The sequence below is a fragment of the Neltuma alba genome, unplaced genomic scaffold (assembly GCF_004799145.2).
Source record: "Neltuma alba isolate B1F8T4 unplaced genomic scaffold, ASM479914v2 tig00006028_pilon, whole genome shotgun sequence".
Lineage (NCBI taxonomy): Eukaryota > Viridiplantae > Streptophyta > Magnoliopsida > Fabales > Fabaceae > Neltuma > Neltuma alba.
The window spans coordinates 61342-133430 of NW_021634325.1; the positions used below are offsets into that span (position 1 = coordinate 61342).

General features: G+C 31.7%; 2 protein-coding genes and 2 pseudogenes across 2 annotated transcripts; 3 read left to right on the top strand and 1 right to left on the bottom strand.

The window, feature by feature from the left end:
- The first annotated feature begins 11952 nt into the window (after positions 1-11952).
- Positions 11953-20130, top strand: LOC114749394 (ABC transporter C family member 3-like; annotated as a pseudogene).
- An 8516-nt stretch (positions 20131-28646) lies between these two features.
- Positions 28647-35697, top strand: LOC114749395 (ABC transporter C family member 3-like; annotated as a pseudogene).
- Positions 35698-47543: 11846 nt separating this feature from the next.
- On the bottom strand, positions 47544-52635 carry LOC114749396 (putative protein TPRXL). The gene is made up of 2 exons (XM_028937902.1): positions 52620-52635; positions 47544-48645 (listed from the first exon to the last, which is right to left on the bottom strand). Exons 1-2 carry the CDS (start codon positions 52633-52635, stop codon positions 47936-47938), a joined length of 726 nt encoding a protein of 241 aa, XP_028793735.1. The 3' UTR covers positions 47544-47935.
- Positions 52636-69694: 17059 nt separating this feature from the next.
- Positions 69695-71619, top strand: LOC114749397 (RNA polymerase II subunit 5-mediating protein homolog). The gene is made up of 7 exons (XM_028937903.1): positions 69695-69947; positions 70017-70329; positions 70490-70571; positions 70670-70759; positions 70987-71127; positions 71214-71297; positions 71404-71619. The coding sequence occupies exons 1-7, from the start codon at positions 69695-69697 to the stop codon at positions 71617-71619; spliced, it is 1179 nt and encodes a 392-aa protein (XP_028793736.1).
- Positions 71620-72089: the final 470 nt, after the last annotated feature.

Genomic DNA, 72089 nt, shown 5'->3' on the forward strand with positions numbered 1-72089 from the left:
TTTAAATGAGTTTAAACTCAAATAATATACTCTATTTGTTGATCGAGACATAATCGAGAGATTATAATAAATCAGTTGATGGATAACGTGGAATATATTAAAAGAATAAGATATGGATATTTTTGCTTTTCAAAATATTCCTATATCTATCTCTGTATAAGGAGGCTCCATCCATCATTTATTACTCAATCTAGTCGTTAAGTTTTTCAGCTATCTCTCTCCACTCTTTCCCCCCCACCTTTTTGTTCATCTATTTTGGCACTTTAAGTTTAGGCTCTAGTAGTCTAATTTTCACGCAATGCATCGGCAACCCAAGAGTATTAGTAACCTAACTCGAATTTGGACCACGTAGGTCCCTCTGTTTGGTCATTTGCCATCTGACATTTTGCAATGAAATTGCACTTTTCACTAAACCTTTATTGTTATTCAATTACAATAAAATATCTACAAATTAACAAGTTAAATTTAGCAATTCAAAAAGTATCCATTAGTTATTCACAGTCACTTCGGAAAAATTACAATAAAAAACCTTGGAATATATAAAATTATAATTTAGGTTCTTCAATTCATAAAATTACTACAAAAGACCGGGTCTTAAATATTAATTATAAAATATTGAGAAAAAGATGAAAATGCCTTCTTCTTCTCTTTCTCTCTCTCTCATCCTCTTCTTCTCTTCCCTTCTTCCCTCCCTTTCGTTCTCTTCGTTCTCCTCTCTCTCAAACTCACACCCAGCACTCCAAAAAAAAAGACCGGATTGATGCATGCAACTACGTTAAACAAGCATTGTCCCTAGTTGACAAATATGATCCTGATTGCATTCCTCTGATTCCTCAACATTTTGGCTTCTGTTCCTCCCTTTCTGCCGTTTGTAAGAATACTAGTTGCTCCAAGTAAGCCTTTCTTTCTCTAACTATGTATATTTATTTAATACTCTTTTTAATATCTTTTTGCCTTCGCATTTAGGATTGAACGAATTTTCAAACGAAGTAGATGACTAAGAAAATATTAAAATTAGAGCAATATAAGAAATATTAAAAGGTGGAGTATCAGAATGTCCAAACCCAACTTTGGCTGCGTGTTTGTCATTATGTTCCCACAACATAAACATGTGTGTGTTTTTTAATTTACGATACGTAGCAACTTAATTAGAAGATAGTAATAACTTTTCTCTTAGTTGTGCGGGGTTGTGGAGGATGGCTTTTAAATCCAGAGTCAATGACATGGAGCCACAAATTTGCTACAATAAAAAATATTTGTAAAAGTAATTATGCTAAATAAAATAAATTCTCCATGTAATGGAGTTGTTACTTCCTATTACAAATTTGTAATTTTTTATTTCAAACTTGTTATTTTTTATTGCAGACTTGTAATTCTATATTTTAGACTTGTTATTCCCTATTGCAGACTTTTATTTTTTTTATTTCAAACTTATTATTCCCTATTGTAGATTTGTAATTTCCTATTTCATACTTGTAATTTGTTATTTTCTATCATAGATTTGTTATTTCCTATTTCAGACTTGTAATTTCTTATTTTAGACTTATTATTTCCTATTACAGACTTGTAATTCCTTATTCGAAACTTGTAATATTCTATTATAGACTTGTAATTTATTTCAGATTTATAACTCTCTATTCCAAAGTTGTAATTGCTTATTTTACTAAACAGCCAATTGCCCAAGGGGCATATGCAACCATTTTTAATTTATTTGTTGACAATTTTACTAAACATGTAAGGGAAATAATTTGTGAAATAAAAATGACTATTTGCATAGTGATTTTTGGAACTTGTATTAAGATAGTTGCATATTGTTCTACAAAACAAGTAATGGGAATAACAATTTGCATAGTAAAAGTTACAAACTTGTTAAATTCAACAACTGATCTTGTAACACTTGTTATTTCAAACAAATTTAACTTGTTATTTTTAATTACAAACTTGTTAAATCCACATGATGAACTTGTTATTTTCAGTTATAAACTTATTAAATCCACATATTAAACTTGTTATTTTCAAGTTAACACTTGTTTTTTCAAACTAAATTAACTTGTTATTTCTAATTACAAATTTGTTAAATTTACAAGCTGAACTTGTTATTTTCAAATAAAGATTTGTTATTTTAACTAACTAGTTATTTTCAATTATAAACTTGCTAATCAACAACTTAACTTAGTTTTTTTTTTAACCCAAAACTTAACTTAATTGAATTAGCAAATCTTTATTTGAAATAACAACATTCTTAATTATTGCCAATAACAAATAACACCATTATGCTTGGAGATCAACGGGGGAAGATAAGAGTAATGGATGTTGGTGGAAAGTAGGCATATGACAACCAGAAGCACGTGATATCCTTCAAACTGAAATTTAACCAATAAGACATGAACTTGTATGATCATCGCCAAACTAAATAACATGATTCCCGTCCAAAAGTACAGAGCATGCCTAATTCACGTCCAAAAGTTCTTCCTCTGCCTTCCATTAAAAACGAGCTGACAATCTGAGGAAGACCCGCACAGAGTAATAAGACAGGTATTAAGAACAAGCTAATTTTTGAATCGAGTCATAGAAGCAAAAATTGAACCCACAATTAAACTAAAAGCGCAGCTTGATCTAAAACTTAGATTAAAAAATCAGAGAAAGAGCATAGAAAGCAGAAAACCAAGAAACACAGACAACCATCGTAGAGCCATCAGTGGCCACACCGAAGCAACAACATCCACCAGCGACCGAAATCTGAAAATGAAGCCGATCACTTCTAAAGATTTGATGTTTCTGATATTCCTTTGCCTTTACTGAAATCAAAGCTCCATCAATCTGAAATCTTAAAATGAGAAAAAGAAACTAGGAAGGAACAAACGAACAAGGACATGAGTAGGGGAGATTGGAGGTTGGTGATAGCGAGCTTATATCTTGTAACGGAGGCATGGTCGAAGAGGAAGGGAAGAGAAGAAACAAAGAGAAAGAGAAGATGAGGTGAAAGAAAAAGAGAAAAGAAGAAGATATTTTGGTTTTTTTTTTTAACATTTCATAATTCATATTTAAGACCGGTCTTTGATAGAAATTTTATTTATTCAAGTACCTATTTCATAATTTCATAATTTTAAGGGTCTTTTTTCGCCAATTTTTGTAAAACTTTCCTAATAAAGTTGTCACTGATGGGAACTTTGATGCAACAGTTTTATTGTGAATAGCTAATGAAGATTTGTGAATTGCTAAATTTAACTTGTTAATATCTTAAACTGCATTGTAATTGAATAACAATAAAGATTTATTTTATTAAAAAGTGTAACTTTATTGCAAAAGTTTTGAACTTGTGAATTGCTGAACTAAATTTGTTCATATCTAAGCTCGTATTGTGATTGAATAACAATAAAGTTTTATTGAAAGAGTGCAACTTGTGAATTGTTAAACTAAACTTATTAATTTTTAGGGAAAATGACAAATAAAGACCATTGAATTATCAAAATTAGAAGGAGATCACCTGAATAAGTTAAATTACCACGAAGGACCCGGTTTCAAATTGTAATTATGAAATCAGGCTAAAAAGATAGAAATGCCCTTCTTCTCTTTTTTCCATCACCCCATCTCTTTCTTTTTTCTTCTTCTCTTTCTCTCTGTCATCATCCTTCTCTCCCTCTTCATCTCCCTCTCACTCTTCTTCCTTCAATTCCCTTCTCTTTCAAAAACATTCATCTCTCGCCTATGCATTTATCAATATGATTAAGGTTGTGGCCATTCTTATCAATCTCTATTACAAAAAAGATGGTGACCCATCGTTAATGTTAGTTGGCAGAAGTAATCAAATTCAAGTTGATAACAATAGTGTTCTGGAGATGGTATATAGAATCAATGTTGGAGAGGAAGCGATTCAAGCTACCTAAGACACTATAGGTATATATACTTCATGATTGGCATCGCATCACTTGGTGGGTTGCAGTGTGGTCACTGGGTTATATGGTGGAAGAGAGTGAAATGTGAAGTTAATGATGGAAAATGTTAGTTGGAGGATGTTATAGTTAGTTTGAAATACAGTTGTCACTGAATCTTGCAGAAACTGGTTGTTGTCAAAACACCTTTGGTTTTTTGTCATTTGACTTACTATTGTTGTAATTTTACTTAGTAGTGTTATAACTACATATTGACTAGTTTGATCATAGCAACATGACATGACAATCTGAAAATGTTGGTATTTTGTTTATGCGCAGAGCAATGTTAACATTTAGTATTTATAGTTGTTAATGGTATTAATGTAGATCCATTTAATGTTTCGAATTCATGACAAACTTCCTCATAGACTTATAATTTCACTTACCACAGTTGTTATTTGGCTTTTCACTTTTGTCAATTGATTTTCATAACTTATCATTCGCCTTACTCAACTTGTCATAAATTACGTATTAGAACTTGTCATCCGCTAAAGAAATCTGAAAATTCTATCATTTGAAAAGAGAAAATTAAATTTTTATGAATTGTTTACTAGAAGTTGTCATTTGCCTTACTAAACTTGTCATTCGTCTAACTAAACTTGTCATTTGCCAAGAATGTTTAGCAAGGTGTATGACAACTTCTGATAAACAACTCATAGGAATTTAAGATTCTACATTAAAATGACAATTTGTACAATTCCTTAGTGAATGACAAGTTTAGTTTTATTTAGCATATGACAAGTTCTGATAAGCAATTTATGACAAGTTTAGTTAGACGAATGACAATTTTAGTAAGGCGAATAACAACTTTTTATAAGTATTTCATACGAATTTAATTTTTTCTGTTCAAATGATAAAATTTCCATATTTCTTTAGTAGATAACAAGTTCAATAAGGTAAATGATAGAATTTTTGTGTTTCTTTTGCTGCATTTTTGTCACCACGTTTCTAGTTAAGTATACAACATTAAATAGCTCTACATTATTATAATATAGAACTAATTAGCAAAAAAAGGTTAACATTCCTCTGCACAGTATAAAAAGACCATCATTATTAGATTGTCATGTGTTTTTATCACTGCATTGTTGTCATAATAGTTAAAAGTCTGCATTAACAACACTAGCAAGCGAAATTACAACAATGGTGATTGATATACTACCTCCAATATATTTAACTCCCCCCTTATCACTTGCTTCAAAATGTCCACCAACATGAATGTAACGTAACAAATTATGTGCTTCTGTCACTGCATTTCTATCATCACAAGATGATTGTTTTTACTTTAGATAATCACAACTTAAGTATAATATATGACAAGTTAAGTATATCAAATTATAACTTCATTTATTTCCAAATTTCTTTGGTGAATGACAAGTTGAGTAAAATGAATGATAAGTTTAGTAAAGCAAATAACAACTTCTGATAAGCAATTCATAAAAATTTAATTTTCTCTTTTCAAATGATAGAATTTTCAGATTTCTTTAGCAGATGACAAGTTCTAATAATTAATTTATAGCAAGTTGAGTAAGGCGAATGAAAAGGTATGAAAATCAATTGATAAGAGTAGAAAGCCAAATAACAGCTATGATAAGTGAAATTATAAGTCTGCGAAGAGGTTTGTCATGAATTTCAAAACATTGAATGGATCTACATTGATATCATTTACAACTATAAATACTAAATGTTAACATTGCTCTGCCATAAACAAAAAACCAACATTTTCATATTGTCATGCCATGTTCCTGTAATTAAACTAACCAATCTATAGTTATAACACTACTAAGTAAAATTACAATAATAGTAAGTCAAATAACAAAACACCAAAGGTGTTTTGACACCAACCAGTTTCTGCAAGATTCAGTGACAAGTGTAGTTAGTGAAATGACAACTCCGAATATGGAAATTATAAATCTAGTAAGTGAATCAGTAATAATTAATTACCAAATAATAACTTACTGCAAAAATATAAACACTTATATTTCTGCATCATTTTTTGTTTTGGATTTTTTATCATTCCCTTTGGTTGCTATATACAAATAAATGCTACTATCTTTATATCTAAACATATTGTAAATATCACCATCATCATAAAAATCGATCAATGTTCTCTCATCAAGCACACATCCATTACCTTGTTTCATTTTACCTTTCACACTCTTCCATTCCTAACCTCTTTCTGTTGCAACCAATCCCATGCAAATCATAGGTCAACAATGCGACATCCATAAACAAAAATACCCCATTTCAAACTAATAACAACTTCTTCTAACTAACATTTCCCATTATCAACTTCAACTCCCACTCTTTCTCAACGTATAACCCCACTCACCCACAACATAGCTCACTAAAATGAAGAAGAAAATCATTTTTCTAGGTCTCAAAGGGAAGAATAGAAGAAAAGTGTAGTTAGAAATATTACTCACTTGATCCCCATGCTTGCAAGCTCCTAAACATCGAAAGAGAATAAGAATAAGGAAAGAGAAGGAGATGTGGTGATAGAAGAAAGAGAAAAAAGGAAGTCATTTTTGTCCTTTTGGTTTGATTTCATAATTGTAATTTGAGACTCAGTCTTTTCAAGTAATTAAACTTATTTAGTTGTGTTATCTGTTATTTTACTAATTCGGAGATCTTTATTTGTGATTTTCCCTAATTTCTAAGCATGTCTTGTTTGATAAATTAACAGGTTCAATTTAATAATTCACAACTCTAAGTTAACTATTCATAACAAAACCTTTATAATAAAGTTGTCGTGATCGTCATTGTCGGAGTTCCTGTGATTGTCATTGAAGCTCCAGTTGATGGAGCAAAGGCGGCTTTGAGGAGAAAGAAATTAAGATATGACTTTGAAAATAAATGAGGGTATGTGGTGAGATACCACACATTCACAAATCCCAAATTGGGTCTATGGCTCAGTTGGAGATTTTTGAAATTTGCTCACTGATTTAGGATTTGTTTATTTCCTCGGGTGACTTTGAATGAGATTTTTCCTTAAAGCTTTTTTGAGTTAAATTTTTTTCGGTATTTATTTTTTTTAATATTTTCAGCATTCATCTTTAATGTTTTTAGTAGTTATATTAGATAATTTCAATATTCATCTTTGTATTTTTAATACTAAAAATGCTAAAAATGTAGAATATTAAAATAAAAAATTAAATATGAAAAATGAGTACTAAACATATGAAAGATAAGTATTGAAAAAATTCAGTTAGAAAAATTTCACTTTCAACAAACAACCATAATTTTTTTATGAAATTTTAAATTTTAAGATCCTTAACTATATAATGTTCTTAAATATCATTTGGTCTATTATTAATTACAAGAACATCTTTTAAATTGCTCAGTAATAGAATCCAAATAAGAAAAAATGTGTACTTAATTTTTTTTTGGTGTATAATGTATAAATATGTACTTAATTTAATAAAACATCAACAAGTATGATCGTTTCAGTAGACTTGCCTAGATCACATCGTAATTTCAGTCAATGATTTAATTGTGAAAAACATGAATGCCTGACGGAACGTTCTTGCACTGTGAAATTTGAAAAAAAAAAAAAAAAGGAAAAGGATCCTTCTTTAAATATTTTACCCAATAAATAAAAGCGATCAGATTTTTTATAACCCTATGATTATTTAAAATTTAATATTTTAATATTGATTCTTTATGCTTATTAGTTATTTGTCACTAGGTGGGCATCAATATTTCTTTTTTCGACCGACACAAAGGTGGCTATTCTTTATCAATTATGTGGCTACATAGGAGTATATGTATCATGTATGCATGGATATAAGAGTATATTTATCACACGGAAGATTGGATTAATGCACAAAATCGTCAAAAAGATGGAAATACTCAATGGTACACTTTAATTTTTACGTACAAATAAAGTATGAAAAATAATATATCTAAAAAAGAAAGAAAATATTTTTTGCTGTGAAAAAAGGTTTTTTTTTAAAAAAAAGAGCGATATAAAATATAAAATCACAATATTTATACGTCACGAAGAATAAAATTTATTTGTTTCCATATAATGTATGGAAAAGTCTGCGTAATTTAATTCAAAACGAAAATTATTAATTAAAAGTTATTTTTAAAGATAATAAGTTTGCATTTAATAATATCTTGCGTCCCAAAGGTCACACCATTATGGTGGTTATTATACGTCATTGGTACCGAAAATTTTTTGTCTAAAATATAAGTTGCTTGTTTTATTAAAAAAAATATAAGTGATTTGTAGAATATTTAATAATTATTTTATAATTTTTCTCTTATTTAATTTTTATTGGAAAAAGAAAAAAACGAGAAAAATGTGAGAATAATTTGTAAATACAAAGAGAAAACAATTTTTAATAAGAATAAATTTAACAAGTTTTTTCTATTTAATATATTTTTTGATATGTAAGAATAAATTACAAATAATTTATAATAAAGACCATAGTGGTATTTATCATAAAATTTACAAACTCATAAGATTTGAGCATGGAGTTCAAATCCCGTTATTTAAATAAGTTGTTATTATTTTTTGTTGACCGACTGCAATATTGCTTGCGACTTCTTTGATTTCCAAAGGACGCATGTGGGCAACAACATCATCAATCAACATATAATTTTTTTTTTTTGCCAACACATCAATCAATATATAGTTGAAGTTTACTTCGTTTCAGTCAAAATTTTATTTAAAAATATACTTGTAATATTTTATTCATTCACGTTCAGTGGGAAGCATATAATAACCATTTTTAGCATCTTGCATCTGCCATCACCAATATTGTTGTGGTCTTCTTCCTTGGGCGCCACGATAATAACCTACCTCCAAGCCATCTCGCCTTTGACTAGTTTCCTCACTCTGCATTTTGAAGCTTAGAATTTTTAACCGTTCACAGACTCTATGTTTGGTTCCAGGAAAAAGGAAGAGAGGGGAAATTTTTTTTAATAAACTCATTTTAAAAAATTAGAGAAGTGGGATTATAAATGATAAAAAAATATAAGATAAAAGAGTAAGAAAAATTAAATATTAATAAAAAATTTTGACCCCATTTCTTTAGTTTTTTTTTTAAATGAGCTCATAAAATTTTTTTCTCCCCTCCCCTTAATTTCCCTTATACAGAACCTTTACCAAAACCAAAACCACTAAACTTGGTACCCAGTTTCAGTACTTATCATTTTGATGAGCACTCTAAACTCATTAGATGTAGACTGTTTATATCTGATTTAAACACTTCAAATTTAAAGTCTTTAATTAACTATTTTTAAATATAAAAAATTATTTTTTTAAAAAATGATAGTTAAGAGATTATCTTTATTTTAGATTCTATACATATTAAAATAATTATTTTAAAAAAAATAAAAATAAAAAAGAAATTAAATTTGGACCATCCAAATAAAATATGAATGGTTCAGATTTGATAAATTGGTACTCATTAAAATAATGAATATCGAAACTGGATCTACTGAAATTGGCGTACAACCATTTCACGAAAGCTCCATTTTTGGAAAGTTCCCTGTTCGACGATCAATTTGTTCGATGTCGTTCGCTTTTGTGGGTCTTCTCTGAAGGTAGGCTAATAGTTGGATGGATACAAGGTGAATATTTGTTTGGCATCATAAATGGAATTCCCAAAATTATTTATTTATACAATTCAAAACAAAATTTTTTTCACATAATTATTTTATATTTCATAAATTACGATTGCAAAACTAGTTTAGAAGAAAAATTTGTGTAACATATATTTTGATTTTAATAAAGATTTATATAAGTTTTCAAAATAAAAGAGAAGTATCTGTAATTTAGGTTAAATTAAGAGGAGAGAAGGTTGATGTATTTTACTCTTTAATAAAACATAAATTGTTAAAAAAAAGACTTGCATAAATTGCATTGTCTTTTTGGTCAATGATTTAATTATAACAAACTTGAGTGCTTTACGAAATTTAAAGAAACGAATAGGATCATTCTTTTAAACATTTTCTCAATATATAAAAGCAAGCAGATTTTTTTACATCTACGACTATTAAAAATATATTTTTTTTTTGCCAACTATGACTATTTAAAATTTAAAATTTTAATATTGATTCTTTATGCTTATTATTTACTACCTCCAGCTCTTGATATAAGAGATAATTTAACATTCATTTTGGTTATAAATATAAAACTTTTATATAAATTTTTTTATCAAATAGTAATTTTAGCGAATACATATTAGTAAGGATATTTTAGGCAACATTCATTTATTACAAATAACTAATTCAACTAATTTTTTTAATCTACTCAAATTAATCAATTAATACTTATATTAAATACTAGAGGTAGTATTATTCATTTGTCACTATGTAGCCATCAATATTTCTTTTCTCCACCGACGCAAATAATAGAACCGTTAATTGCAAGGGGCTATTCTTTATCAAATATGCATGTAGCTACATAGCGTGCACATTTTTTTTTTTTAAAAATAAGAAGCGACTTTTCTAATCCTATTCAGAAAATTGGAAGGTATTCTCAATATATTTCATCAAGATTAAGAAAAATATTAAAATATAATAACTATTTTTTAAAATTTAATAACTTTTCAACTTTATCTTTATTTAATCATATATTTTTTTTGGACAAAAAAAGCAATCTACACAATGAAGGATAAAGTTTTACATTCATATGAAAAATTTAGTAATGTGAATTATAAATAAGACCAGAAAACATATTCTCTCTCTACTATATAAACAGGACCATAAGTATGTGATTGAATTAATATACAAAATTTTCAAAATGATGCAAATATACAATAGTGCGATTTAATTTTTATGTGCTACTCCTTCGATGCTTTTTATAAAAAAAAAACTACTACTTTTACCTTGTTCTTATTTATAAGAAAGGTTAATTTGCAAGATGATTCAAATTTTCTTCATTGCTTTTCTATTTTTTTCCCCATTAATTACTTATTTTAAAACTAAATATATTTATTATTTCATTTTCTAAACTATTATCTCTCTCCATCACATATTTTCTTTCTTCCATCATTCTTTTATCTCAATAATTTCCTTACCCTCTGTCTCTCTTATGCTCTCACTCCCCCCTCATAAATGAGAATACTTTTAAAGGAAAAAAGTCACAATTTTTATATATTTATTGTTGTCTTTAATTAATTTTAACTAACTTTTTAATCCATCTGATTTTGTCAAATGTTACTTATAAAAAGGGCGGAGAGAGTAATATAGTAAGAAAAATAATATGTCTCAAAATGAAACGAAAGCATTTTTTAAAAGAGCAATATAAAGCATAAAATCACAATATTTATAAATCTTGAATAATAAAATTTATATTTAGGATTTCATATACTGTATGGAAAAATGTGTGTAATTTAATTAAAAATTGAAAATTATTAATTAAAATTTATTGTTAAAGACAATAAGCTTGCATTTCACAATATCGATCTTGTGTTCCAAAGATTATTTACCATAAATTTTGCAAAATCGAAGGTTTCGATGTAATGTTGTCTGTGCGCTGCATGGGTTTATAATTAAAGTTGGATGCTTACTTTATTCTTTTTTTTCTGGCCTGAAGGATGCTTATTTTATTCACTCACCGGCTCCAATATTGCTTGCGACTTCTTTGATCTCCAGAAGACATGCGGGTTCAATGACATCATCAATCTATAACTAAATTTAGTGGACTTCATTTCAGTCAGAATTTTAGTTTAAAATATGATATTTTATTCATTCTCATTTAACGGGAAGCTTACACCAACCCAACCATTTTTAACATATTGCATCTCGAGTATCAATCTTCATCATCTCCACTCGCAGATATAAAATATTATATACGCTGTTTTGGTCGTCTTCTTCCTTGGGCGCCACGATTTCCTTCCTCCAACCCACCATACCTTTGATTCTTTTCCTCACTCTCTCCATTTTCCAGCTCAAATTTTAATCCTTCACAAACTCTTATAACCTTTAACAGAGCCAGAACAACAGAACCTCGAGCACATGCTTTTCACAATAACTCCAGTTTAGAAAGTTCCCTATTCAAATTTCAATGTCGTTTGCTTCGGTGGCTCTTCTCCAAAATCCCACTTTCTCGCACTTGATGTCTGCTTCTCTCCACTTAGTCTTATCACTAGCGATTTTATTCTCATGGTTGTGGAGGAAAATTGCATTGGATGCGAGAGATGGCTACCAAAGAGAAGTTTAAGAGCAGTCAGCACAAGAGAACTCTGTTTTGTACTTTTGGTGCCTTTGCATTTAACCTTGCTATGGGACTACTCTATTGCTTATATTGGTATGGACGTGATTGGTCTGATGAAAAGTTCGTGACCCTTTTGGATTCGGCGCTTAAAACAGTAGCTTGGGGAATCGTGTGTGTTTCATTGCGCGCAGGGCTCTTCAATTCTGATGAAAGGAGATTCCCTCTGTTCTTCAGAGCTTGGTGCGCTTTCTATTTCCTCATTTCCTGTTATTGCTTCGTGCTGGATATAGTTATCCAGGTAAAACACGTTTTGCTGCCAAGTCTGTACTTATTTTCTGATGGAATCTCCTTTTTTGTGAGTTTATTCTTGTGTTACGTGGGGTTCTTTGTGAAATATGAAGGTGAAAATAGCATTCTTCAACAGCCTCTTTTGAATGATAATTCTAATGTCAGTGATGCATTAGAGTTAAATAAAACCAAGGGGGAGGAACATGTTACTCCTTAGTCAAATGCTGGAATTTTCAGCATTCTTACCTTCTCTTGGGTGGGTCCTCTGATTGAAGCTGGCAAAAGGAGAACTTTAAACCTTGAGGATGTCCCACAACTAGCTAGTTGTGATAGGGTAGTTGGAGCTTTTCCAGCTTTTCGGAATAAACTTGAGGATGATTGTGGTACATTAAAGAGGGTGACCACATTTAAGCTGGTAAAGTCATTGATACTCTCATCTTGGGAAGGGATATTTGCAACAGGTATAGTTGCACTTTTATACACACTAACTTCTTATGTTGGCCCATATCTCATTGACACTTTTGTTCAATACCTCAATGGCAAACAAACATTCAAGAATGAGGGATATGTTTTGGTGGCGGTTTTTTTGGTGGCAAAGCTTAGAGTGTATGTCACATAGGCAATGGTTCTTTAGGTTAAAGCAAGTTGGAATAAAGATCCGAGCACTACTTGTGACAGTAGTCTATAGTAAAGGGTTGACCCTTTCGTGTGAGTCCAAGCAAGGCCACACAACTGGTGAAATAATCAATTTCATGACAGTCGATGCTGAAAGAGTTGGAGACTTTGCTTGGAATATGCATGATCTGTGGGTAGTAATTCTGCAAGTTGCATTGGCCATGTTTATTTTGTATAGAAATCTGGGAATAGTTTCAATTGCAGCTTTTATTGCAACTGTTGTTGTAATGTTCACAAATGTTCCCTTTGCATCATTGCAAGAAACATATCAAGACAAGTTGATAGAGTCAAAAGATAGAAGAATGAAGGCCACTTCTGAGATTTTGAGGAATATGAGAATTTTGAAACTACAGGGATGGGAAATGAAGTTTCTATCTAAAGTTGTTGAACTGAGGAACATAGAACAAAGCTGGTTAAGGAAATATGTTTATGCTTCAACCATGATCACTTTTGTCTTGTTTGGTGCCCCTGCATTTGTATCAGCAGTTACTTTTTGCACTTGTATACTTACAGGGATTCCACTTGAGTCAGGGAAAATTTTATCTGCCATTGCAACATTCTGAATGCTTCAAGAGCCTGTTTATAGGCTTCCAGAGACAATTTCAATGATAGCACAAACTAAGGTATCTCTGGATAGGATTGCATCATTCCTTCGTCTTGATGACTTGCAGTCTAATGTTATAGAAAAGATTCCAAGTGCTAGTTCTAACATTGCAGTTGAAGTAGTTAATGGTAATTTTTCTTGGGATTCTTCATCAACTAAACTAACATTAAAAGGTATAAATCTCTCAGTCTTGCAAGGCATGAGAGTTGCTGTTTGTGGTACTGTTGGTTCAAGGAAGTCTAGTTTAATATCTTGTATTCTGGGAGAAGTTTTGAAGATATCTGGAATCTTGAGGGTGTGTGGAACAAAGGCCTTCGTTGCTCAGTCTCCATGGATTCAAAGTGGCAAGATTGAAGAGAATATATTATTTGGTAAGGAGATGGATAGGGAGAGGTATGAGAAGATCCTTGAAGCATGCTCCCTGAAGAAGGACCTAGAAATTTTGCCATTTGGTGATCAGACATTTATTGGAGAGAGAGGAATTAATTTAAGTGGTGGGCAAAAACAGAGAATACAGATTGCACGAGCTCTATACCAGGATGCTGATATATATATCTATTTGATGATCCTTTTAGTGCTGTGGATGCTCAGACAGGATCCCACCTCTTTAAGGTAAATTATTCATTATGGTCATTTTGCTTTGTCATATAGGATCATAGATTTGGCAATTCTAACTTGCATATTATCTAGTATTGTGTGCTTTTTTTTTTAACATGATTTTTTAGTTGGCATCACAATTGTTTAAATATTTAAATTAATTAGCTCTTCAATTATTTTTGCATATGGAAGGAATGTTTACTGGGCCTTTTAAGTTCAAAAACAATTATTTATATCACTCATCAGGTAGAGTTCTTACCTGCTGCTGATCTTATCTTGGTAAGCATTTCTCTAGATTCAGTTCTCATCAATTTAGTGAGAAATTGAATTGTCTTGTATCACCTAATCTTCTCATATTGTACCTTGTGTTTAGGTGATGAAAGATGGAGAAATTACTCAATGTGGAAAGTATAACGATTTACTTGGCTCAGGGACTGACTTTATGGAACTTGTTGGTGCACATAGAAAAGCTTTGTTTGCACTTGATTCATTTGATGGAGGGGAAATATCTGATGAATTAAGTGTAACGAGTGAAGAAGTAAATATGTTTGGTGCAAAAGTTACAAAAGAAAAAAAGACAAACAAAGATAGGCAAGGTGGCAAAATAGATGATGTAGTTGAACTAAGAGGCCAGCTCATTCAAGAAGAAGAAAGGGAGAAAGGTAGAGTTGGGTTTTCAGTTTATTGGAAATATATTACCACAGCATTTGGAGGAGCTCTTGTACCATTCATATTGTTGGCTCAAATTCTGTTTTAACTCCTTCAAATTGGAAGCAATTATTGGATGACTTGGGCAACTCCCATTTCACCAGATGTAAAAGCACCTGTCAGAACCTTTGTGCTTATAATTGTCTATGTTTCTATGGCCATAGGAAGTTCTTTTTGCATCCTTGCTAGAGAAATACTTCTCTCAACTTCTGGTTTCAGGACTGCAACCCTACTCTTCTATAAAATGCACAAGTGCATTTTCCAAGCGCCTATGTCATTTTTTGATGTCACTCCAAGTGGAAGAATCATTAGTAGAGTATGTAGAAGTGTGGACATCTCATAATTTTCTATTTTCGTCTTCCTATCAGCTCTTAATAGTAATAATATTCATAATCTATAAAATTTGAAATGTTATGTTACTTAAATCACCAGTCTCCTTCATCTTGTTGGTTTTATTTGAGAACCATGTCATGAATAATGCACTATGTCACTTAAATCTTTCTGTTTCCTCTTTGTTCTCTTGTAGGCTTCTACAGACCAAAATGTATTAGATACAAACATTCCTTATAAATGTGGGAGGTTTGCATTCTCTTCATCCAACTCTTAGGAGCTATAGTAGTGATGTCTCAAGTTGCATGGCAGGTTTACGTCATCTTTATACCTGTAATATCTATGAGCATTTGGTATCAGGTATCTAGCTTAAAGCATAGAGTATTACACAATATAAGCTTCCACATATTTCGTGCATATTCCTCCTTTACTATTCTACATAGATTCTGCACTTATTTGTTCACTCAAATTTTTGTGTTTTTGTTTTATCATAACATAGATTGACTCCTTATGCTTACAAAATGATAATCATGTAGCAATACTATTTACCAGCATCTTGAGAACTATCACGGATAGTTGGACTTCAAAAAGCTCCAATTATTCAACACTTCGCTGAAACAATTTCAGGAACAACAACTATCAGAAGCTTTGATCAGGAGTCAAGATTCCAAGAGACAAATATGAAATTGGTAGATGAGTATTCCCGTCCAAATTTCAATATTGCTGGTGCTATGGAATGGCTGTGCTTCTGCTTGGACATGTTGTCTTCAATCACATTTGCCTTTTTCTTGATATTCTTGACATTTATGTCCAAGGGAGCTATAGATCCAGCACTACAAAAAAACATGCTTTTAGCGACGGAATTTAGCAATGGAATTAGTGACAGACTAGCGACGGATTAGCGACGGAAACGGATTAGCGACGGAATTTGTTCTGTCGCTAATTCCTTTGTCACTAATTGATTAGCGATGGAATTTCAATTCCGTCGCTAATTAGTGATGGATTAGCGACAGAAAATTCCGTCGCTAATTACCGACGGAAATTTCCCGTCGCTAATTCTTGACCGAAATTTCCGTCGCTAATCCATCGCTAACCTTATTTTTTTAAAAATAAAATAAAATGCCACGTGGCACCTCTACCAATTGCCACGTCATCACTGGGGACCACCTCCACGTGTCTTTGCCACCTCACCTCTGCCTGCCACGTGTGCTGCCACCTCACCTCTGCTGCCACATCACATGTCAACTTTGCCTGCCACGTGTCGCCACCACATAATTTCCTCTTCAAAGTGACTTCTCCACGGCTCGAACCCAAGACCTCCTCTGTGCGCGTGTGCGGCTTTACTAGTTGAGCTGCAATGAACCTGTTGATTTATTATGTAAAATTATATATATATAATATTATTTTACACAAACAATTATATATATTATTAAAAACTAAAAATATACTATATGATAATTTTAATCATAACTATTTTAATGAAAAATAATTTTTAATAATTTTTTATTCTTAAAAAATATTTTTAATATAATTTTAATTTCTAACCACACTAATCTTGAATTTTAAATCATAAATAATTTTTTTATAAATATTTTTTAAATTTATTTTTTAATTAACATTGATAAGATATACAATTTAATGATATATGTATTATATTACATTATATTATATTATCTATATGTGTTTTATATATTTGAAGAAAATCATTTATAATTAGTCAAAAAATCTTGTTATTCAAAAAATAACTACTATAATAAAATATAATAAATTATTCTATATAAAAATTAAATAATTTGAATAGATTATGATAAACAGTATTCTCCTGCTTGTATATATATCCTATGTAATTTATTTTCTTAAAATTTTTTATATATACCATTTGTTTGTATTAAGACCAAAATCAATCTATCATGGGTATTAATTATATCGTGATTAAATTTTATTGTTTAATGATTGAAATTCAAAATTCACTTCAATATTAATTTGCATTCATATAAATTTATTAAATCGTTTTGAATTTCTATCACATATTATATATTTCAATATATTTTACATATGATAAAATTATTTCTTTCTTATATCATTTTGTATAAAAAAGTTATTAATAATCTTATTGTATTTTTTAATTATTATTAATAATCAAGAGGAATTTATTTTAACAAAATATAAATAAGTTTTCTAAGAAATTATCTTTCTATTTTCAGTATATACATAATGATGACGATATCTTCATTAACACCAACTCCATAAGTATATCAATTTATTTTATAATTAAAAATGTTTTTAAATCATTATATTCTTAATTGTTATAATATAATTTTTGTAAGATTATAATTTAAAATAACGAAATTTAAAATTAGTGACGGATTAGCGATGAAATTGCGACGGAATAGAATTAGCGACGGAATTAGTGACAAAAACTTCTATGACAAACAATTTAGCGACGGAATTAGCGACGGAAATTTCCGACGGAAAAAATTCCGTCGCTAAATATTTACTGACGGATTTTCCAACGGATTAGCGACAGAATTTAGCGACGAACAGAAATTCCATCGCTAATATTAGCGACGGAAAAATTCTATCGCTAATCCGTCGAAAAAATTAGCAACGGAATTTCCGTCGCAATTTCGTTAGAAATTAGCGATGGAATTTGTTTCCGTCGCAAATTCCGTCGGTAATTAGCAACGGAATTTGTTTCCGTCGCAAATTCCGTCGCTAATCAGCTGTTTTTTTGTAGTGTAGGTAAGCAATTCAATTTTATCATATTAACAAACTAACAGCTTCTATGCATATGTAAGAGAGGTATTATACCATAATTGTTTACTTATTTTGGTTCATGCTTCTTAAGCCATTGCTGGATTAGCTGTTACATATGGACTTAACCTGAACTTGTTACAAGTTTGGGTGATGGTGGATCTTAGCAAAATGGAAAACAAAATTATATCAGTGGAGAGAGTACTGCAGTATACATGCATTTCGAGTGAGCCTCCTCTTATAGTAGAGGAAAATAGACCTCATTCTTCTTGGCCTTCATATGGAGAAGTTGATATTCATGATTTACAGGTACTGTATTAGTCATAAAATTTGAGTCCCTGTGCAAATCTCAGTCATATGTTGGGATTTCTTTTCCTTCCAATTTTCATTGAAAACAATTTTTCTCCTCAGCATGTCTTTATTAAAGGTTGGAATTTATTTTAAGAAGCAAATGTTATGCCATATAAAAGATTGCTTTTGTTCATGGATTCAACATGATTTGTTTGTACTGATGTTAAAGATCTTCATGCATATAATGAAGGCTCGTTATGCGCCACATTTACCGCTTGTGTTACTTGGCATAACATGCAAATTCCTTGGAGGAATGAAAACTGGCATAGTAGGGATAATAAGCAGTGGTAAAACAACTCTCATACAGACACTTTTTAGGATCATTGAGGCAACTGTTGGGCAAATTGTGATTGATGGAATCAACATCTCATCAATTGGACTTCATGATTTGAGGTCCAAACTTGGTATTATTCCTCAGGAGCCAACAATGTTTGAAGGGACAGTGAGAAGTAATCTAGACCCTTTGGAGGAGCATACAGATGAACAAATTTGGGAGGCAAGTTTGTTATATTTGGTAGACATAATCATGTGCACAAACACCATGTTTTGTTTCCAAAATTAAACTTGTTTCTGTTTCTCAACATGGCTTTGCCTTTATTGATTGACATTCTTTTAGGCTCTGGATAAGTGCCAACTAGGAGATGAAGTTCGCAAGAAAGAAGGAAAGTTGGACTCTGCAGGTTTGTCTTATTTTTCTTAATCACAAAAAGACATTATCCTTAATATAAAAACAAGGTAACTAATTTGAAAATAGTAACAAAATTAGTTAGAGTTAGTATAATCTTTGGTCTTTCAAATTTGCCTTCATTTTGATTTTAGTCCCTCAAGTTTCAAAATGGTCTAGGTTTTTATTGAGTTATAAGGACAAATATTTTAAATGAAAAGAAACTTGAAGAATCAAAACCTATGGTTTGAAACTTGAGGAACTAAAACCAAAATAAAGGCGAACTTAAGGAACCAAAAATTATATTTAGCCCTTAGTTAAATTAGTTATTTTGTAAGAAATATATGTCGATTTCCCTATAATTTCCTTTCTAGTCATTTGCATTATATGAATCCCTTCATGAAAACCCCTTTATTATAAGCAATCAATAGGAATACTTTGAAAAAGAAATTATAAATTCAGGAAACAAAATAGATTAAGATATTATATTTATGATCAAAACAAAACTCCTATCTAGCTTCTATATATAGGGTCAAAAGTAGTACACTTTCTGATCTCAAAAATGTTAACTGATTGCTTCTTGTGAAAAATGGGTGCAGTCAGTGAAAATGGTGAGAATTGGAGCATGGGTCAGAGGCAATTGGTGTGCCTTGGGAGGGTACTACTTAAGAGAAGTAAGGTGTTAGTGCTTGATGAAGCTACCGCATCAGTTGATACTGCCACAGATAATCTGATTCAGCAAACTCTTCGGCAATATTTCTCGGATTGTACAATCATTACAATTGCACATAGAATAACTTCTGTTCTTGACAGTGATATGATTCTTCTTCTCAATCAAGGTCAATTAAGATGCTTTTTTTTATAAAAAAAAAAACTCCTCTTTGAAATTGAATAGTTTTTATACTTTGATTTGTCTTTTCATATGATTCCTATGGATACCGATGCAGGGCTAGTTGAAGAGTATGATTCACCTACAAGATTGATAGAGGACAAGTCTTCTTCATTTGCTCAGCTTGTTGCAGAATATACGATGAGATCCAAGTCCAGTTTAGAGTGATGGGATTATCATTGGGTTGGGGGGGGGGATCAGTTTCTTGATGATGACGAGAATTTTGGGAAATCAGCCAATTATAGTATTATGAATTGGTTAACATGAGTTTTGTCATGACTCAATTAAATAATGCTTACCCGTCTGTTTGTAATGTTGATTAGGGTGTTTTTTTGCACATTATAATGCAATCTATCATATGTAAACCGCTGCATTGTAATAAACTATGCTAGCATGAGTTGATTATATGGCTTTATTACTTTAAAGAATAATATGAATTGAAACGAAGGCACAAAAAGAAAGAGAGAGAGAGAGAGAGAGAGAGAGAAAGGAAAGACAGACCACTTTGAAACGATGTAGGGCAAATATGCCCAACTAAATGGTTAGTTAATGACAGCTTTAAAAAGGAAAAATTGATGAAAAGCCCTATAGAAATTTTATTGGTTAAAAAAATCTGTAATTTAAACAGGTATAAAATTTTTCAAGGTACCAATACTTTTTTGTATACAAAAATGAATTCAAGTTCTTTCAGCCAATAAAATTTCTCAGTAGAGTTATTTTTCCTTTAAAATTGATCACTTAATGTATTCTCAATTAGTAATTCAACTTTGTGAATGTTATAATTTTCAATGATTTTTTTCTTAGATTCTTAAAAACATCATTACTTATTAGCTGCAAAAAGTGGTATGTGGAATTACCAGTTAAAACTTGGAATTACCGCGAAATTTGACATTAGTCCAATTCACATTTCTTATTTCGAGGTTGGTTTTTTTTTTTTGGGAGAATTTTAATGAACTAACGACTAGACAATTAATATTATTCAACTCTAAAAAGTTTCAAAATTTCACTGCACTTTTAAGAACCAAAATTTTATGGCTGAACAGACAAAAATATCCTTACTTCATTTTAAAATTATCAATTTCCTTGTGTTTCTTGCAAATTGCTAAATTTGGATTGCAAATTGTCAAATTCGAGTTGTTCATTCACACGAAAGCAATTATATTTGGGGGTTGTAAATTTCTTTATAGTTATAATAAGTCGTCAAATTTGGCTTGTAAATTATTGAATGTGAATTGTTCATTCACACAAAAACAATTGCATTTGAAGGTTGCAAATTATTTTGTATTTCTTGTAAATAACTGAATTTGAACTGTAAATCCTTCAATTAGTATTGCAAATCGCCGAATTAGAGTTGTTGTTCACCAATAAATTTACAACTTAAATTCGGTAATTTACAATTATGTTTTTTAAAAAAATGAAGCAAAAATATTTTTGTCTTTTCACCCATAAAATTTGGTTCTTAGGGTTGCAATGAAACTTCAAAATTTTTTGGGGGTCGACAGATTTTTTCCTTCTTCTAAATTTATAATTAAATGAAGTGTCATGTAGTTCGGATATCTTATGGCTAATAATATGATACAGTTATTTTACTCAAATTCAAATTGCACAGCATCGTTACTTGCTAATCCCTTGTTAATTCACTAACCCTATCTCTGTCTCTAACAAATCAATAAGAGATTGTTGTGAATATTGTAAGTGAATGTCATAACTCAAAAACTAAGTCGCGGCGCATAGGCTAAGCCAAATAATTTTACTTACCCTAGTAAGCCTAAACAATTTCACGCAGATTCTCAAGCAATTATCTTCACAACAGTAAGACTTTGACGTCATCATAGTAGTCATGACATCACGGCATCCCGCAAAAGGCATCAATTTAGCACCATACACTTCTTATGTCTATGAAGCATAATTAACCACAATTACTTTTGCTAACTGCATCATCTGGAAAAAAAAAAACGTAAAGAGAGGAGGGAGTCTACCATTGACTAGTGAGAAGCATAAGTAACAAAGTGCACGAAAGGGAAGCAAAAGGGCACAAGAGTTTTTCACAAATAATTTTCATTCAAATAGATAGATGTCAAAACTTTCAAATGCTACGTTAAAAATACAATTTTTTTTTCTAAATCTTCATCCATAAAATAAGCAATTAGATAATTATCATCAAATATTCAATCACAACAATCTTTCAATCAACATCCAGCACTAATCATGTGGTGGGGAATAATTGTCCCACCGATATAGATATGTAAATACATTCCAATATAACATATCTTTATACATTTCAATATCCCATAATAATAGGGGTGTTCAATTTGTCCCGTCCCGATCCTGATGAGTTCAGGACAGGACAGGACAGGACAAACAAAATTTTAGGACGGGCCAGGTGTGGGACGGGATAGGAACAGTGACCGGAATAGGACGGGACATGGGATGGTGTTGTCCTGTCCGTTTCGTTCAGGGGTATTTTTTTAAAAATTATTTATTAATAATTATTATTAGATTATTTAATTTACTTATTAATAATAATTATTATTTTTATAGTGATTTTTAGCTCTTAAGTTGTAGTATTATCTTAACAAAATCTCATTCGTCAATAAAATAATTCATAAAGACATTATATAGTGTTTTTTTTCCTGTATTTTTTTACAGTATTATTTTTACATCTTTTTTATACTATATAATTGAGCTTTTTACAAAATATTTTTTATGATGTTTTTATCTTTAGAAACCTAATAAAAAAACAAGCATTATAACATAAAAAAATTCATATAAAAAATTATAGTATTTTTTTTTAAATGGGGAAGCGGGACGTCCCTGTCTCATCCCAGTGGAACCGAGGACAGAACCAGGATGGGACCGGGATGGGCTTGTCCTGCTCCGGTCTCGTGAATGCCCCTACATAGTATCATGTATCGCGTAAATCATGATGAGAAGTAACTGTCCCACCTATATAGGTATATACACATTCTATATACACATGTATATTCCAAATATATACATACACATCCCCATGTATATTCATATTCCAATACTTGTATAGATATATCCCAATAAACATTTCTTATATATGCCATGTATTCCAAATGAGTGTTACACAATCCGATACGTCTATATATACTCCAATACTAATATACATTTCAATGCTTATACACATTCCAATATACTTTCATACGTTCCATACACACACACACACACACCATACATTCCAAATATACACACACACACAAAATTCGAAAACGTAAATAAAACTTGAAATTAATTTAGTTATGAAGAAAGAAATAAAAAGATTCAAAGAAGTAAAATAAGAAAAGAAATATTTGGAAAAAAGCATTTTTCCTCCATTTAAAACAATAAGTCAGCTTTAATTTTTTGAAATCATAAAACAAGTTTGAAATAAATTGATAAAAAAAAAGGAGACTTAAAGAAAGTAAAAATAAAAAATTAATTTAAATAATAAGAAAACATAATTTTTTTTGGCCATCAACTAAGTCAATTTAATTTTTAAAAAATTAAGCAAAGTTTAAAATGAAGTTCATGAAAAAGATTTGAAGGAAGTGAAAAATCAAAAAATTAATTAAAATAAAACTAACCCATTTTTCACTGTTAAAAATACATCAATTTAGTTTTTAAAAATATAAAGAAAGTTCGAAATCCGAATAATAAAAAAAACAATAAGGGAAGTAAAAGGAAACAATTCCTTGAAATATAGGAAAAAAACAATTCTTTTGTATTAGAGACAATAAATCACTTTATATTTTTAAAATATAAATATTAAAACCAACGTTAGTTAAAAATAAAAGGTAGAAAAAGATTTAAAGAAAAAAAGTTATAAAAGGGAGAGGAAAAAAACAAACATAAATATAAAAGTATTGGTTGAAACAACCAATGCTAAAAAAATATCAACCCACCTATTTGAATTCTAAAAACAATCATTTATCAAGACAAACAAAACACGGACAAAAATACCACTAAAAAAATGTTGGAACAAATTCCTATAATCCAGAAATATAAAGAAAGAGGTAAAACAATTTGGAATTACTTTCCAAACAAACTGGAATAAGGAAAACAAGAAAATTGTATATTACATTAAAAGTATAACAAATGTGAAACGAATAGTGCCACCTTACTATTTATACCCTCACCTAATGGGACTGATAGTAGAGATCCCTTTTTCCTCCCACTACCATTGAAGATTTACCCCTTATTGTTACAAAAATCTTCTTAACATCACCTAGCAAAGAATAGAGATCGCACTATACATATCTCATACCCTTCTAATTCTTAATATAAGATTTAATTATTGAGTTGATTTTGATCTTAAATATAACACCTATTTTTTATATTTATTAATTTTTTTAAAATTATCCCTATAAATATTTCTTCAACTATAATTAAGTGGAAGAAAGAAGGAGGATATTAAGAAAGATGATTATAGTATTTTAGGAAAAACATGTCATATTCTTATAATAACTAATTTATTTAACTTTTTAAATATAATTAAATTAGTTAAATAGGTCTTATATTAAGAATCAGAAGAATATATGATTTTGACACCCAAAAAGAGGAGAATGATGGCGCGCGGACGAAGGAGGGGTTGCTGGATGAGGTGACATTGGAGTAATTTACATATCTTAACCCTAGCAAAAAGTATCTGTACACCCCAATGTCCCCCCTTCCCCCCCCCAAAAAAAAAGGGAATATCATTAACCCATGCCTATGTGATACTTATTTTAAAATTACTAAATCTAATTATAGTTCACTCAAATCAATTTATTCATTTTGTGTGTAAATGTTATTATATATATTTTTTATTTATAAGATGCGAAGAATGTTGCTTAATTTATCTCAAAATTTGAATTTCAAAATATTTTGTGGATTGTTTGTTTTTTAAACCAAAGTAGATTGTTATGCAACAATTAGTTAAGTAATCAATCAAAAGTATCTTGCATAATATTCTTTGAAAGTAAGTTAAACTGAATAAGGAGGTAATATATATTTTTTTGAAAAATGGTATATCTTCGCATAAATCAAAGGTTTTAAGTGTATTATGGATGAAAAGGAGGTTATTATAAAAATCTAGACTTTTATGCTGCTAAGTTTACTAAATCTAAATATTTTTATGATTACATTTTTTCGTAAGATTTAAATTATTTCATTTTAAGAGTGTGTTAGAGTATTAGGAGGATCCTATTGGATATGGGACAGATTTATGACTTATAAGCTAACTTAATTTTTTTTAGTATTTGAAAAAAGTTTACGTAATTTTTTGATATGATAATTTAACCTTACTTTTAATTTTTCATGGGTTGTTAAAGTGAATGTGTCAAAGAAATATTTTCTCCGACTTATATCTTTTGTTTTTTTTGGGGAACAAACACCTTTTTTATGGCATGTATGTGTCATTAGACGTGTCTCATGTCCCACCAAGAGAGCGTTTGTTGAACAATAAGTAGTCACCTTAGAGGCCTTCAAACACTCCTTTTTCTTTTGAAACCTTCTTCCTCTTACAGAATTCTTTTCCTTTTTACTATTCTATCACCATGAGTTCTTTGGAAGGGTTTGTATAATTCTAAAGAGTGCCGCTCTATAAATTACTAAGATATAATAGAATATCTCTTAAAAATAGTATCAGGCACGACTCAAGCCATATATTTGTTTGTTTTTATTACAGCCAACAGAAATTTATACCAACACTTTTTTCCCCTCAATTTTTCTAAGATTAAAATATTTTTATAGCACTTTTATAGAAATTTTTTTGGGTAAAATATTTTCATATTTAAGCACCCATTAAAGTAGAAGCATAGACATACAGGACAAGTCCAAAATTATAATATTAAAATAATAAAATGTAAAATAAAATAAAATAGCTATTTCCTAGTATATATTCATTAATCCGCCACGAGTTAGTCTGAGGGTTGGCGGGATAGCTCCCTTTTTTTATAAATCAATTCTCGCCTCACCCTTGTCACATAAGTCCAACTTCAAAATAGACTAAAGCACAACCCACACCAAAGATTTTAGATGGCAAAAAGAAAAAATAATAATAAAATTTGAAAAACTTAAAAAAAAAAAAAAATTTCTCTCACATCCTCCTGCCTTAGTCTCAGACCTCAGTCTCATCTTCTTATATTTGGCTGGTGAATTTTCTCTAAATATTTGCTCTGTTTCTTTGTTTTTCCCTTATCATGTGGTCGATTTTGCTCAATTATTTGGATTATTGTTGTCGATTATCGTTTATATATTGCTGGTCGTTTATTGTTGATATTTGCACTATTGGTCAAATTTACTGGATTATTATTTGCGTTTTTTATTTTTAAATTGTTATTAGATTGATTGTATCATTTGTATCATTGTATGAAATTGAGTAGAGCAAAACTAATACTTCTTTTTTTACTGTGTGGCAGAAGATAAACATGAAAAAGAAAAGATTTCTATCGATCCTGCAGTAGCTTCAGATGATGCTTCAAATTTCCCACTTGATTGGATGCTTAGACGTGTTTTGTTTGTAGATTTTGAACACTTGATGTTGAATTGTTGGTGATAGTGTTGTTGAACACTTTTAATTGTTTATTTGTTTTTGAATGTTGAGTTTTGTAATAGGTGTTGAATTGAACAACGATTATTAACTTGTGCTTGAAAATCAGGTTTAGTCCTTGGCTTGCTTCACTTGTGTAACAGAACAGTAGGTTTGTTTCTACAAAAAGGTATTGCCAGCGTGCACCACTTTCAACTTGTATCGCCCCAAATTAACTTGTATCTGCATCACTAACCCGCTTTATCAGGTCTAAATTATGGATCACCAAAACTTGCAAATGATCACTTAAAAAATCTTGCAAATGACAGCAAAAACGAAAAATTATCTAAGGGTACTTTTGTCGCGTGTTAAGTTGTCCTTTTGCTATTGTAAAATAACTTTAATTTGTAGATAAGTTCTTCAACATAATTCTTCCTTTTTTTAATACCAGTAAATAATTAATATACAACTTGAGCGATTAAACAAAGGGACAAAAGTCGGTTTGTTTGTGGATTACACCTCCACAAAGTCTATTCTATATTACTATAATGTTGGGGTGGTTATGGGGTTAGTTTCATAACAATTATGTACGTATGGCACTAACAACCAATGTGTTGCTTGATATATGCTAAAACATTTCTCATATAACATGACTTTTCCATTATGTACTAAAAGCGAGATTTGATTTTGTTGACCGTGAAATACTATTTGGTTATCATTTATCAACTGTGGTAAAAAAAAAAAAAAAGGATTTAAATTATACTAACGATCTCATACTAAATGGAAGAATTAATAAAGGAGTTGATTTTGATTCTAAATATAAGATTTTAATTTATTTTTCTCTTATATTTGTCATTTTTTCAAACTAATTTATCTAACTTATATACTATCTATAATCCTTAATATAAGATATATTTAAAAATTAAATTTAATAGTAAATACACGACTTTAATTCACTTTATCTCTTAGATTTATCATTTTTTTCAAAACTAATTTACTTAATTCATAAACTTATATATATGCTAATGTTATACAGAAATATTTTATCGAGATCATGTCATATTTATTATAATTAACTAATTTATTTAACTTTTTAAATTTACTCACAATTGTTAAATAGTTCTTCTATTAAGGACGAGAACTAGTGTAATTTAATGTTATCTAGGGATATTTACAGAAATCAAACCAAAGAATATTATTTAAACTAGATAATTTAAGTTTTAGGTAGAAAGACGTAAAGATATCTCAAAATATGAAAAATCATAATTTAGGACTTCAAAATGGCCTGATCATTGTAAGGTTATGCTGGTTAGTCTAGAATTAAATTTTGGAGCAAAATCATCTAAATACCCTTAATTTGAAACCTGAAAAATGAAAAATCTGAAAAATGAAAAAAAAGACAGAGAAAAGAAATGGCAACGGCGTAATACGTCACAACTTTAACTTATCAAGTGACAACAACTAAGACAATGACAACTAATTTAACAAAAGTTTTTCTTTCCTTAATATCAATGACAACAATAATTTTACAAGTAATAACAATTAAGAACAGAAATTCCTTACTGAATATTAACAACAATAATAGTTTAATAGGTTACAATTTACCTTTTCAAATGACATCAACAATTAAAACACTGAAATCATTTTGGGATATACATATTTTGGTTTTGGCAGTCTTCCTACTCTCTCCCTTATATCCATCCATGTGACCCTCTAAAATAGTACTTCTTTTGATTCTAAATATAAAAAATTACACTATAAATTGAATCTTATATTTAAGACAAGTGAGTAATACATATTATTTGCATGCATGTTTAAAATATTCTGCTGATTGAAGCGTGCAACTTGATGTTTTATAATTCCATATTCTTTGACCAAAACGAATAAACGACTCCATCGTCAACAATTTATATTAAAATTAGGAGTATTTTTTAATTCATCAACCATTGGTGGGAGCATATGCCAAACATCTCTAAATCGTTCATCCCATATTCTCTCCAATTCCCCGTCAGCAGCATACACATTGAGGTTTGACTTAATTCTCAACGAAGCTCTCTGTTTCAGAATCTCATCCCTTTCCAGGAAATTAGCTTCACTTGTTTTCATGCTTCTCCCTTGGGCATCACGTTAACTTATCCCCAAGACATCTGATCTAAACTTTCACTCTCTCTTTCTCACCTCCCTCTCCTTTTAAGCTGAAAATTTCCATTTTTCGATGTTGTAGAACCAGAAATTGGATCCACCACTGAACCCTCTGGCCCTGAAAGCTCCTTATTTGACGGTTAGTTTATTCCAGCTCATCAAGTAAGCTATGTCGTTCGCTTTGGCGGATCATCTCCTAAAACCCATTTTCTTCCATTTGTTGTCTGCTTCTCTCCATTCAGTATTGTTACTTGCGTTTTTCGGTTTATGGATGCCGAACAAGATTGCAGAAGGTGCTGGAGATGGTGCCAAACAGAGAGTTAGAAGCACTCTGCATAAGAGAACTCTGTTTAGTACTTTGGGTGCTTCAGCATTTAATCTTGCCATGTGTCAATTGTTTTACTTCTATTGGCTTAGAAATGGTTGCTCGGATGAGATGTTTGTGACCCTTTTGGATGTGGCGCTCAAAATAGTTGCTTCCAGTGTTATTTTCACTTGCTTGCGCACCGCATTTTTCGGTTCAGGTTATATGAAGTTTCCATTCTTCTTCAGAACTTGGTGCGCTTTATCTCTTCTAAGTTCCTGTTATTGTTTTATGCTGGATGTTTTTTTTTTCTCCATAGAAAAGACGTTCAGTTAACCATCCAGTACTTGATTTCTGATGTTGTCTCCTTAATTGTGAGTGCATTCATTTGTTACTAGGGATTGTCTGAGAAAAATGAGGGTGGAGATAGTATTCTTCGGGAGCCTCTTTTGAAGGATAACACTGATCTTAATACTACGTCAGAGTCAAAGAAAACCAAAGGGGCAGAAACTGTCACCCCTTACTCAAATGCTGGAATTTTCAGCATTCTTACCTTCTCTTGCATGGGCCCTTTAATTGTGGGAGAAAGAAGATTTTAGACCTTGAGGATGTTCCACAACTAGCTAGTTGTGACAGTGCAGTTGGAGCTTTTTCTGCTTTCAGAAATAAAATTGAGGCTGAATGTGGCACCATAAAGAGAGTGACCACAATTAAGCTGGTGAAGTCGTTAATTGACTCAGCTTGGAAAGAGATTATTGTAACAGCTATTCTTGTTCTTTTAAACACGTTGGCTTCTTGCGTTGGTCCATATCTCATTGACTCCTTAGTTCAATACCTCAATGGCAAAGAAACTTCTGAAAATGAAGGTCTTCTTTTGGTGGTAGCATTTTTTATTGCAAAGCTTATAGAGTGCCTGTCACAAAGGCAAAGGGTCTTTAGGTTACAGCAAATTGGAATCCGGATCCGAGCACTGCTTGTGACAATGATTTACAGTAAAGCTTTGACTCTTTCATGCCGATCCAAGCAAGGCCGCACTACTGGGGAAATGATCAATTTCATTTCCGTTGATGCTGAAAGAGTTGGTGACTTTTGCGGTACATGCATCATTTCTGGATGGTTATTCTGGAAATTGTGTTGGCCTTGTTTATTTTGTATAAGAATCTTGGGCTAGCTTCCATTTCAGCTTTTATCGCAACTGTTATTGTAATGCTCACAAATGTTCCTTTGGGAACATTGCAAAAAAGATTTCAAGGCAAGTTAACGGAAGCAAAAGATAGAAGAATGAAGGCCACCTCTGAGATTTTGAGGAACATGAGGATTCTGAAACTACTAGGGTTGGAAATGAAGTTTCTATCTAAGGTTATTGAGTTGAGGAAAAAAGAGGAAAGCTGGTTAAGGAAATATGTTTCTACAACTGCTATTACCACTTTTGTCTTTTGGGTTGCACCCACATTTGTATCCGTCATTACTTTTGGTACTTGTATACTTAGAGGGATCTCACTTGAATCTGGGAAGGTCTTATCTACACTTGCAACATTTCAAATGCTTCAACAATCTATTTATAATCTTCCGGACACAATGTCAATGATAGCACAAACTAAGGTATCTCTAGATAGGATTGCATCATTCCTTTGTCTCGATGACTTGCAGTCAGATGCTATAGAGAAGCTTCCAGAGGGTAGTTTTGACATAGCAATTGAAGCAATTAACTAAAATTTCTCTTGGGATTTATTTTCACCTAATATGACACTGAAAAACATAAACCTTAAATTCTTTAAAGGCACTAGAGTTGCTGTTTGTGGTAATGTTGGTTCAGGCAAGTCTAATCTACTTTCTTCTTTTTTAGGAGAAGCAACAATGACATCTGGAATACTGAGAATATGTGGATCAAAAGCCTTTGTTGCTCAATCTTCATGGATTCAAAGTGGCAAGATTGAAGAGAATATACTATTTGGCTAGGAGATGAATAGGGAAATATATGACAAGGTCCTTAAAGCATGCTGCTTGGAGAAGGACTTGGAGATTCTGCCATTTGGGGATCAGACAATTGTTGGAGAGAGAGGAATCAATTTAAGTGGAGGGCAAAAGCAGAGAATACAAATTGCTTGAGCTCTTTACTAAGATTCTTATATATATCTATTTGACGATCCATTTAGTGCTCTCGATACTCATACGAGATCAAACCTCTTTAAGGTAGCAGTGACAATTTTGTTTACTATATGTAATATGGATTTGGCTATTCTAACTTGTATAATATTATATGCTCACTCGTATATTTTTCAAATGATGATCCTTACATTGGCATCCCACTTGTTAAAATATTATAGTGATTAGCTCTTTTATTACTTCTATATGGAAGGAATGTTTGCTAGGCTTTTTAAGTTCAAAGACGGTCATTTATATCACTCATCAAGTAGAGTTCTTACCTGCTGCTGACCTTACCTTAGTGAGTGATTCTCAAAATTGTATCCTTATAAAATCAAAGAGGAATTACCATGTCTTGTATCCTTTGATCTTTTCATATCATATCTAATGTTTAGGTGATGAAAGAAGGTGAAATTACTCAATGTGGAAAGTACAATGATTTACTTAACTCAGGAATTGACGTTATGAAATTTATTGGTGCCCATAGAAAAGCTTTATCTGCCCTTGATTCATTAGATGGGAGGGAAGTATTTGATAAATTAAGCATAGCGCAAGAGGTAAATATCTCTAGTGCAAAAGTTGAAGAAGAAAAAGAGGTAGAAAAAGATACACGACATGGAAAAACAAATGATGTAATTGAACCAAAAGGCAAGCTTGTTTATGAGAAAGAAAGAGAAAAAGGTAAGGTTGGGCTCTCAGTCTACAGGAAATTTATTATAACAGCATATGGAGGGGCTCTTGTACCATGTTTATTGTTGGCACAAATTCTATTTCAACTTTTTCAAATTGGTAGCAACCACTAGATGGTATGTGCAACTCCCACTTCATTAGATGTGAAATCACCAGTCACAACTTATTCTCTTATTACTACCTATGTTGCTATATTAGTAGGAAGTTCTCTTTTTATCCTCGCCACAGCAATACTTCTTTCTGTTGCTGGTTACAACATTGCAGCTATGCTCTTTAGTGAAATGCACTTGTGCATTTTTTGTGCCCCTGTGTCATTTTTTGATGCTATTCCTAGTGGAAGAATCATTAATAGAGTAAGTAGAAACCTAGAATTTCCAATTTTCTATTTCTTGTTTTCTTATCTAGGCTAAATCGTAACAAAATATCATAGTTCATGTATTTTAGATAACTTTCTCCTTCAAATTGATTGTCCCTCTCATCTCGTTGGTTTTTTTTTATTGTCAACTATATATCAAGAACAATCTACTGAGTCATTAACAATCTTTCATTTTCATTTTTGTTTTCTTGTAGGCTTCTATAGACTAAATTGCCGTGGGTTTAAGCGTTCCCTATCAAGTAAGGCTATTTGCCTATACTATAATCGAGCTCCTAGGTAATATAATAGCAATGTCTCAGGTTGCATGGTAGGTTTTCATCATCTTTATACCTGTGATATCAATCAACATTTGGTATCAGGTATTTTTCTTTAAGCATGTAATCTTACATTATATAAGCTTTCACATATTTCTTGTGTGTACATCCTTTGCTTTCCTACATTGGCTTTATGGCTCTGCCAACAAAGATTATACACTTATTTGACAACTTTATGTTACTTATGATCAATACTTTACCATGTTGCATGTTTGACAAACTATGCCTTATAATTTTGTCATTCTGAAGCAATATTTTATACCAGATGCTCGAGAACTATTGCGATTAGTTGGAATATGTAAAGCTCCAATCATCCAACACTTTGCTGAAACCATTTCAGGGTCAACCACCATAAGGGGGTTTGACCAACAATCAAGATTTTCAAAAATAAACATGAAATTAATGGATAAGTATTCTCAGCCGATGTTCAATATGGTCCTATGGAATGATTGTGCTTCCGCTTGGACATGTTGTCTTCTATCACTTTTGCCTTCTCCCTGGTATGTTTGGTATTTATGCCAAATGGCACTATAAATCCAGGTATCTAATTCAATTCGGTTAGCTTAACAAATTGACAGATACTATGCTTGCATAAAGGAGGTATGGAGGGAAATTATTAACCTTCTATTTTGTTTCTTATTTCTAAAGGTATCGTGGTTTAGTTGTTACATATGGACTTAATCTGAACTTGCTACAAGCTTCATTGATGACATCTTTATGCAAGATGGAGAACAAAATGATATCAGTAGAAAGAATACTTCAATATAGTTGCATTCCAAGTGAACCTCCTCTTAAAATAGAAGAAAATCAACTAGATTATTCTTGGCTAGCACACAGAGAAGTTGATATTTGTGATCTACAGGTAGTGTGATCTAGTGATGAATTCAACTCTAAGTCCATATCTGAATCGTATGTTGCATGTTAGGATCTTGTTTTATGGTTATTTTGTGGCAAATAGTTTATAACACTTAAGTTTTCCATCTATTGAGGTTTGGAACATATCTTCAAAAAACTATGGTTATGTTGATAAAAAGATCCATTACATCTAATCCTCAATATAAGAGCTAATTAGGAGGTTAGATTCATTCCTAAATATGAGATTTCAATCCACTTTGTCTTCCATCTTTTTCCAAAATATCTCTATTGAATGCCACGGGTTTCCACCATGGGATAATTCTAATCATACAATGCATATGATTGAAAATGATAGTTTAGAGAGATCAACACACATTTGTGACAAATAACCAACTTCTTTTAGTATTCCAAAATTAGTAATCTAGCTTTTTATATTACAGACTAGAGGTAGTACTTTCTTAATGCTTTTATCATTACATGTTAATAATATAAGTATGCATGCATATGATGAAAGTTCGTTATGCCCCACATTTGCCACTTGTGTTGCATGGCATGACATGTAAATTTCGTGGAGGACAAAAAACTGGCATTGTAGGGAGAACAGGAAGTGGTAAAACATCTCTCATACAAATACTTTTTCAGATCATTGAGCCAACTTTTGGGAAAATTATAATTGATGGCATCAACATCTCATTACTTGGACTTCATGATTTAAGGTCTAGACTTGGTATTATTCCTCAAGAACCAACAATGTTTGGAGGGACAGTGAGAAGTAACCTAGACCTATTGGATGAGTACGATGATGAACAAATTTGGGAGGTAAGAATGCTTTTATTTGATAAAAACATACATACAAACAAATATTTATGTTTGTTTCTTAATGTTGTTTTGCCTTTTATGGATTGACACACTTTTAGGCTTTGGATAAGTGTCAACTTGGAGATGTAGTTTGACAGAAAGAAGGAATGCTAAACTCTGCAGGTTGGTCTTTTATTTTATTTTATTTTTGAGAAAAAAATTGATACGCAAATTCCTGAAATTTCATCTCATTCTTAATTAAATCTTTTGAGGTTTTTTTTTTAATTATGCCCTTGTAGTTTCCTCAATTTATAGGTGTTTTCCCTATACTTGCAATTTGTTAGTTTCTAATAAAAACCTCATCAGTAGCTAATGACTAGGTTCTCACTCTCCATACACTTGAATTAATTTTGCCACATGGATAATAAAATAAAAATCAACCAGATTATAGATTATGTAGTGTAAAGAGATGATTACAAGCATAGTAATTTCTTATTCTTATGTTAATAATAAATAAATCTTATTCTATCGTTTTGTTTTCAAGAGAACCTCTTTTTTATCGTGTATATTGCGGCAACTTATGTGTCACTTAGTCAGCAATCACATAAGCCCTAATTAATACTACCTCCAATGCTTAATATAAAACTTAGTTGACTAATTTGAAAAAACTAAGGAAAAAGTTAAGTTAGTTATTTATAATAAATAAGTGTTGTTTTTCTTAGAATGTCCTTGCTAATTATGTGAATTAGCTAAAATTACTATTTGATAGAACTTTTCTTTTTGGTGAAGTACTATTTCATAGAACTTTTAACATATTCAACTACTACAAGGACTATTTTGAAAAGAAAATAAATATAAAAGACAAAGCGTATTGAGTTCTTGTATTTATGACCAAATTGAAAGTCAAACTCGCTCTTATATTAAAAATCGGAGTACTAAATTGCTAGCATGGTGATTAATGCCTATGATTGAGTAAACTATAAGATCCAATTAAATTAAAAGAACTATGGGGATTTGGTTAAAAATTAGGTGAAACTACAAGGAATGATGAATTAATTTTCTATTTTTTCTTTTCATGAACAAAAACATATAATGTTGCTCTTGACCAAAGAACTAAAACTTTATTGCTTTTGTGAAAATGGGTGTAGTTAGTGAAAATGGTAAGAATTGGAGCATGGGTCGGAGGCAATTGATTTGTCTTGGTAGGGTACTACTTAAGAGAAGGTGTTAGTGCTTGATGAAGCTATTGCATCAGTTGATACTGCCACAGATAATTCGATCAGCAAACTCTTCGGCAACACTTCTCTGACTGTACAGTCATTACCATTGCACATAGAATAACTTCTGTTCTTGATAGTGATATGGTTCTTCTTCTCAATCAAGGTCACTTAAGATTCTTTTTTTACTCTTCTTTGAACTTTATTAGTTTCTGTACTTTGTGATGTGCCTTTTTAATTTACATACAATTTCCATGGACATTGATGCAGGAATGGTTGAGGAGTGTGACTTACCATCAAGATTGTTAGAGAACAAATCATCGTCTTTTGCCCAACTTGTAGCAGAGTATACCATGAGATCCAAATCCAGTTTAGAGTAAGGGGCTTCTCACTGATTATTTAGTGAAATAACATAAGATGGTTTCTAAGATGATGAGAAGAATTTAGGGAAATCTTCCCTCTGTGACATAAAACTCCTACACAGTTACTATGTCTCACCTCATGATCATTGGTTTGTATACACTGAAATCACTTGTTGATTTTGTTATTCTTAAAGCAGGTGCTCTCAAAATCTGACATGAGAAGTTAAAAATTTTCTAGCTCGAATCATTAAAAATATGGTAATTCAATCTTTTAATTTTAAAAAAAATATGAAATATATACTAACATTGCTTATTAGATTCAGAAAAAAAGTTAACATTGCTGAGAAAAAAATAATTTGTTAAGTACTCCTCTAATCTTATTTATAGGTTACTTCCAACATGTTTCACACAAACAAAAAAAAAACCTTAAACTTTATTAACTCATTTCAAATTCAACAACTTTTCAACTTTATCTCTATTTAATATATATTATATTTCATATAAATAAAGTTAACATGATAATAAATAAGGGGAGAATTAATCTCCCAGTGCTTCTAAAATCTGCGATTTTTTAATCAGGTCCTTCTAGTTTTTTTCTTTTTAATGAAATCCTTTATGTTTGCCCAGTTACATATGTTAGTCCTTCCATCCATAAAACGTAAATATTCTGTTACCTTGAATTGACAGAGGTGATGTGGCGCTAACTAGGCTAATCTTCTTCCCCACCGTCGCTGAATCTCCCAGACAAGGATGCTCTATATTTCCCACCCAGCCCAACCCCACCGTTCTGAAGCAAACACATTCAAAACCCAGCCATGTTCAAATCTAACGACACAACTTTTGCACAATAATTTGGCTCTGAGATTTATAAACAAAAATCTTCATTGATCACCTTAAGTTTCTCCATCTGAAGCATGCTCAAATTGAAAATAGCAGCAACTGAGGGAAGGCAACTCTTGGTGGTTGGCGAGCCTATGAGAACAATGGCGAAGTGAAGATGTTGATGAGAATCGAACTCACTAGGTCGAATCCTATAAAATTTCTCTCTCGCCCAAGGTCACACATTCCCGTTATAGCAATTGAGACCTTGCGTATAATGCCATTGGCTTTGTTTGGGTGGAAAAGGCTATGCACAGGGACCATGTGCGATCGTGATTTCTTCTCACCAAATAATCCCTTTACAATGGCAATCGATTGTAAGAATTTCTTTTTCCTTGCAAGATCAGAGTGGGTGCAGAAGAAGTATGGGAAAACATCTTTCTTCACGCAGAGAGTCAGCACGAGTGAGGAAGAAGATTAGCCTAATCAGTGCCACCTCACTTCCGTCAATTCAAAGTAACGGAATATTCAGGTTTTATGGATGGAAGGACTAACACATGTAACTGGGCAAACATAAAGGATTTCATTAAAAAGAAAAAAAACTAGAAGGACTTGATTCAAAAATAGCTGATTTTAGAAGGACTGGGAGATTAATTCTCCCATAAATAAGGATAAAATTGTGCATCCATATAAATGAAAGATAAATAGGATCAAAAAATGTATTCTCTTTTTACCCTATAAATAAGACCAGAAAAATAACGTATAGATACTTGCACATATAAATAGTGAGCATTAAGTCAATTAACAGTAATCTTTGCGTTCTTTCAAATCATAACTCACTCATTAATGCACTCATCTTTTTTTGAACCCTTTTTAAGGCCAATCATTCAATATCGATAAATATGAACATTAAATAAACTGTGAGCCAATTAGAGAAGTTTTCCCAATGTGGTTTTGGATAGTAAATCTGGTTGAAATCCAACTAATTTGAATTCAAATTCAAACTAGATCAAATTATTAACGGAGATTGTCTTCCAATGATATTTTCTACATTTACATGGATTCAAATTCAGGACGTCGTGTTTAAACAACTCCAACCTCTTCCACTGGGATGGTGGGTAAAAGATGTTGAATTTCTTAATCCTCTATTTGATCCAACTGTCATTGGTTATATTTTACTTTTGGATATCTATTTACATATCAATTACAATGAGAAAAATATGGAAGAAAGAGAACTATATTTTAAAAATAAAGAAATCTCTGAGGAGAATTTGAACCCCGATTTCAAAGGACTGAAAAATAAGATAAATTTTCTTAGGATTATAGTAGTTATTTGATATCCACATCATTCAGCTTTACTTTGGATGAATAAATTAACATAAATTTGTGTCCCCAAAGAATATGATGGAATAACTCCGACCAGCACTAGGAGAGATAAATGGAAGTGTTGCTTGAATTGGAAATTTGTTACAAACACCCATAATTCGTAAACTAGCAATTTACTCCCTCCTGATAGTTTTATCAATTGTTTTTCAAAGAAGTTGTTTCTATTTATTTGTCATTTTTAAAATTTAAGACTATTAATTTCTTTTTTTTTCCCTTTTCAATTATATACCCTTATCTTTGATCAGACAATTCTCAACCAAAGAACTCCCTCCTCCCATGATAAATGCATGAACCAGTAGAAATGCTTATTTTAATACTAAATATAAAATTTCAATTCACTTTATTTTTCAAATTTATAATTTTTTTTTTTCAAGAACAAAGCTTTCCGTCAATGAATATTTTTAATGCAAATAACTAAGACGAAACATTTTAGAAAAATCACTAGAATTTTTTAACAAACAACCAACATTGAAGAAAGGTTAATTGTATGCTGTGGACACTCGAACGCATTGGTGACTAGCCTGCTCACTTAGCTTGGTGGATTGTGCAAATTTTTGCTTGACCAGCACGTGGATTGTGCAATTGAAAACTTGCTAAAAATAGCTTTATACTACCTCCTATCCTAAATATAAAAACTAGTCGACTGATCTAAATAGATTAAAAAAAATAAACTTGGTATTTATAATAAATACGTGTTATCTTTCTTAAAATATTTCTATTAATCAAATATATTGGCTAAAACTACTATTATTAGAAAAACTATTTTGAAAAAAAATATATAAATATGAGAGACAAAATGGATTAGGATTTTATATTTAAAACCAAAATAATAATCAAACAAAGTCTTATATCAAAAACCGGAGGCGATATACAAATTTTATTTGATGAATCATTCTCCATTGCAAAATACCACATCCTCCTTAATACTACTTTAGTTCTTAATATAAAACTCAATTAACTAATTTAGAGAGATTAAAAATGTTACTAATCTACTTTAAAGCATTTAGGGTTGTCATTTTTTTAAACTAAATTGCATTACTTATAAATTATATATAGTCTAATAATACACAATATTTAAAAGATTACATAACATAAGCTCTAATTATGTAATTTAGTAAGGAATAACATGCTTAAATACCCTACAAATATCCACCTCAATTTTTTTTAAACTTTTATATGCCTTTAAAGCTTTACTTCGTAACATTTTTTTCCTGAATTGTTACCCATCATTAAATTCGCCATTAAATCAGAGTATTATATGATTTATTATTTGACATTATTATACTGTACTGAGGTGTTGTGCCTTATCAAACAACTTGGGTTACATGTATGTTGTATTTAGAAGAAATAAATAAGAAAAAATCTCATGTAAATTTTATTGTTAAGTTGGTGGACCCTACTCTTTTTTCCTATTCCATAGCAAATATTCCCTCAAAGCAAATTGACATGCCGTTTATGGAATGATAATTGACAATATAATCGGTATACCGTCAAACAAAGACAAACAAAAACTTTGAAAATCTCTGTCAAACAATTCTTTAGTTAACATTATTCGACAAAGCTATAAAAGTCAAAACATAATTGTAATCACCTAACAACCTTTCAAATATCACATAAATCTATGTCGAAAACGGACAAGTTAAGCCCAATATATACATCAATACACGCACACACACACATATCAGCATTTGTATCCACAAAATGCATTCATATAGCTCTCTAAAGTCAAGGCCAGAAAAGTAAGACGCTAACGCATGTTAGAGTTGGCTACAGTCGAATAATTAATTGATCAACATTGAAAAAAACATCTATACACCAATTTTTCTTCGTTGTTGAATAGAAAAATGCAACTGAAAATAAGAATGCTTATTTAATAAGCATCATTCTTATTATACATTGTTAATAAGAATGGTACCTCTCAATTTATTTGTCACTGCCACAACTTTTCTCTTCCCCTGCACCATACAAAGAGCCTGTTTGGTTGGAGGAAAATCCTGCACGCAAATGGGAAATCAAAATTTTTCACTGTGCAGCGAGCGCTTGTTTCGAAGAAGTGGTGGGAAACGATTGATTTTTCTTTTAAACATATGAAAATGGGTTCCCACCAAAATTGGTGATGACCAATTTTCAATTGCTCGCCTCAAATGGCCGATGACCCATTTATCGTTGAAATGTTGATTAAAGGGAAGATCATCGTCGTCTTCATCGTTGTGTTGAGAGAGAGAGAGAGAGAGAGAGAGACGACTGACTTATCCTTCTTCTTTTGCTGATGGCCGACAGGACTGCTTTAGAGAGAGGAAAGATGACGACGCTGGTCTCTTCTTCTTCTTCTTCAAGTGCGACAAACCAGAGGAGCGAAGTGAGAGAGAGCTAAATGAAGACATCGTTGCTGAGTCGGGAGGCCAAAGATTATTGTTGCTTAAAGGAAAACTGGCGCAATCTTCTTCATTCTTCTGCTTATTCTTCTTCTTTCTTTAACCCTGTTGGTCTCGTCCTCTCATCCTCGTCCCAATCCCTCAATATGTTAGTCACACACTCACACTCACTTCAATTGTGCAAGACTGTAAGTATGCTCATCTGACATCTCATTCCCTTAGGCATGCATGGCACAGTTTTGGAGTTTGAGTTTTGGACTGCTGGTAACATTTGATCAATGATTGATTTACTTGCTTAGTCATGGCTTTGGTTTTGAGTGTTGGTAATGTTTTACTTAAACTTCCACCTACTAGATGGATCATTATAAATAATCTATTAGCTTAGATATTTGTAGATTGCTCGAGCTTTTCACAAGTGTAATGACTATGTACATATATATCAAGTGTATATAAGCTATATGTTCATTACTTGTCATAAGTGTTGATATTATGTCACCTTTTTTTGAGTTAGAAACTTACTCTGCTTGCCGCCAGGGGGGGGGGGACAGAGCATAATAAAGTACTCAAGTATGGCTCAGGTCACTCGCAATTTTGTGTGAAAGTTGGATATATCATGCATGGAATTGGAATTTGTATGGAGGAATTCCAATTGATGACAACGAATTGAAATTTGCCAACACAAGTTCCAATTTACATTAATATATCCCATTGTTAAAATGACGAAACGCAATGGTAATTTATTAAATGCTTTCAATTTTGTGCATAAACTTGGCGAGCACAGTGTAATGTTGTCCGTAAATTCCAATTTCCCTATCACTTCAATTGATATCAATAAAACCACATAACACGAAGCCAATTGGAATCTATTAAATGAATTTCAATTTTGCATCCAAACTCGGATCATGATGCAATGTTGTTGTCAAATTACAGTTGCTCTGTCTGCTCCCTTCTTGTTGTTACGGCAGAAACAGGGCAAATGTCAAAGACAAGGGCTTCAATGTGGGGATATTTTAATTAAAAAGCATATTTTTTATTTAATAATATTATATTTTTTTCATTGAAAGGTAATATGGTAAAATTGCTCAATTTTCCAATCTATTTTCACCCAACCAAATGTAATATTTTTCAGCAACTCATTTTTCATTCTAGTGCATATCAGATAGGCTCTCAACCGAAAGAAATGTCACATTTGCAGATAAAAGCTACAACAAGCAAAAGCTGGGGGGGGGGGACAAGATGAACGATTGAGAAATAAGAGTCACATTTAAAAAGAAGAACATTATGATTTATGAGTGCAATTTAACAGGAGGAGCAAACTCTCACATTATCTTGCCCTAATCACATTAAACTAATCAAGACTAACCACTCAAATTAAACCAATGAAACAAAGTAACAACTTAAGAAAAAACGTTAACAAAATAACGCATTGTTTTAATATCATGTTAAAATATAAATACGAATGTCATGACTTAGTTTATAAATATAGTTTTAATAGTGACTTAATTTTAAGTGTCAACATTTTTTGTTTTTAGCAATGACTCACTATATGGCTCCTAGTACCACTAAAAGTCAATTTTTTCAATGTTTAATATTACATGGCAAACTCTCGAGTATTATGTTTATTATATGTTAGAGTAAAATACATCAACCTCCCCTCTCTTTAACTAAATTACAAAGACCTCCCTTTTATTTTGGAAACTTATATAGATCTCCCTTAAAATCAAAATATATATTGTACAAACCTCTTTTCTAGTTTTGAGATTCAACTTCCTTCCATCCATCTGTTAGTTGACCATTAAATCATAGGATTGACCCATTATTTTGACCAAATTGTCTCTTCTTCATACAAATATTACTTAACAATTATCATTTAATGACATATTATACATCTTTATTTGAAATTAAAAAATAATTTTAATAAATATTTTAATATTTTTTGTTATATCATTGAATTGATTACCATATTATAAATTTTACTAATTTTATAAATAAAAATTTTTATTTTACAATAAATCTTTTTTATTTATTTAAACTTACTTGTGATGTAATTTTTTAAATATATATTAGTAAAAAATGTTTTTCAATTGTATATATGTATTTTCAATAAAATTATAAAGTTATGTCTTAATTTATTAAACTTAGTAAAATATTAAATAGATTATTAATAAATATTAATATTAAAACATAAACTACAGATTTAATATAATTAGGGGTAAAGTAAGAAACAAGATTTATTCTAATATTTTTTAACTAAAAAATGTATGTAAAGAATCTTTTTAGAATATTCTTTAACGGTGTTAATGATTTAGAATAAAATGTATGTTATCAAAATAGAAGGGAGGTCCATGTAATTAAGTTAAAATAAAAGGATGGTGAGTGTATTTTACTCCATATGTTACTATTATGTATCATGCGTTTACATTTACCAATGATGTATAAAATATAAAAGCACCCTCTCCATATCCAACGGCAAGTCAGGATGGCCGAGTGGTCTTTGCCATTTCTTCCATGCATTTTGCAAGATTCAAGGCCCAAGTACAAATCAAAATAGATCCACTTTGATAGTCCGCCAGCACTAGGGGCCGCCCATGATGAATCCTTGCCTTCAATGCTAAGGAGATGAGGGAATGAGATGTTGAAATCAAAAAACATCCCATTGCCAAAAAGATGGCTATAGTTTAAAAAAAAATGTTTAGCATCTAATGATATCTTGAATGAAATATTGAAATTACAATTCATTTAAGCTTTTACTTTCCATTTTTTATTTAATGAATTAGGTTTAGGAATAGGCCCAAAGCCTAGCTATTTGGGAGAATCTTGAAATTATAATATTTTAATTCAGGTATCTAACACTTCAAAATAACATAAAAGAAAATAAATCTAACTTAGAATTTTGAAATTCAAGACCTTTTATTTTTTAAAATTTTGAACCCCTCACTAGTGGCATTTTTGTCACAATTTTCTTTTAAAATTGAAATATTGTAATTTCAAGATTCCTTATCGGGAAATTTTTTCTAATTCTTTTAAAGGTGTGGATATATATATAATTGTCCCTTTTCAAAATTTAAAACAAAAATCATATACGATATATTGTAGAGATAGTTTGTATTGAATTTTGGACAAACTTCATGCATAAAAAACTTTAGAAGTCTTAGATTCATTTGTAGATCATGTAGTCTGTATATCGGCTACATTTCTCTTACTCCGTTTTTCAATGCAAGCCAAAAATGAGAAAAATTCTTGCAAGAGTGACGTGTTTGAATATTTAAATATGAGAAACCGCTTGGCTCTTAATATCTATCTGAGAAGTTATACTCCTCCCGTCCTTCATATAAGACAAATTTAACTATTTTGATTAAATTATAAAAGTTAGTTTAGTTGGGTAATAATCATAAGTATGATATATGTTTTCCAAAATGCCATCAATTAAAATTTCTTTGAAAAACTGACATTTCAAAAGATGTTTTAAATTATTTTATTAAAAATATCAAATGGGAGAATTGATGTATATGTGGAATTAATGAGTAATAAGCAGTCACTTACTTTATAAAATATATAGATGTATTATCAATGAGTAATAAGTATTATTGTGGTATTTAATTATTTAATATGGGCAATTTAGGAAAAAATTGATAAATATAAGAAATAAGTCCTATATGTAGGATCAAGATCAACCTTCTAATTAAGCCCTATGTTAAGAACCGTAGGTGTATATTTTTGGAGTCTAGTATTCATTTAAGAAAATATATCACATCCAATCCTTAATATAAGAGCTGGTTGGGAACTAAGATCTTAATCTATTTTGTCTTCTAAATTTACAACACATTCTCTAAAACATCCCGATTAAACATATTAAGAGAGTTTCCATCTAACGGTAGTCATGATTAAAAGGATAATTTAGGAAAATCAACTCATATTTGTTACAAATAACTAATTTAACTAACTTCTTTAATTTATTTAAATTAGTTAAGTAGTTCCTATATTAAAACTGAAGCTAGTATATCACATCACACAAAACTGATTAAGCATAATAATTCTCAAAAACACTCTGAGGCTAAATTTTAATCAACACAACTCACAAAATATGAAACAAGAACCCCACCTAAAATATTCAAGGGATTAATTGCCTTGCCTACCCTTTGATATACTTTCTCAACCAAGTACTTCAGTTTTATCTCTTGCAAAACCTCACATCAATCAATAGATCAATACAAATAACCAAAATCATATTATTTATCAGTAACGAATAATCAACTTATCTTAAATTCTATAAAAAAATGCACGAGTCCATTCCAATTTAAAACTAAAGTTAAAAGAATCCATTCACACCTGACTTAATCGAAACCGCCTCGCCGCACAACGCCAATGTTACCAACCGAAAATGGGAATATGAATATCTTGCTTTATTACTCTTCATAACCAAGTATATATATATATATGATTAACATATAACAGAAATTAGTTTCTAACTTAATAACAGATTAATTCCCTAACACCCCCTGCAAGCTGGAGCATGGATGTTTTTCATGCCCAGCTTGGAAGTGAGCTCATGGAATCTGGCTGGATGTAGAGGCTTGGTGAAAATATCAGCTAGTTGATTTGCTGTCCGAACTGGGAGTAGATGAATAACCTTTGCCTGTAGCTTTTCTCTGACTAGATGATAGTTGATGATGCCTCTTGTCATCAAAGCACTCAATTAAACTAGGTCCTGATTAATTTATAGTTTAGGATCGACCTAGGTCATTATTTCCAAGGAGCAAGTTGTGGGTTTCTTTAGGTGAAAATTTAGGTGATAAAAAAAAGTAACAAATTGGACCTAAACTAAAATACAAAATTCTAATTCTAAATGCAAGATGCAAATGTCCTAAAATCTATATAAAAATTAAATTAAACTAAATAAATGCAATGCAATTTTTGGGGGAGATTTTTTTGAAGGAAAATAAAAATAATGAAAAATAAAAGTAATCAGGAAGCAAAGAAAATTAGCAAATAAAAATTCAGAAATTTCTCTTCAGGTACGGTAGAGGGGACAACTTAGGATATGCATGGATTTAACCTTCATAACCTTAATCAGTTAATTAGACCAAAGGAAGGTGATAAGAGAGTGGAATTAATAAACTTAATTACCTACTTGAAATAAAGGAAACCCTCAACTTCAAAAACCCTTAAACCATTAGAGAACTCATAACAGTGTAAGGTTGGTTAATTAAGCCTATTAAAACCAATGAAGATAATTCAATTTAATTTTGGAAATTATATTTGAAACTGTCCAATTAAACAATCAGATAATCAACCAACTTAATTAAACAATTAAGAGGTGAAAGAACCCAAATTTTGCAATTCAAACCACATTGATAATTAAACTCATAATGAAAACTCAATTATAAATTCAATTAACAATGCAAAGGTTCTAAACATAAATTCCAACAAGTGTCTCAACACACATAAAATCCAAATATCAATCTAATCCAAGAATAAAAGTGACAATCTAGAACTAAATTGTCTCACAAAATTACAACTTAAAATTATTTAAAACTAAATAATTTCAAGTCCTTAAATTAAAAAGATAAATGGAACATCACTCTCTTGTGGTCTTTACGTGCTAGCCCAAGCCTCAAGTCTTCTCCATGCTCCTCCCAAGTTGCCTCCCAAATAATCTTAAGCTTCCATGGTATTATCTCCTCCCTTCACGCTGTTGGAAATCATGGCCACCATAGTTAATGGAGAATGGAGAATAAAATGCTGAATTTATGTGGCACGTGGAATGGAGGAGTTGGTGATGAAGATTGGATGGCTTTTGTGCGTAGGGAAAAGATGTGAATTTTTTATTGAAGCGTATGTCCAGCGGCTGAATGGAGAAGGAGAAAAGTCTCCTTAGGCGTTCAATTGTGCGTGAATGAATGGAGATGGAAGTGGTGTCCTCTTGGGCGTGAATCCTCCTCTTAAAATAACAAAAATAGTTTAATGAGGGAAAAGAAAATTTTTGCAGATCCAAAGCTCAAGCCCATTAGTAATTAATTGACCCACTAGATATTAGCTATTGGATTGTGCTTAAATCCCAAGAAACAATCTTGCACCATTAGATTTTCTATATGCTCTTTTCTTGACCTATAAAAATTTAAGTGCATATATTAATGTAGATTATATCCAAATATAATCAAAAATTAAATATTAAATGTGCACAAAAATTAGGCAAGAAAGTGCAAAACTTTCTAAAAATAGTCTTTCTAAAAATATGAGACTTGTTTCCAAAAAAATAAGAAAAATTAATTCCAAGTCAAAAATAGGAAAGCACAAAATATTTATATTTTTAATCCAAAATCTCAATTATTATGCAAAATCCAAAAATCAACCAATTAATCAAATAATGCATAAAAAGTTCATTTAGGCTCAAAATTATCATTTAAATCTTAATTTAATGTGGGATAAAATGTATAAAAATTGGGTTTTATCAATAGTCAAGTTTGATGTGTTTTGTGCGCTCATGGAAGGTTGGATTGGAGGCAATCTGAATAGTAGATTGATTATCACAGTAGAGCAGTGCAGGATCTATGTGAGATAAGTGGAAGTCGTTTAGAAGGTAGATAAGCCACTGTAGTTCACAAGTGGTTAAGGCTAGAGCCCTGTATTCAGCTTCAGAGGATGATCTAGAGACTGTGGTTTGTTTCTTGGCTCGCTAGGAGATTAAAGAGGAACTAAGGAAGATGACAAAACCAGTGACTAATCGATGAGTATCAGGACAACCAGCCCAATCAGAGTCACTGAAGCTTTTTAATTTCAAGTCTGATGTAGAGGAGAAAAGGAGACCTGCTCCAGGAGAGGATTTAATGTACCTTAGAACACGGTGGGCTGCTTGAAGATGGATATCAGTGGGAGAGGACATGAATTGGCTCAACTGCTATGTAGCAAAGCTCATGTCCGGCCGTGTGGTAGTAAGATACTGAAGTCTACCAATAAGTTTCCAATAAGATTGTGGATCAGTCAAAGGTTGACCCTTGTCTTTGAAAAGCTTCAAATGTGGGTCCATGGGAGTGGAGGCAGGTTTGCATGCCAAATAACCAGTGTCTTGAAGTAGCTCTAAGGCGAATTTACATTGAGATAGAAAAATGCCATCTTTGGACTAAGCAAGTTCAAGACCAAGAAAGAAACGGAGTTCACCAAGGTCTTTAATTGTGAAGGCTGCATTTAAACGTTGCTTAACAAGAGATATTTCAGCCAAATCATTTCCAGCAAGGACCACATCATCAACATATATTAGTATAGCAGTAAAGGAATAAAAAACAGCTCTAAAAAAGAGAGAATGATCAGAGGCTGACTGAACATAGCCATAGGAAAGTAAAGCAGATGATAATTTTGAATACCCTTCTCGACTTGCTTGTTTCAAACCATAGAGGGACTTTTGTAATCGACAAACCAGATTTGGAGAAGAGGGTGTAAAGCCTTTTGGAAGGTCTATATACACTTCTTCATGTAGGTCTCCATGAAGAAATGCATTATTGATGTCTAATTGATGTAAGAACCAATTTTTTGCAGATGCAATGGAGAGCAATAAACGAAGAGAAGTCATCTTGGCAACTGGTGAGAAAGTGTCAAAGTAATCAATGCCCTCTATTTGTGTGTAGCCTTTTGCTACAAGTCTGGCTTTATATCTCTCAACTTCACCATTAGCTTTATACTTAGTTTTGAACACCCATTTGCACCCAATGGTTCTCTTGCCAGGTGGTAAAGAAGTTAAAACCCAAGTCTGATTTTTGTTCTAGAGCATGTATTTCTACTGTCATAGCATCCCTCCATTTTGAATGTTTAACAGCTTGACTATATGTTTTTGGATCAGGGGTAGAGGTGACAAATAAGACAAAATTACGGTAAGCAGAAGAAAGAGAAGAATAGGATAAAACTGAAGATAGAGGATACTTAGATGAGTAACCTGGACTTGATGATTGGTCAGCAGTAGAAATAAGGGCACAATGATAATCTTGCAAATATGATGAAGGTTTATGGGGTCTAGTTGAGCGGCGAAGGAAATGGGAGGTAGTCTGAGGAGAGGGAGGAGAAATGGATGAAGGAGTAGATATAGAGGGAGGAATTGTTGATGAAGAGGAGTTATTATTATCATCAATAGTGTCGGCAGAAGCAGAAGAAGAAGTGGGTGAAACAGTGGCAGGTTCAATAGCAACAGAAAGAGAAGTGGGTGAAACAGTGTTGGGAAAAGAGACAGAGGAGATGTTATTGTCATCATCTAAAAAGGTGGGAAAGTCTTGAATGGTGGGGTCAGAAGGAGAACTAATGGGTGAAGAAAGGGAACTGACTTTGTCAGATTTGAAAGGGAAAATTAGTTCATGAAAAACAACGTCTCTAGACAAAAAAATTTTATTTGTAACCAAGTCTAATAAAATGTAAGCTTTTGAGCCAGACAGAAAACCAAGGAAAATGCATTTTCTAGCTCTTGAATCAAATTTAAACCTATGACTGGATAATGTAGATGCAAAGCATAGGGAGCCAAAAACTTTGAAATCAGAATATGAAGGTTTAGTGTTGTATAATTTTGCATAGGGTGTGGAATTATGAAGCACAGGAGAAGGTAAACGGTTGATAATGAAAGCAGCATACTTAACAACAAAGGACCAGTAAGTAATAGGTATGTTAGACTGAAATAATAAAGCATGGGCAACATTTAAAATGTGTTGATGTTTCCTTTCTACAAGACCATTTTGCTGAGGAGTCTCAACAACAGATGTTTGGTGTAAAATTCCTTTAGAAGTATAATAATCAAGCAGAGAAAATTCTGGGCCATTATCAAAACGAATGACTTTAACAGTGGCAGCAAATTGATTTTCAATAAGAACTAAGAAATTTTTAAGTTGTGTTCTAGCATCAGATTTAAGTCTCAATAAGAATAGCCAAGTATAGCGAGAGTAGTCATCAACAATTGTAAGAAAATATTTATGTCCTTGAATAGAGGGAACAGAAAAGGGTCCCCAAATGTCAACATGAATCAAATCAAAAATTTTATTGCTTTTAGTGGAGCTTATAGGAAAAGTTAATCGTTTGTGTTTGGAAAAATGACAAGTATCACAGACAATAGAATGAGGAATACAAGTAATGTCAGGAATTTTCTTATGCAAAACAGATAAAGTTGAATTGGAAATGTGACCAAGGCGAAGGTGCCAAAGAGTGAAGGTTGAGTCTGTTTTAGCAGTGGCCAGATGAATCTGAGAAGCAGGAAAGGATGGAAGCATATTTGCATTTAAGAGATAAAGCCCGTCAAAAATTTTAGCTGTACCAATCATCAGTGAAGGTTGGAGCAAGTGTATCCGACATGAATGAGAATAGAAAATTAGAAAACAGTGAAGAGAAAGTCTTAAACGAGAAACCGATATGATGTTGAAGGTAAAATTTGGAAGATATAGGACATTGTGTAAGACCAAGAGGAAGATAGAGCAATAGTACCAGAAATAGAAGCTATGCAATGAGAACCAATAGGAAGACGGACAGAAATGGGTGAAATGGATTGGTAAGAAGAAAATAAATCTAAGGAAAAGCAGACATGATCAGTAGCACCATAATCGATTATCCAAGTACTGGAATGTGGAGAAGGAAAAGAGTGACAATTACCTTTAACTGAGGAGACTGAAGTAGATACGTGATTAACAGAAGCAGAGGCAGAAGGTGGAGATGGACCTAGCAGAGTTAGGAGACGTTGGTATTGCTCAGCAGAGAGTTAAGGAAGGATAGTCGCTATTTGTGTTGAGTGAGGAGGAGGAAGAGGCTTGGCAGGATGGATTTCTGGAACAGAGGCAGAATCTTGAGTCAAAAAATTATTCACAGAGGTAGAGGAACCATTGCGAAACCTGAAACCTGGTGGAAAACCATGCTTTCTATAGCATGTTTCTTCAGTACGCCTTGGTTTCCCACAGTAGGTACATTGTTTGGTGGTACTCTGTTTCGAACCAGTGAAAGATCCAGTAAGAGAAGGTCGTGAACCCTTAGTAAGCATAATCTTGGGCTCTGGATCAATGTGAAATTCACGTTCTTGTTGCAGTACAAGGAAAAAGGTTCGAGTAATGGAAGGTAAAGGATCAAGCATCATAATTTGAGACTTTACGGAAGCATATTGCTCGTTAAGTCCTTTGAGAAATCTGATTACGTAGTCTTCCTCTCTGTGCTTAGCAGCAGATCCATGGGAGGAACACGCACAGGGCTTGATCGGACGGATACTAGAGAGTTCATCCCAAAGGATTTTAAGCCTAGTATAGTACTCCGTAACACTCAAATTTCCTTGCTTCAGACTGTGTATTTCTTCCTGGAGATCGGCAATGCAAAAAATGTCAGACTGAGAATAATGAGAACAGAGATCAGTCCAGATGTCGGAAGCCCGATCAAACCAAAGGATGCTCTTCGCAATGGTAGGAGAAAGCGATTTGGTGAGCCATCCTTGCACCAAGTTGTTACAACGCTCCCAGTATGGAAACATCGGGTCAAAAGCAGAAGGAGGAGGAAGAGTCCCATCGATGAATTTGAGTTTATTTTTGGACAGGAGTGCCATGCGCATCGATCTCACCCAGGTGTGATAGTTCGAACCATCAAGCAGCGGTGCAACTAGAATTAATGCAGGATTTTCATTGGGGTGTATGTAGTAAGGAGAGGTCTGATCAATGGAAGAAGCGGTGGTGGATTCAGAGACGGCAGAGTCGGCCATGAAAGTTCAGAGAGAGGAAAGTAAGACCGAATAAGGTGAAGGGCAGAAAAGGAAGAAAGGGAGAGAGGAAAAAAAATTTATGCTCTGGATACCATGTTACCAACTGAAAATGGGAAAATGAATATCTTGCTTTATTACTCTTCATAACCAAGTATATATATACATGATTAATATATAACAGAAAGATAACAGAAATTAGTTTCTAACTCAATAACAGATTAATTCCCTAACAGCCAAAGCTAGGGAATGTGCGTTTGAAGAACCTCCTTACCTCTCCTTGCCACGCTCATTTCTATAGTCAAGGAAACACATCCAATTAAAATTTCCTTCCACATATAGAAAATTAGGGTTTGATTTCGCATGTGAAGGAGAAGGAGAAGGACTACACGAAAAGTAAGGCAGCAAGGGAAGAAGAGATATTGATGAATGTGGGAAAGAGAGGTAAAGAGGATCTTCACAATACACAGAAACTATGAGAGAGAGAGAGAGAGAGAGAGAAGAGAGCATTCACAATCACAGATTAGTGTTTATTATACAGAAAAGAACAATGAATTGTGCAAGAAGAAGAGACAACGGGATGTTTGGTGTATGTCAAAACAATGACCAACGATGTCGACGTTATAAAGTAATCTTGAGATCTGTCCTTGGTCCCCACCAAAAAAAAATAGCGTGAAAAATAGTTTAATTTCTATAAAAAAATGTTTTCAATTATCATCAGGTGTTTTGGTTGCTATATAAAAATATCTAATCGGAAAAAAGAAGTGTATTGTTAATCTTCAAACTTGTTTAATCTCTTAATTGTACAAAGTATTTTTTCCAGTTATTGAACTTTAGTATTGCTAACGTCAAATTATTTTGCCATGTCATCACTTATTAAGTGTTTGAGAATGTTTAATGTTGACAACATCTAAAATTTTAATGTCTCCATTTTTGGTCAACTATGTTAGGATTAGACGATGTAAAACATTCATTTATCCTACTAAAGTAATCGTAATAAAAATCATTTTAAAAACCAGAAAACTTGATTTTGCAAAAAGTAGATACTCTAATTTTCGATTTTAATTTTTACAAAATCACACTTCACATCTTTACCCTCATTTAAGTAAAATAGAGAATAACTCAGGCTAAGGTTGAGTAATAGTGTCCTTTCCCTATTTTACGTTTGCTTCTTTGTTTATGTGTACTTTTTATCAAGCATTGCGTTATTTACTTATTTATCTTGGTATAATTTTATATTTATTGTGAAGGCACATTGTTCAATTGAAATACTGAAATAAAAAATAATAGTTTTTGATTGAAAAATGGAAAATAATTTTCTTTAAATTTTTATTTAACACCAAAATCAAAAGGTTTAAAATGGTTACTACAGTCTACAGTAGTCACATAACATATTAATTATATTTAAAATTAATAAAAAATAATAAAGGTAAATAGAAAAAGTGATAAGGATTTATCCTTTCTGGTAATTACAGATCTAAAAATGAAAACGATAAAAAAAAAAATTAGTCTAACAAAATCAGTTCTGTCAAGATCACTTTTCACGTATTTTTTTAAAAAAAGAAAAGGTTTCCAACCAGAAATATCTGTTCAACGAGACTCACTAAATTTTGATCAAAATCAATCTTAAAAATTACACTCATTCAACATGTTTTTTGTTCAACTACAATTCAAATACATACTTAATCATGCTAACATAAATATGAAGCAAATAAACTTAATGCTCATTTGTTTCAGCTTTTCCCATTAAAAATGAGCTCTTTGTGGGAAAAGAAATACTTTTGAGAACTTTACAAATATCTTTTTGAACTTTTTACAAACTAGTATTTGTAACTTATTTTTCAGAGAATTTGTATCATCATCTTAATTTGCTCTTTCTAGACCGAATTTTCATTGTTTGATCTAACTATTGTGTGTGTGTATGCAGGGAATATGAATGAACGACACCTTTGGCTGACAAAAGTTTGTAGTTACAAAACTCCACTCGTTCCACATGTTTTTAAATTATGCCTCCAATCAATATTACATATGCTGCTATTATTAATTAAAAAAACTGTGTTCTTATCACTTTGCTGCACCATTGATGTGCGTGTACTTTTTGTGTATCGAAAAATTTTAAAAATCTGTAATGTTTCCTTCTTTTTATCCTATTAATTGAATTAAAAAAACTATGTCCTTATCACTTTGGTATAAACAAAAGTTACATTAAAATTATTAGATATGATTAGTTTTGATGATGTCAAATAATAGAGCAAAAAGTTTGCATAAATTATTTATCTCATATTTTGACTAACTATCATACTTAATATCTTGTGTAGTTTTCTCAAGAAAAGAAAAGAGTTATTATATTGAACTTTGAGTTATAGAGAATGATCAAGAGGAGCAAGAAGAAGAAAGATTGAAAAAAGAAGAACTTATAAGATCAAATGGAAATATCAAGATTCAAGTTTATAGATTTGATGTTAAAGGTTGCTGTGCTCAATCAGAAGTTTGAATGGCTCAATCGGAAACTAAAATGTACAAACTGAGAGTTATATAATCATATATTAAGTCACCCTTCATATAAACATTGAAAATACGCTTCAGAGGTGATTTTCATGGGCATTTATCGATCAATTGATCGATCATCCACTTATCAATCAATTTATCGATAAAACACATACTTTGTTATGCTCTGTTCTTCGTTCAGCTCTGATATAGGTTTGGTATTTCTCTAATATCTCTTAAACCACAAATCCGTTTGAGGTGAAACTTAATTCATATGAAACTAGACTCAGAACCCGATTCATAGACACTAAGATCAGCTCCAAAGAGTTTCATATGAGGGAGATATGTTGCTTGAAACATTGCAGTTGGGTTTAACGTCTTTACTCTGACCTTCAATCACTATGATGAAGATAACTTTTCGAATACAATGAATTTTGGAGTTGTTCTTGTTGCATTAGAAAGTAGACTCAAAGAGCTTTCTGGAGATAGGTCATTTGCAAAAATTTGGAGTTGGATTGGAAGATTTAAGATCACTCAAAGTTGACCTTCGTTTTGCTTGAATCAGAATTCGAGTTTATTAAGGTAAAGACCAAAAGTTCTACATTGATTGATTAAACTCTTGAGCAACATGCTACTCAAACATATTATTGAGTAAAAACACTAGAAGAAATGAAGAAATAAAAATCCATTATCAAATGTTACTCGAAGCTAGTTATCAAGTAAACCGATGTTCGAATTGATGATCAAGCAACTACATATTCGATCACTTTATCAAATTCTTGGTACTATCTCTTCAATTCTTCTCTTTTATCTTCATTTGTATTATTAAGATTTTATCAATAACCTATTGGATAAATGTATTTATCGATCACTTGATCGATAAACAAGGATAACGTTATGAATAAATGTATTTATCGATCACTTGATCGATAAACAAGGTTAAAGTTATGGATAAATGAGTTATTGATGAGAAGACAAATAAATAGTAAAATTTCCTACTCACGTTGTATTCTGTTCTGTTCATTATTTATCGATCACTTTATCGAACAATTGTTAATCGATAACTGTCCTTGCTTGCTTAATATTTTATCGATAATAGATTCTATTTAAAAGTTGCCTGGTAGATTCTTTAATCGATCAATTGATCGATCAATGGTTTATCAACCAAATGATCGATCATCATCATCTCACTGCACTTACTTGTTTTACGTCTTTTTTCGATCACATGATCAATCATTGATTTATCGATAAAATGATCGATCATTCAATCTTTTGAAACTTCTGTTTTCACATAACATGATCGATCAAGGTTTTTCCTAATATTTCTGAAATAAGTTTCCAATGATATTTTATCGATCACTTAATCGATTAATCATTAATCAATCATTTACTCGATCATCTTATATTCAATAACTTCACTGTGAAAATCTCTTTGAAACTTTTTATCCATCATTTCTCCTATCAACAATTTATCGATAAAGTATTCGATCAACACACTTTGAAAATATATTTCTCTTATACTTAGCTTTATCGATAATATGATCAATCAAATAGTTTTCGATCACTTGTTCGATCATTGTACCAGTTTATTTTATAACAGCATTTCACGATGATTTTGAAATCTTTTATCTTTTTATCTTTAAATTTTTCTCACCCTTCTTTTTACACATAACTCTCTATTGAAAGGATACGAAGACAAACGTAACTTGAAAAAGATTATCCTTGCATAATCCATTTAAAGCTAACTGTATTCATGTTTCATTAGTTATCGATCATTTGTTCGATCATCATATGATCCATAATCTATTTGATAATTGCATATATCTGCTATATCTTTTCTTCATATAATTAATCGATAATATGATTGATCTATGCTATATCTTTTCTTCATATAATTAATCGATAATATGATCGATCAAAGGATTATCGATTAAGGCATTGATTAAGTAAATTCATCTTACTTTCTGAATATCTGAATGTCTGATGATTTATTCAATATTTTCCAACTTATTGTTTCTAAGATTATCAGATACTTATCACTTGATTTGAGGAAGATTATTTTAGGTAAAGAGCCACAACGAATTTATGATGTGAAGAATCGACTTTTGTCAGAAGTTTCCAACGGCTAGTTTCAATGGTCATATTCTTCAAACCAAACGGGAAGAAAATGCTCAACAGTCAAATACCCAACATCATCTATAAATAGAAGAGCATTCAAAACAAGAAAAAGAAGAAGATTCTAAGCTCAGAGTCGAAAAAACTCCATGTCTCTGTACTTCATAGACTAAAATATATGTATTCGTAAGATAGAGAGGAGAGTTTCCCAAACGTGCTTAAGATTCATCTATCACTTCTTTGAGAGAAAAAATATTCAATCTTCATTATCATTATCAGATTGTATCCTTACAGTGTGTAAAAGGGAGTATTTACCTCAGTGAGAGGCTCTCGTTAAATAGACTGGTTAGTCTAAGGATTGTAAGTGGCGTCACAAGTATCCGGATCAAACTTGTGGTTGTAGTGGTTCTCAAGTACTCGTGTTAAACTTGAGGGAGATAGTCGATTGAAAATCTCAGGGGGAGCCTGGGAACTGGGCGTAGGTCAGTGATGACCGAACCAGGATAAATCACAGTTTGCATCTTCTCTTCCCTTATCTTTTTATATTTCCAGCTAAACCATTTTACTACTGTGATTATGCTTATGTCAATTTATTATTTTTATACCCAGAATTTCTTATGAATTTTATTACATTGCAAAAAGGTTTTTAATTTTAATTAACACCCAATTCACCCCATCTGGGTGATCAGCCATTCTTGCAAAATAATTAATAAAAATATAAAATAATCTCTAACTCTTTGAGATCTTATCTACAACAGTATTCAAATCCAAAACATGCCCAAAGCCAAACACAAAAAAACTAATACAATGTATTCCATCCTTTTCAAGTAAAGGCAAAATGATATTAAGCAAATAAATAGGTATAAAGAGTTATAATATTAGAAGTTTAGGACAAAATGCAGAGTTAAAAATAGAAGACGAAAAGAGTAACTAATAGATATGAAAGAAACAAAAGTAAAGAAAGAACAAAGATGAGTTATGTCTTCCGTAATGTAACTCCAAGAGCCGCCAACTATTGATGAAGGTTTGGTATTTTCTTCTAGTAAACATAAGCTGAAGTTTCAGATTTTTCTCTCGATGAATTTTACATTGATGTATTGTCCACATTAAAGCTAACTAAAGACAAAGGAATATGAAAAGCCTTGGGATGGAGCATTTTCTTCAGCAAATAAGGACTTGGGCTGCTTGACCGTACTTAAGGAATAAAATAAGACATTTAATCTTATCATTTCACTTCCTCTTGGCTAGAAAGATCGACTGGTCTATTAGAGGAATCTCATGATCACCCTAAATGCCTGAGGTACGAGCTAAAGAACTGGTAAATTGATTGATGACTGAAAAGCTAGTTGTAAAAAGTTTTTCCTGAATTTCTTACGCCAGCATCTTAGGACAGAAGGCCGTATCTTCATGCATAATTAAGTATAATGATTCTATTGATGCCCTACAACCTACTACGCTAAAGACTTGATTTTTGTAAACAGTTAAAAAAACAATGAAATAATACAATGTTAAAAGTGTTTACCAAAATACTACGATGTTTAAAGTATTTATCAAAATGTTATATTTGAACCTGTTTTTGTAAGAATAAGTTAAGAATTATATACAAGTCGTTCTTTTCAAACAGCTTGTGATATGAATGTGATGAAAGTGAAACCGTTTTTGCGAAGAATGATTTAGTTTGACACAACAATTATGTTTTTCAAATTAAAAAATAAATTGTTCACGCAAAAAATGATGACTTTTGTTTCTTTTTGAAATAGTTTTTTGCATGAATACAGCCGAATCCTCCTTTGGCTTCCTATTACTCCAGAACTTGATTTGTCATGACAACTTTCCATCCTTGTGCCAGCCCGTGAAGCCACTTTTATATATTTTGCATGCTAAAGCTTGCTTTCTCACTTCAGTCTTTCCGATTTCACTCTTCTTGTTGCTCTCGAGTTTCATTACTTGTTCTATCTTCTTCCATTCTTTTGCTTTAATATTTCTTCATTCTTGGTTCCAAATGTTTGACTCATTTTTTTACTTTTTTACCATGCTATTGTGGGTATGCTATTTCTTTTTTCTATTTTTTAATTTATCACTGTTATAGTCATCAATTTGATTTTTCATCTTATTAATTATCATTTTATTATTCTAATCTTCAAGTGGTGAGTGATGGATTTAACAATTCGAAATATCTGTACTTTTTCTAGACTAGTGTCTCTTATTTTGACAGCAAGATTATCCTTTACTATATTGCAAGACTATCTTTTACTATATTGTTTCTTTTAAGATCTCAAGATTTTGATTTGAGCTCTATTCTTTTTTAAATATATCATTTTTTTTCGTAATAAAAGTATATGATTACTTCTGCAATAGAACTTGTCTCATGTTGGAAGTAACTTTTATCCACTTTTGCTTTGGTTATAAAGTTGGTGGTAAATGTGTAGAATATCTCATACGCAAGAAAGTGAGCTGCAGAAATCAAGTGAACTATTGGTTCCGCATTATTTTTGAAGGTAGAAATAGGACGTAAATAATGTAAAAACCAAATGAAAACGACGGATCGTCATGAAATGGTTTCAGCTTTTTTTTTTGCTTTTTTTCTCTCCATACTATTCGCTATTTTTTTTTTCAATTTTCATACTTTTTAAAAACTGAACAATTTTTAGGGATATTAAAATAAATAATAAAAGATAAAATTATTAAAATTAAAGCAATGGAAAATTTTGATTAAAAATAAATCTGAATGATGTTATTTATTTAATGATTTTAAAGAAAATTGAAATTAATGAAATATTAACAGAGATATATATAATTTTTAATTGTATATATTCAAATCAATTAAATATGTTTATTTAATTTAAGTATATCTATTAAATATATAAATAGTAAAAATAAAAGAAAGAGATATTGGGGGAAAAAACAAAGGGAATTCAATTGGAAACAAGAAATGCAAAAAAATCATATCTAATTGAGATGTGGTTAAAGGGAATATAGTGAATTGCTTAGAGCAATTGATATATTATCAATAAATTATAAATGACAATATAAATCAAAGAATATAGGTAGAAAAATGAAATACGTATTTTCTTAAACAAAAATAAATAAATAGTTGAATTTAATTATGAATATTTTTCTGTCTTACTAAGATTGCAGCGATATCATTGTGTTGATAATAAATATGTTTTCATTATAAGACTGTTATTTAAACATATAACAATACAGTGGAGTTAATTTATTTGCATAATTTATTTTTTATTAATACTTACAATGCAACATATAGGAAGTAAAATCCATCATAAAAAGGAGTTCATGCGTATATCTCTGTGAATGGATGAATTTTAATGGCGCTGCAATTTAACATTTGAGCATAATAATATAAAAGTAATCAAAGTTGACCAAAATATTACCTTAAGCAAAATGAAGCAAGTTATTAGACAAGAAATGCTACTTCCTCCCAATCAAAATGTGACAAATCTAGTATATCAATATCCTACATGCATAACTTCATCATAATACAAACATGCAATTTGAAAAATGATATAAATATAAAACAAATGTGGTAAGTAACCAAAAGATTTTCAACTCAAGTGACACATGGAGAGTTGCATGCTAACATATGTGATTTACAAATGATGCTCTTGTTGAATCACAAATTCACAAGCAATGAATGATTATGTAGGAAATACACTCCTAGCATCAAGTAGCAATGAGATGGATATTGTGGAACAAGGATCCCTATTTAGCAATAACATAGAAAAAGTTCACCCATTTGAATCTCCCCAAGATGGTGGCAACAGTGGACTATCATGTTCTCTTTCTCAAATAGAAGAGTTCGTGCATGAATTTGATGATAAAGATGAATATGATTTTATTTAGTTGGAAAATTTAGTTCAGATCAATAGTTTTAGCTTATCTAAACAGAGAATTATATAATGCTACTCATCTTATTGAGGATAAGATTGGATGATACTTATCATTACAACATCTCTGGGCTTATAGGATTGCTTCCCAATGCTATGACCATAACAACTTGTGTATCGAGGTCCACATTTTGGTATTTACCCTCTCTTACTTTCATTAGGTTTTAGGTATGCTAAATTCAATTAATTCACCAGACTATTTGATATATATACACTTATATTATTAAAATTATGCAAACAATTTTTAACATTCGTAATAACTAATGGAAAAATGGTAGACAAAACCTTCCATATATCTAATTGATTTGACAATCATATAAATCTCTTACAGTGCGCCAATTGATTTCAAAATATTGCTTGGCAACACTTGAAATCTGTCCTACTCTAGTTCTTCTTATATATTTTAATATTGAGTAAAATACTCTGACCACCTTTTGTTTTATCTTAATTACACAGACCTCTCTTCTATTTTGATAACATACATGTTAATCCAAACCATTAACACCATTAAGGAATATTCAGAAAAGATTCTTTACGTACATTTTTTAATTAAAAAAAATATTAGAATAAACCTTGTTCCCTACTTTACCCCTCATTATATTAAGTGTATAGTTTATCTTTTAATATTAATATTTATTAATAATCTATTTAATATTTTTACTAAATTTAATAAATTAAGACATAACTTTATAATTTTATTAAAAATACATATATACAATTACAAAACATTTTTTACTAGTATATATTTAAAAAATTACATCACCAGTAAGTTTAAATAAATAAACAAGATTTATTGTAAAATAAAATTTTGTATTTATAAAATTTATAATATGGTAGTTAATTCAATAGTATAACAAAAAATATTAAAATATTTATTAAAATTATTTTTTTAATTTCAAATAAAGATGTATGATATGTCATTAAATGATAATTATTAGTAATATTTATATTAAGAAGGGGTAATTTGGTCAAAATAATGGATCAATCTTATGATTTAATGGTCAATAATGAATAGGTGGATGAGAGTTGAATCTCTAAACTAGAAAGAAGGTTTGTGCAATATATATTTTGATTTTAAGGAAGTCCATATATGTTTTCAAAATAAAAGGGAGGTCTTTGTAACTTAGGTTAAATAGAGGGAGGTTGATATATTTTACTCTTTAATATTATAGAATGGAATCACCCTAAATACATATTAAGGCAATTTAGTTGTCAACAATCAATTCAAGTCATACCTGATCATTTGAGAAATTATCACATAATGCAATTATAAGGCAGAACAACTACAAATTAGATTAACTAATACTCAAATTTTATTCAAACACGGGATGGATGGCCACATGCAATTATTAATGCTCTTGTGGCACTTAATGACCTTAATTGCGAACATCTCAACATCTTAGTACATACAATGATATTAAAGATATATGAGACTATGGATCTAATATATTAGTAGTCATATAGGTTGCACTATAATAACAAATAATAGGAAATTGTTATTATGTGATGTGCACAATATAATTTTAACACAAGATTCCCAACACGAATATGGGGTTTTCTGGGTTTAGTAAAAGTATTTGTTCACAAATCGAGATAAATTTCTCTACATATTTACTTTATATACTGTAAAAACGCTTTTAAAACTATAGTTTTGATTCTATCCAAACACTCCCAAAATTTTAATTATGCAATGCAACTATAATCATGCGCAGAGAAAAGCTCTTGTGCTATATAAATTTGGCTCGTACGAAAGTCCATAAAAAGATGCAATAAATATTTTCATACATATAGGGTACAACAGAGATCTAGTACATTATTAGTGGTACATGCCTATCCCCAAAATCCAAACCCCAAAATTACGTTAATAATGCCACACCTGTGGGGTATGTCCATTATCAATGCAATATGATCCCAAGTGTAACAAATTATAACATTTTTGCTGGTAAAAAAAAACAAATTATAACATTTGCATCATCTCTAGGACAAACTGAAGTAATTTCAATCTCTAGGTTCTACCAGGAACTAGTGAAAACGTCTGGACTTAAATTAAGCTTTTATGAGGTGTCTTGGGGCAAAATAATAGTTTTGGGATAGATTTATGGTAGAAATATAATTTTGCAACTATAGGGCTAAAAGAAGATTTCATAGATTTCCTAGGGTCAAGAATAATTTCCAAAAACATTCGGGCTAAAATAAAATAATTCTTCTTTTGATGACGTAAGAAATAAATTGCGAGAATTAAAGAGTGTGACCAATAGGGAGTAATATTTATAAGAGATGATCATAAAAATTAAAATTATTTAAAAAGACTAAATATGCCAATATAAATCTAAAAATACCATATTGTTCTTATCCAAATCTCCTATATTTTTTTACTATATTTCCTCGTCCATTTCATTTTGTAAAACTAATACGAATTAATAAAATTTACTAAATTAAACTTGATTTCCTTCAAAACTTACAACCTGGGCGAAAAATTAATTAAGAAAATATACAAACATTATTCAGTCAAGTAAAAATTAAAGTTTATTTTCTTAATAAAAAATAAATTTTTTATAACCATCACAAATTTTAATTAAAAATAAAAGTTATTATATAATTTATTATATACGTAATTTTAAAAAATTTAAATAATTTGTATAATATTTTATAAGAAATTTATATTAGATTTAGAAATAAAAAAATTCATACAATAATAAGAAATTTAAAGAATTCAGATAGTCTTTTATAATTTTATACAAAATATGTAACCATGATTGCCTTTATTAGACAATACTTAATCATAATCCAAAAAATATTCTCAATACAAAATTTCAATAAATCATATATTAAATCACAATACAAAAAACTGATAATAAGGTTTTTCTTTTCTTTTTTTTTGGGAAAATGATGATTTTTTATTATCTTAATTTACTAATTAATAAAGTATTAGGTAGAAATTTTAACATATTTAAAATTGTTTATTTTAAAAAAATTATTTTTTAGCGATATATCCTCTTGTTGTAATTCGTTCAAGTGAAATACAATTTCTTTTATATTGTGTGTGTTTGTGGGTATCATATAATTAGGTGGCTTTTGTTAAATGGTTTTGAGGAGGGGTCTTATAAAATTATAATAATTATCTGAATTCTTTAAATTTCTTATCATTACATGAATTTGTTATTTTAAATCTGATATAAGTTTCTTACAAAATAAAAAATTAATTATACAAATTTTCTTTTTTATATAATAATATAAATTTTAATAACATTATATAACTTTTATTTTCAATTAAAATCTGGGATATTTTTGAAAATAAAATTTTACTTTTTATAAAGAAAATTAATTTTCACATCACTGGACAATGTTTGCATTTTTTTTAAATTAATTTTTGCACAGTTTGTAAGCTTTAAGAAAAATCAAGTTTAATTTTGTAAATTTAATAATTCGTATTAGTTTTAAAAATAAAATGTAGGAGGGAATATTAGAGAAATAGAAGGTTTGGAGAGAGACAATATGGTATTTTTAGATTTATATTGGAATATTTGGTCCTTTTAACTAATTTTAATTTTTATGATCCTCTCTCATAAATATTACTCTTTATTAGTCCTTCTCTCTAATTCTCCCAAAAAAATAATTCTAGGAGATCATTGCAATTGCTGAAAGTAAGTGTTTTTTTTTTTTGAAAAATGAATTTGAAATCCTTGTAATTTTGTTCAATTTAAATCAGGTCTCTAGAATTTTTTTTTTTTTTATTAGCTCCTTTAACTTTTATAGCAATATTCCTTAGTCCTTACTGTTAGATTTGATTAACAATGTTAAAAATTTCCACTAGCCAAACATGTTTGATGAAGCTCTGCTCTTTCTTCACAATCATTCTTATGATCCCCTTCCAACCTCTCCATAAAAACCTTTCCTTCCTCGTTGCAAAGTTAGGGACCCTCTCTGACTTTTTTTCTGGCTAAAATATAATGATGGATGGAGTTTAGAAGACTTTAGCGGATGTCACTTTTACATGCTTTTGTTTTCAATATTGGTTTATTGCTTTTGTTTTTCTGTCAAGTAAAATCTTTTGATACTCTATCCTCTCTGTCACACCTTACTATAATATTGACTTAGGTTCCTTTCAAAATCATTTTTTTGACCACATTGGATGGTCTTGGACTCACTTTTTACCATAAAACGCTAAGTTTTCGGATTTTTACTGTTTATCGGGTAAAAATCCAGTTTTTCTGGTCCAACTTCAAAATTCATACTTATTTTATAAAATCCAATTGGGGTGGTTCAAAATTCTACTTAAAGCTCTTTAAGTCCTATTTCAAGGAAAAATAATCTTATTGTCCAATTCTTTATGAGAAAGCGTCAGGTTTTTGAGAAAACAACACTGTCCATTTGCCAAAAACCCTGATGTCCAGATTCTGACCATTAACTTTGAAAAATCATTATAAATCGTATACTGGGCCATTTTTAACATATTAGCTATCGATTTGAAGCTCAGGATGTCATCTTTCATCATACTGAATTTTCCAATTTAAATGTTCAGGAACATAATCAAAAAGTTGCGTGAACCAATCAGGGTCAGTATACTTCCAGCACTGTTAGTTTAATATGTACATGACCAAAATATTATCACGAAATTTTGTGGCTAAACTCCACAAATCAACCTTCAATCTGCAGCTTCCCCTTGGAGGATTCAGGTCCTAAAATGTTACATTATTTTTGGGGGATGAGATTTTTGAAAATCCTAGTAGCAAATTAACCAACTATAACACCAAGCTAGCATCATTATTATGCATGATCATATTAGCTACTATTGGTGAACTGATATGCTTATCATTTGGTAAACTCAAACATGCAAAGGCCAAAGCAAGATACTATAAAGAGCAGCCACATAACAATCAAGAAAGCTCAACCACAATAATAGTAATTAACCATAGAATAATCAACAATGCTAGTTAGTGGTAGTAGCTAGGTTTAACTTACTACCTTGTTCCAAAAGTCTTAGCCTTTCTTCCTTCTCCTCTTCCCCTTGGCAAATATCAAACCCTAACCATGTGATCCAACAAAAATGGCAGGAAGAATCATTATCCAACCATGAAAAAGCAAGAACATACATCAAAATGATTCTTGAACCATAAAGTTCCCTCCTTTGTTCACTAGTTTTAGATTTGGTTCTCTTTAACCCTAAAAATCACTCCTTAACTTGTTCCTACATGGATTTTCATGTAGATTCCAAAAATGGGCTTAGATTTATGAAATAAATTTGCTTCTTCTTCCAGCCACACCTTGACCAAACCACTAGAGATTTTGACCTAAATTTTCAGCTTTGCTTTTAAGCTTCCAACACTTGTTTCTTCTAGTCTAACACTTTTCATCATTGGAAGCCTTAAAACAATGAAAAGCTCATCCTAGGATCCATTCTTCACTTGGCCAAAAATAAGTCTCACACACAACAACCATGAAAAATGCTTTAAAATCACTTAAACTCACTTGTCAACACTAGGATCTAGCTTGTGTTGTTGTGCCTTAGCAAGTGTTATGATCAAAACTTCTTTCCCCTTTTTATTAATCAGTTTGGTCCGCATTAAGAGAGGGAAGAGACGGATTTTAAACCATAAAAATGAAAGAAAACAAAGTAAGAACACCTCTAGTACCAAGATCTAACCTTACAATTTGCTTGAATGACCAAAGGTGCTCCCTTTCTTCTTGTTTTCTCTCAAACTCTCTCTTTTTCTTCCACTTCCTCCCTTGCACGAAATATGGGCCTGAAAATGGGGAGGGAAGAGCTGATTAGTTGGCTCAAAATATCTCAACCACCCTCTTTAATGATAGTCCAAGTGTCATTACCCTACTAAGTCTTGATTCCTCTTTTCTAATTAACATAATTCCAAATGAAATTAATTACTAAAGTCAAAATCCTCTCCATTTATGGAATGACACTTGGCTAATTCAAATCTTCTCCTTCAAGAGCTTGACACATGGCTCAATAGGATCCCTTGGATTTGCAAGACACCAATCTTGCTTTATCGGTATACTTTAGGCTCTGAGTTTAACTTCTTTTCTATAATTACAGTAACTTAGTCTCTGTAATTATTTTCTGTCAAATCCTTAATTTATTCTCCTCATTATTATCTTCCCAAATTTCCCTCTTTGTCTCAAAATTAATTTTCTAATATTTAAATAAAAGGAAAATTAATTTTCTTCTCTTTAGGGATTTTTTCACTTTTCACATTTATTTGGAAAAATCTTGGACACTTGAGGTTTCCATTTAATTCCATAATTCCTTATAATTCCTTGGGATCTCATAGGAATTTTCTTGGAATTTTATTCCTCTGAAAATATTTATTTGGAATTTTCCAAATAAAATCCCTCAATTAGCTTAAATCACTCTCAAATTCTCTTATAATTTCTCTAAGGGTAATTTGGTCATAAAACCAACTTTATAATTTCATATAACTCTCAAAGGATATTATCCCTATTTTTCCTTAATTTTCCATGGCTCGAAAATATTTTTCCTTATTTACATTTGACCAATTTTCTTTAATTAGTCAATTTCCTATAATTGGCTTGGAAAATTACTGTAATTATTTTCCACCAAAATTCTTTGACTTTTTCTTATTATTTTTAATCCTCAATAATTTGAGAATATTTCTTATCTCTAATTATCATAATGCTAGATGTGACACTCTCCACAAAAAATATTCACACAAACCTCCCTACTTGTTAGCTACAGCTAACAAACTAAACCAAATCTGTTTACAACAATGATTACTCACTCTCTCTCTGTTCATGTGTGTGTAATATTAGTGAGGTCAAAAGAGCTGTACCCTATCAAATTTGTGGCTTGCTAACTAGATCTATTCACTTGCTAGTTACTCACTCATCACTCTTCAAGTGAGAACTGTTAGTGTTCCATTGAAGTTTTAAGGGCCTCTATTTTTTGTGTTTGAGACAGAGCCAGACATAGCCTTTTACTTAACAAAAGTGTCTTTTACTTAACAAAAGTGCTAATCACTCCAAGTACTAAAAGGACGGTTACAGTTATGCGTAGAGACTGGTCATGGTGGGTTCGGCACCGTCTTCTACTCCTTTCACCCCATCTCTATTTGCTTGCAAATTCATCGAGGAGCGCCTTCTCATCGATTCCCTCCATCACAACTGCCTCTAAAATGAACTCAAGTACATGGCTCTCTTCCCCATATCCTCATATATTCTTCAGATTTTTTACGTCTTCGACAACGGTGATTTCCTCCGGTGTTCTCTAGCTCTGCGAGCTCCTAGATCTCCTTGACCACATCATCAATCGTCCCTTGCTAGAGATTGGAGTCGCTTCCACCATGAAGCAGCTCCTCGAAGCAACTATGCATTATCATTTGCAAGTCGAGAGTATAGTGTGCAAGGATATGATGTTAGGCATTGAAAGAAGGGGAGAGAAAGAGTGTTCGGTCAGATTTAGCGCTTAACAGGCTAATGAAAACAGTGTTACTCAATATTTAACTGCAACGACTGATGTATGGAAAGCAAAAGGATGTAATAAAATAAAAGGGGAAAAAGTTTAGGGAAAATGACACATAATGAAACCTGAAATTATAAAATACTAAAATGGGAAGCTAAGCAAATGTATTACCAGATAAGGAAGTGTTGCTTGATTTGGGATTAAGCAAATGTTGGGCAATTACCAAACAACCCTTCTGTCAGTCAGCATTTGAAAGCGGAGAGAGAGAGAGGTGCGAACACTCGTGCACTGCCCAGTTGTGCTTCTCGGTTTCTCGCTTCCACCATCCCCATTGTTGCCCTAAAAATGCCGGCAAGTTGGACAATTGACGACCCTGAAATAGTGTGTGCGTAAGAGAGCAGAGGAGTTGGAAGTGGAAGGGTGTGCTGTTCGAAGGGTGAACGTGGTCGCGTCTGACTGATTGTGTGGAAAGATGAAGGTTGGCACACGGTGATTCACCATTGCAGTTAACAAGCATCAACAGCATTTCACTGAGGTAAGTTTAGGCATTTAAGTTTTGTGTTGTGGTTGACGTTTCTGGGTGAGTCTGGGAAGCAATGATTAGGCAATATTTAGATATGACGCGATGAAGTTTGTGAATGACAGGAATGGCGATTAAGGGTTTATGCTGAGTCTCTGTGGCAAGCTATTTTGTTTTTTATAATGAAGTTGAGAACTATACCGTTAGGGAAAAATGGGTTTTCAAATCAATAGGAAAATTGTCTGATTGACTAGAAAGATTATATGAACAAACTGGAAATGACAATAACATACTGGTAAATGACTATGAAGGAACCTAAAATGACCATCTTCATAGTAATGACTTTACTGTCTAATTGACTAGAAAGATTATATGAATAGACTGGAAATAACAATACCATACTAGTAAATGACTATGAAGGAACTTGAAATGACCATATTCATAGTAATGACCTTATTGTTAGACTGTAATGGCCATATTGGTAATGACAATGAATTAATTGAAAATGACCATATTCATAGTAATGACCTTATTGTTAGTCTGTAATAGGCATATTGGTAATGACAATAAATTAACTGGAAACGACCATATTCATAGTGGCATCCTTAATGTCGGTCTGTAATGGCAATGTTGTAAATGACAATGAAGGAACTGGAAATGACCATAACAAATCTAGAAAGAACTAGATATTTAGTATATGTATAAAAATTATAATTTAATGATGGTACCTTGATGACTTTACAGAACTATACGAGATGGTGTTGGAAGAAGGGGAAGGGTCCACAAGCAAAGGAGTCCACAATGAGCTTATGTTGTTCAGAAGGGAGTATATGGCAAAACGATGGGAGAAGTGTAAAAACATAAGAGAAGAAAAAATTAAAGTGGGGAAGGCATGGAGGGCCCTAAGTGACGAAGAGACAGATAGGTATAATAAGAGGGCAAAGAAAATGAAGCCACAGAAAGGTGAGAAGAAGAAGTATGATGTTTCCTTGTACACCTGGTGCTCATTGCCCGGATTTCTATTATTGGCTGAGTATGTGAAGAAGAACAAGCGGTTAAGGCAGAAAGTTAAGAGGATGGGATTTGGGAACTTGCTTAATGTGAATGTGAAGCAACTTCCACGTGATCTACTTGTGTCATTGTTGAGATGCTATGACCTACCAACGCATTTTTTTACCATTAGGGGGCAAGGGCAGGCAATTGAGGTAAAAGATGCTCATGAGTTTCTAGGTGTACCTGACAGTGGGGAGGAAGTGAAATCTGACGTTAGTGAGGATGACCTGGAATACAAGAGGTTGAAGGACACTTATTGGAAGGTTCTATTTACCCAAATACTGAAGATGATATTATCTAGGAAAGAAAACGACAATTTTGAGTTCCTATTTATGCTTTATACAATTGGAGCTTTTTTATGTCCTGGGTCAAGCACAACTATACATATACGTTTGTTGAAAGTAATGCGTCACACAATGGATGGGTTTGGGAAATATGATTGGTCAACATACATAATCAAGAACCTGTGGAAGGAAATGGGAGACTTTGTGAAGATGACAAAAAAGAAGAAGAAAGGAACCTGCAATATTGGAGGGTGTCTTTATTTGCTCTGGTAAGTTAATATTTTTCTTATGGTTCACTATACTTTTGTTTTATGTTATTGTTGCAGAAGTGTGACCTATCTTTATTTGGTTTTGCAGCTGTATTTTGCTGAGCATTTCCCACTAGGATTGTCTGTTGACCGGGGTTCAACAAGCCCCATTGAATATTGGACCAAGGAGAAGATAAAGGAAAGGGTGGAGAAAGAGAGAGGTAGCAGCATGGGAATATTGCATGGAAGCAGTGGTAGCGAGGTTTACTTAGCAGGACGTGAGGACAGTCCAATTCTGCAGTCTTTAGATCCGGTATGTGGGAACTTAGAAAATATACGTGACCTAGGTTTAAGTCAGTCTATTAGCAAGGTTGATACTTGAGATGACAAGACTTTATTTACAAATGACCAGTGAGATACTGGCATTCGATAACAGTGATCAATTTTTTTGATATCTTCATTTACTGTGTATGCAAGCATTGAAGGAGTTGAGGGCTCGTTTTGTTAAGAAGCTTGAAGAAAGCCAGAGGGCGTTAATGAAGGCTCTTGATGATGAGCTACTCAAACTGTAGATTGGATTGAACGCCAAAATTAAGGGGATGGGGAATGAGAATGCCACTCCTAAAGAAGGGGATGAAACAGTTGGTGATGCAGGTGGTAACAATACTAAAGAAGCTGATGATGTTGACTGAATGGTGGAGGAGATTGCAAGAGAGGTTGCAGCGGGAAGCAGAGATGAGGAACTTGATGAGGATGAAACCAGCAAAGTAGATGATGAGAAGGATGAGGATGAGGATGAAGACGAACATGACCTTCATGACAGGAAAGTCAGTGATGATTACATGGTTGAGGAGGTAGAAGATGAGGGTCACCGTGATGGTCATGGAGGTGATGATGACGACAATGAGGATGAGGAGGAGGATGACCATGATGACAAGGAAGGAGGTCATGTGGTTGATGAGGAGGAAGATGACCATGATGACATGGAAGTCAGTCATGATTATGTGGTTGAAGAGGCGGAAGATAATGATAAGGAGGTTCGTGATTTAGATGATGAGGGTGAGGAAGATACACATGTACTGACAATGAACCCTACCAATGTTCCTTTGCTGTTGGATTGCGAATGGGTGAGTAGTGACAGTGGGGAGGAAGGAGGGCCTGAAAAATCGATTGACCTTAGGAGGTCAACAAGGGCAAAGAGTTCCACAATTAAATCTCCGTGGATGGAATTCAAGGTAGCTCCAAAGACGAAGAGGCCAAAGGAGGAAAGGGACATTTTTTTCACTTTAATATCCCGTAGACCCAAGGGAGAGGAAGAGGGAAAGATGTAAGTATATCCCTGGCTAGCCTTTTGTTTTTAAATGACACCGTGTGCCCTGACAATGACAGCAATAGAATTGAAAATGATAATAAAATACATGGGGATGACAAGTGATGATGTCCCCAACACCGTACTTTCTGTCACTGACATCTGACAATATTTGTAGGACTGTCATCAAAATGTTTGATGAAGATATAGATCGACAACAACTGTTTTCCCTTGGTAGAGTGAACAGAGTAAATAACAGGGTATTTTAGAATGCTCTGTCCCTGCACCCATGATTATGTTTGATAATGTTTGGTTGAGATTATTGTATTAGAATGACATTTTCACTTGTCTTCTATAGGTGCTTAATTTGGTGTGCAAGGCAGTGATGGAGGACATGAAGGCAGAGTTGGGGCCAGGGAAGAGGCATATTTTCGATGTGGATTTCATGGTGAGATTACATAATTCCGAATGCAAATACCAATGACAGTAATTGAATTGGAAATGACTTGCTGTCTGTTAATGGCTTAACAATTTCATGTCATGCAGAACATGATAGCACATGATCGAACCTGGAAAGTCCAAAAATATAAGAAGCTCTTTCTTCCTTAGTTTCTTGGCTACAACTTAGCTGAATGTGATTTCATAATTGGTCTGATTCTTGTTGGCCAACACTAGTTTTACGTTGCCATTCAACCCAACACATTGGATTTCCACATATTAGAGTCCATGAGGGACCATTTCGGAAGCAAGGACAGAAAGAAGAAGAAGAAGAAGGTTGTCATCAAAGACCCAGTGGAAATGGCTGTGGATGACTGTGTAAGAAAAAACTCATTATCTTTACCCTATTTTTTGAACTTGTAAAATCATTAAACTTTCTATGTTGGTCCTGAATTTTTTTGCAGAGGATGAGGTTTAATATTATACTGGACTTGGTCAAGCTAGGATTGGTTGGGAAAAAGTCAATGTCTCCCATGACATTTGCAGAAGTTCCCCGGTAGAATAACCTGTCAGTTTGTCAAATTTGAATTCTGTATGGTAAATGCACATGTCAGATGTGTTAACTAACTGTGTTGATATTGTTGTGTCCATAAGAGGGATTGCGGGGTGCACTGCATGATGTGGTTGAGAAGATGGGAACTTGGTGTGACCCTTACCTACACAGAGGAAGAAGTTGCTGGCTTTCATCATGACCTGACATGGTGGTTGGTGAATCATGAACAGAATGAAAAATGTGACGAGGCATTGGCCCTTATTCGACAACCACAACGAACCAAGAGCACAAAATCCAAGAAAAGGTGTCGGTCTTAGGTGTCTCAATGTTAGGCTCATAATTCACTTTCCTCTGTTAGATTGCTGTATGTAATGTGCATTGTAGGCTGACCAAAAATTTACTGTGTATTGTTATGGTTAATAAAGATTGGTGTCCATAAATTTATGATTGTTGAGATCCATGATGCCAATTTATTCCCTAGTGACATGAATGAATTTGAGTTTAACCACACCAAAACAGATGATAACAACTGTTAGAAACAATCTCACCCAAGAGGGGGGTGAATTGGGTGAGTTACAAAAACTTAAAACTAAATGCGTGCAAGTATTAAATAAAAACAGAGAGTCAGAGTAAGGAGAATTTTAACCGCAGAGAGGAGACACAAGATTTATACTGGTTCGGTCTAATCCACGTGACCTACTTCCAGTCCCCAGAACACCTCTGAGTATTTCACTATCTTCCAAGATCGACAGGGCTCTTGGTGCCTCGGTACAGTAATTGAATCGCT

Bases quoted from the DNA above. Each gene is read 5' to 3' on its own strand.
- LOC114749397 (XM_028937903.1), top strand. From the start codon at position 69,695: ATGGTGGAGGAGATTGCAAGAGAGGTTGCAGCGGGAAGCAGAGATGAG. The intron at 70,572-70,669 runs GTATTTTAGAAT...TGTCTTCTATAG, and splicing joins TGAACAGAGTAAATAACAGG to GTGCTTAATTTGGTGTGCAA. The intron at 70,760-70,986 runs GTGAGATTACAT...GGCCAACACTAG, and splicing joins TTTTCGATGTGGATTTCATG to TTTTACGTTGCCATTCAACC.